This window comes from Amblyomma maculatum, chromosome 3, assembly GCF_055883805.1.
Source record: "Amblyomma maculatum isolate TAMU_Amacu chromosome 3, ASM5588380v1, whole genome shotgun sequence".
Taxonomy (NCBI): Eukaryota; Metazoa; Arthropoda; class Arachnida; order Ixodida; family Ixodidae; genus Amblyomma; species Amblyomma maculatum.
In genome coordinates this window covers 92838996-92899972 of record NC_139346.1, presented here as the reverse complement: position 1 = coordinate 92899972, position 60977 = coordinate 92838996, and the positions used below count along the sequence as shown (strand labels likewise).

At 46.8% G+C, this 60977-nt stretch overlaps 1 protein-coding gene, 1 long non-coding RNA gene and 2 pseudogenes across 2 annotated transcripts in view; 1 reads left to right on the top strand and 3 right to left on the bottom strand.

Moving 5' to 3' along the window:
- Positions 1–17669: 17669 nt before the first annotated feature.
- Positions 17670–49092, bottom strand: LOC146195309 (arylsulfatase B-like; annotated as a pseudogene).
- On the top strand, positions 22770–25502 carry LOC146195311 (uncharacterized; annotated as a pseudogene).
- LOC146195310 (uncharacterized) lies at positions 26230–27568 on the bottom strand (the record flags this gene model as incomplete). Its single annotated transcript, XM_084595958.1, has 1 exon — positions 26230–27568. A coding segment is annotated over one exon (1311 nt), but the record flags the coding sequence as incomplete, so codon positions are not given.
- Positions 49093–60251: 11159 nt separating the features above from the next.
- Positions 60252–60977, bottom strand: part of LOC146195308 (uncharacterized) — a 1268-nt gene continuing 542 nt past the window's right edge. The window contains exon 2 of the long non-coding RNA XR_014705995.1: positions 60252–60458. This is a non-coding gene — a long non-coding RNA (uncharacterized LOC146195308). The remainder of the gene's footprint in view (positions 60459–60977) is intronic.

Sequence of the window (60977 nt, the reverse complement as noted above, 5' to 3'; positions counted from 1 at the left end):
TCAAGTACAGCTACGGCATTACTTCAAATAAAATGTGAAAAATTAAACCTGTCACATACGTAATACGTTCATAGTGGGCACTTGAGTGCGGACGCTTTACTGGCATCAAATGGTTCACAGCAAACAAACAAAAATAAAAGCACTGATAATTGCGCGTCGAATTGGCAGGTATGATGCAGTTCTTGGCGCACACCGAGAGAAAGCGGAAAAATGCGAAAAAGATGACGAGCACATAATAAGCAAGCAATTAATATAATGCCGAAATCGAATGCGGACATAATACGTGTTTATTCTTTGAGTGTGTAGTATGGGAAATATGAGTAATCGACTGCATATACTCAACTACTGCTTACCGGACTATATGTTATCGGGCTACTTGCCGCGGGTGCTCTTTGCAGTACTAACCAGACTATAATTGCTAACAAAGTTGATATTACACGTGAAATATACTTCCAAGGAAATTTAATTATTTTCCCTTTGGGAACTCTTGTCGTGATTCGCTTACTTCGCAAAAAGCGAAGCTGCAAAAACACATTAAATTTCATTGCTTCAAGTGGGAGCTTTTCTGGTGCTCCAAGTGGGTAAACTTTTTGAACCTTCACATTTTACAAGAAGTTTGCAAAATCTGAAGCGCAAAGCAGTCGAAAAGGACCGTGCATCCGAGCCAAATTTTGGGTAAATTGCGACTTAGCTTTGAACCTATAGCGCTATTTTTGTTCGTGGTGAGAAACCGTGCCGGCCTCACAACCTCTCTTTCGCAGAATGATGATCTAGCGGAAGCGAATAAGCGTATACCCTATAGCCTCTGCGTCCTCTATTTTCCGTCGTTATTTCTTTTTCAAAGCTATTCATTTTTTTTTTTATTTTGTATGTACATAAAACAGGACTAGAGTGATCTTCTGGAGAGAATGACTTGCATATTACCGGTGGCTTGCGTACCCTAGAATGGAAACATTTTCTTGAACAATTAGGTCATCTCTACCTCCATGCGGGGTAGCCCACATTTAATTCATTCCAACTGAATGCCGACTTCTCTTGTGGCTTCAGTGACGTACTGTAGCCGGCATAGTTGGCGTGGGAAACAACAGAATATACTATTTTGGACTGTTTTGATAATGGGGTTACTGTGACCAGTTTTAGTCAGCGCTCGAACGCACGTGTTGTATATGTTTCACTTCTTCATACATCCTGCCTCCACACTGCCCTCTTTTCAGAACGACTACATTTCTGGACGTGAATTAGGTGATTTAGGAATGCTAAAGCAAGCTGTACGGCGAGTGAAGCGTGCTGTGCGAGTCGTACGCCGGCCCTTTCCAATCTGTTTTCTTCGGAGCCAACTCCTGTCATGTTACTTCCCCGAGGTCTTGCTGACGGCCAAAATGGAAAATAAATTAGGTGATTGCTAACAGTATCGAGCACCGTTAACCCGCATATTTGTAAAATCTTGTCGCGAACAACTCGAGACGACGCACAAGCAAACAAGAACGTACAGTCCGCGCGGTATCCGCCCCGCCGCACAGCGCGCGTACGCGGGCGCTCGGACGGCTGACACACCAGTTGCTGGTGGCGCCCTCTGCGCTGCGGCGCCTCCGTCATCGCAAAAGCGGCCCCTCGCTATAGTGTTCTAGAATTGAGAAGTGTGCCGTCTGCCGCCGGCGAGCTGGTCGTTTCAGCGATGACAGGAGAGAGGGCGCTGTGTGCAGGAGGAGCGCAGTGAGCGCGGAGCAGACAGCTGGGTGAACCGTCACCGCTAGTTCAATCGGACTCCGAATGCGCGTAGCAATATATTGTGTCGCTTTAGCTCCCACACGCTTGTCTAAATGTATTAAAATGGTTATGTTCATGAACAAAACAACTAGTTCCCTATAAAATAAGCGGCCGTCGTCAGGGAACGGCAATACAAATACAGGCAATGTAAGATACAGATTGCCGACGAACTGACAAGCAACGGCAAGATATATTTCCTGAACGTATTGGGTGCTTTATTTCTCGAACACTAGCGGGAGGTTCAATGACGAATGTCTAACGTATTTCTAGGATCATGTAAATTTTTAATATTGGATGCACCGGTTTATGCGAGCTAGACTGAAGTCTTCTATGCTTCATTGCCTTCTTTAAGCAAGTGCCTCCTGACAAAGCCAAAATGCCATGCTGCCTCAAATGTTCGTACAGTTTCGGACTACGCATACGCACCAATATGCATTCGAGGATCCATTCATCTTCGTACCTCCTCCCTTTTTTCGATTTTCGGCGCGCTGCTTCGAAACAGGCGCGTACGGCAGTTTGCTGCTTTTCTGGAAGGCCGTTAATTTTTTGTGAAAAAATTTCTTCGGAGATGTGTTCATTCATGGCCTTCATGCGGCTCAGGCTCATCTTTGTTTTACTTAACGTCTTTATTCTTCGTAGAGTGCGCCGTGCGTTAGTGGTTTTTGCCGTAACTTTTTTCGAGACCTTCTTCTGGAGAGCTGATTAAGGATGAGTTTCCGCTGGTATTTACAGTGAATGCATGCGGCATCGCTTTCTTTCACTATGAGTGAGCACTTCTTGGAAAAAAAAATGTTCCGTTGTACGACGGGCAATCGGAACGTAAAGGTTCTAGGCCTGCGCCTGTACAAAGCTTGCTTACGTCGCTGTTAAATTTTCCGCATCTTCTCGTGATCCAACTTCCTCCTTGCAATCTCACCTCAGCGGCAGCTGACTTTCCGTCCCCTTGCACTTGAAGTATCGACACCTTTTTATCGCTAGCCTGCTGTCACGATCTGTTGCGTCTTCTTCGCACCCAGCGTACAGGATTATATCTTCACAATTTGGCAACGAAACTTCTGACCAGTTCTTGGGAATTTTAACTAAAAAATGACAGCGTTAAGAAGCGCACTTCAAGAGCCTCAGTACTCGTGCCTTCTTCATCCACGTGCATTTCCGACGCGCCGTTTTTATTATTTCCCTCTTCTCGTCGTCGTTTCGGCACAGGAAGCGGCTGATCAGATATTTCGCTCTTTTTTCTTTTTCGGAAGCGATTTGTAAAAATATTTCGGTGCTCTAGGAAAGATGGTAGGTACGGCATCCTTTGTCAGTTGTGGTCGATCACGAGGGATTTCAATGACCTCTCCATCGACGGTTGTCTTCAATGACCTCTCAATAAATCGTGGCTCAAAGTGACGCTCACACACGACGCAAGTTTCATCAAGGACTCTGTCCCCTCTTTTTGTGTTCCGTGACCACGATTCGCGACGATCAGACTCCACGGGAACGCGAAATAAAGATCGCGGTTCTTTGCATGAGTGGTATCCACTATCGCAATTTGGTACGAAGCACATACCATCTCGCTTGCTCCGTCTTCTTTCCGTCATTTTCTTCGTATACTATTCGAAGTACATCACCGCACAAGCTCAGCAAACTCCGCACAGTCTAAAAAGCGCGGGAAAAAGACAGAACAGTGCCTGCGAACAGCAGCGGGCGAGTGTGATTCTCCCGCCGAGCGGAGACAGTGTATTTTGAGAAGGGAAGGGTTCGAATAGGGAAGGCAGCAGAAAGAGCACGCAATGAGCAAGAAGAAAGAACGAAAGGAAAAGAGCATTCTTCGCTCAACAACGCGCCATAGTACAACAGCCAGAGAAGCAACGCGATGCAACGAAATTCACGCAGGAAACGAGCCGCAGAAGCAGACGCCCCTAGCCTTTCCTCTGCTGCGCGCGCGCTTGTGATGCGCTCCTACGGCTGACAGCGCCACCTACGCTTTTCATCGCTCCGGCGACCACGTCGCTCCCATTGCAGCGCGCCGAAGACGGCACACTTCCCAATTCTAGAACATTATACCCTCGCTCCCATGCATTTCGCGGCGCGGTCGACACACTGCCCAATCTTCTGCTTGCCAGATGGGCAGTAACTTTCGGCTAACAACGGATGCCGGAGAGCTGCCTACGTTCTCTACAAGACATACGCGCATCAGTTGATGACTGAACAAGTTCTGCGCTGTTCCGTCACAAAGTGCGCCTCGATCAATGCCTGCGCCTCCACCACCGCTTAATGGCTAGCAGTATCAGCAGTGTCGGCGCTTTGTGCTTATGATTATCGAGCAGTGACACGTGACCCAGATCCCTCATGCTAACGCGGTTGCTTTGAAGTTTGCCCCAGACCTGGCGGTTTGAGTGGGTGCGCATTCTGTCATATCAACAGTTTTTCCAAAGTTTCGCCATAATTCCTTTCAAGCGCTCCCTCCTAGACAGGAAGACAAGTAAAATTCGCAGGCGATGGATGACTCGATTCGATAGTATGTGTGTGACCCTGGGTGTAGGTAAAAAAAAGGCGCAATTTTTTTCCGCCTTCTAAAACTCACTTGGAAAAAAAAAAAAAGTGAACTTATTGTATTCTGTGGGCTTAGTCCTCCGGATGCCTGATTAGTAGCCTTGAGTAACCGCAGACAAGAGAAAGCGCTGCTGAAACACCCTCGCAGATCTCTCAGTGACGAGGGTCAACCGTTCCGGTGGCCACGGTCTGCACTGCCGGTGGTGATATGGAAATTAAGATGGCCACCCTAAAATCACCATCTCCAGCGTCCACCCTTGAAGCACGTAGTCAGCGCGCAAACAAGACAAATACGAGGCCGCTGTTGGAGTACCAGCTAGATCATATGTCACAATCATGCAGTGTAGGTCAAACCATGAAAGAGCAGACTCCTACTACAATAAGTCGACACTTTAATCAGTGACGTTGTTGAAGCGCAGAATGATCCTGATATGCACTTGCCCTTGGTCGCTCTGTTCCGCTGCCATTATCTTTTTGTTGTTGCTATGATGTCGAGTATAAGAATACATCATTGCAACTCGCGATGTAGAATCCCAGTTTGTCTTTATAGCACAGTGAGGAGCTACAGGACGTGGAACGAGAAAATACGTCGAGAAAAAAAAAAGTTAGGTTCAAGCTAAAATCATAAAAGGAAATGCAAGGCCAAATAAGCAAACAGGTGCGACGTCATTAATGTCCTCTTGCTAATTCGTCGCATGAAAGCCTCGGCGGCAGCTTTTCGATGGAGGCGAAAAGCAAGGTGCCCGTGTGCTGTGCGATGTCAGTGCACGTTAAAGAACTCCAGGTGGTCGAAATTTCCGGAGTCCTCCACTACGGCGTCTCTCATAGCCTGAGTCGCTTTGGGACGTTAAACCCCACAAACCAAACCAAACTTAAAGCTCTCCTGCGGCCGTTTTTCACACTATGTTAGGCCAACTACGGCCGGTCCCGAGGGAGAGCGCGCTTCACCGGCCGTGGGCCAACCACCCTTTTTCGATGTAATTCATCCCCGAGAAGCCGACCCTCTGGCCAGGCAAAAGATTGACGTTACCGTATACATTTGACTTCATCCGCCTGGGGACATTTTTGCCTACTTCGCAAAAAGGAACTTTTTTTCCGGGGCCATTTCCTCCGGAGACGTTTTTACCGGAACCCGTGTGACCCCTTCACTTTTTATTTATTGCTTGATTTCGGTGCTCTCAGCTGAGAAAGAGAGAGAGGGAGATAATAAACTTTATTGTTTTGTTTGGCTGTAGGGTTTAACGCCCCAAATCGACTCAGGCTATGGAGACGCCGTAGCGGAGGACACGACAAATTTCGACCACATGGGGCTCTGACTGGTTCTGACCACTGTAGTTCTGACATCATACAACGTGCACTGACATCGTACAGCACACGGACGCCACCCCGTTTCGCCTCCATCGAAACGCAGCCGGCAGCGGTCGGGATCGAACCCGGGTACTCCGGCACAGTAGTCGAGCATCTCAACCACTACACCATCACGGCGAGGCTAAATTTTATTTCAATAGGTAAGCCTTGCATGGCTCTGTAGGCGGGTTACGCGTGGGCATGACCTTGTCGGCGCTGTAACAGAGGAACTACAGAAGATAAAATAGAGAAGAAAGCAAGAAGAGGGAGAGAAAGACGCGCGCCGCAACAACAGCCGTCGTCGTCAACCACCGAAGCAGTGGCGGGTGCAATGACGGTCTACAACAGAAAATTCGTGGCTGGCTAGCCCCCGCCGCAAGCGGCGTTGACCTACCGTTTTGGCCCGTAGGGCCAGGATCTGCCACCCTTCAGTGAGTTGTTGTTGTTGTGGCTGTAGGAAGAAGGAAAAGAATACGGGGCCTGCTACTGGCTCTGTAGCTGAGAGGTTTTATGTCGGAAAAACAATGGCGCCATCGGGTAGAGTGTCAACGCACAGGTCAAGGAAAGGTGTGCAAGTGACAAAATGATTCATGTGGGTTAATCAGTTAATAATTACAGCCAATTAAATCAGTCAGACATCGAAATAGCCGGGCGAGGTAATGTCGATGCCCGAAGGGGTTCACGTGGCCAATTAAATCAGTCAGACATCGAAATAGCCGGGCGAGGTAATGTCGATGCCCGAAGGGGTTCACGTGGTACTAGACTTTCGGTGACGTTACTTTCGGTAGCGGGAAATTTGAACTGTTTGAACTTGAGCAAGTGGCAAAGAGCGTCATTTACGTGCAAAAATGGGTGCGTGTCACGAAATCGGCGCACATTTTTATTAAGCGGCGCGGCGCGAGGCCCGTGTGGCGCCGCATCGAAAATTCCACAAGGTTCGAGAACAGCCTCCTTCCCCGCGCGAGAGAGCGCGTAGCTTTGTACGCGTCGCCGTCACCCTCTTTCTCATCACCCGGCGATGACGGCGATTTATCAGTCCGGAAGATGCCAGACGTCTCCAGAAAATTCTACGGGACCTAGCCAATGACGACGCGCGGCTCGACGGGAGGAAAAAAGGAGCGCTCTAACCAGCGAAGCTAAGTGTGCGTGCGCGCTAGCTTTGGCGCGGTTTAACAGACAGACGCGGCGCTACCTATTTATGGAGGCCGCGTCGCTTGTGTGGTCAGTCAGTCAGTGATTGCGGCGTGTTCGCTAGTGCTTTGGCTGGACTCCCTGGGATCACCCGCTGCTGGCAAGCCTACGGACCCGCGATGAAGCGGCGCTCGTCTTGCATGGCGGCCACATCGTGACTCTCGAGGCGTCGGACTGCAACAGTGCCCGGTGAACAATTTGGTGTTTGTTTATTTGACTCTCTCGTGTTTGATCTGTTGTAAATCCTCTGTGTTATTGAATACCTCTGCAGTTGCGTGCTTAGCGTTAGTTTTCTGTGAACCTCTCGTCTGTGCATTTTAAGTGTTCAAGTGTATTCCTCTGTATCATCTCTTGCTGTGTATAAAGTGTGTTTTGTTTGTTACTTCTGACTCCGACTCTTACTCTGGCTTGAACCGGCGAAAGCTGGGCACCAAACAGCCACCCCCTTTTGTCTCTACAAGGTAGTTGAATTCCGGCTGAGCTTGCCACGCAAGTCGAGGGCATCTCCTTTGCGACCGGAACAGCTACCCCCCCTCACATTAAGGGCAGTGTGCGCACAGTTAAAGGCGCATCGTTAATAATCCTTCTAATTATTAACGGGTGACAGTGGGAATAGTCAGAAAGTGTGTAAAGAGATTAACTGCAACCTGAAAAGTTCTGAGAGCACTGCAGGATCTGCAGTGCAGAAATGCGAAAGCCTGAGTGTTGCAGCTGCACACGGTACATCGCGCGCCCCTTGTCGAACACAACCAGCGTTCCCTGCAGTGATCTCGGAAAATTTGATTAATTACGTGGGTGGTTCAGCCAATGTCCGGGAAACCCCAGGAAGTTTCCACAGAGTTGGAACTCTCGTTTGTCGTGACATCCATCAACTGAGAAGCCAAACGAAGACGTGGATATACAGAGCCTCGTTGATTTCGGTGGTATCAAAGAAAGTGGGGCGGTGGCGGTGGGGAGGGGGGAAGGGGAGAATAAACTTTATTAATTACGTGGGTGGTTCAGCAGAGTTCGGGAAACTTCAAGCAGTTTCCGCAGAGCAAGCACTCTCGTTTGTTGTGACATGCTCTCTGAAGTCCAATTAAGTGTCCATTGACTGAGAAGTGAAACGAAGACGCGGATACAGCCTCGTTAACTGTGCGCCCATAATGCACCTACCACCGTGCTTACCACATCTGCCGCATGCACATTGCCCTGAGATTGCCTTGAACTTACGATGTAGCCGTTCGGCCCCTACCGGTTCAGTTCAGTTCAGTTCAGTTCAATCGTTCAGTCGTGTCTGACTCTTCGTGACCCTATGGACCATGTCACGCCACGCTTTCCGGTCTCTAACTATCTTCCTAACATCACATAACTTCATCTGCAGTGCCTCGAGGATGCCATCTAACCATCGCGTTCGCTGCCTACCCCTTCTCCGGCGACCCTCAACCTTTCCCAACATCAAATCTTTCTCCAGCGACTCCTCTCTTCTCATTAGATTACCGAAGTAGCTGAGATTTAACTTTAGAATTTGACCCTCCAATGAGCAGTCAGGGTTTATGGTCCACAATATCGACTGATTTGATCTTCTGGCAGTCCAAGGAACTCTCAAGAGTCTTCGCCAACACCACAATTCAAACGCGTCAATTCTTCGGCGGTCAGCCTTTTTCACAGTCCAACTCTCGCATCCATACATTACAACTGGAAAGACCATAGCACGAGTTATACGGATCTTGGTAGGCAGACTAATGTCTCTGCTCTTTACTAGGCGGTCAAGGCTAACCATTGCTCTCTTTCCCAGAAGCAGGCGTCTGACCGGTAGCTGACAAGAAATATGTGCTAAGTGACACGTATGCAGATTCGAAAGGAACCGGCCTGTCCCTCACTTCAGCGACAATTTGGGGATTTTGGGGACACAATGTCCGACCACAAAGCGTAACTTAGCGCGCACACATATTTCTGGTCCTTTTTAAGGGAGGTAGTCAAGGTACCTTGGTTTGGTTTGGTTTAGGGAGCTTAACGTCCCAATGCGGCTCAGTTAGGCTCTGAGAGACGCCGTATTGGAGGAATCCAGAAATTTCGACCTCCCGAGGTTCTTTAACGTGCACTGACATTGCACAATGCAGGCAAGATACCTTGTGTATGTGTTGTAAAAGCGTTATGACAGCAGTCCGCCAATCAGGAAGGCAACAAAACGCTTGCAAACGAAACATCTAACATGTATACACAAATAAGTGCATGAACAACTGGACGATGTCGGCAACAAAATATGCGCGCTTGTCAATTGTCCAAGAATAGATGCCCGCTTCTCTTGGCCACGCCTATTTTAAAAGTGACGAAGACATTTAGATATCACGGAATTACGTGGTCTACGACCATCTCGAAGAAAATGTGTGGCTACGAACGTCCCAGATAAATCTGGTAGCATTGCCCTGCGCAATATCAAAGTGATAAGTTGCGTGATGGTGGCTTTTAGCTCGAACAAGTAAACAAAACATGATAAAGCTTTCGCGGCATCACCCAATGACAAGTCGCATAACAAGAAAACACTCCAGGAAGCCTGGAAACTACATAGGTGCTTAGGTGTCACGTCCACTCATGTCTTTGAGCGACCGTTTTATTGCCCCACATAAGACAAGTGAGTGACATATGAGGGCTTCCATATATGGTCTACAGCCGTCGGCTAACAAAAATGTATGCTGTGGCAATTCGGCTGCCGCTCACGCGTCCTTGAGACTTTTATCTTCGATAGCATAACTTTGGTGAAAAGATTTCAGGCCGCACGATTGCTTTTGTAGCGAAAGCTGCACCACGCTACTTTTGAGCATTTCGCCGGTGCCTGAAGAGCGCCAACTCGGGCCTCTTATTTCGTGTGGGAGGGTGACATTAGAATCAGCCTGCCATGCATGACACGTTACCCATTCACGTTATCCCTACGCCACGCAGGCACGTTTATAACGGCTTATTTAAAGCGGGGATTTATATGCATTGATTGATTGATAACTTTATTGGGGAAAATTGGGGGTTAGGGGTAGTGGGTTAGGAAGAGCAGTGGTCGGCAGTCCTCTGTCCGGGAACCCATTAGCCTCAGCAGCGGCTCTGGCTCGCTGCACTAGCATGAGCTGATTCTGCGCTAGCTGGTGATGATGCTAGTCCTCCCACTGCTCAGGACTAGGGCTATCTATTTTAGGCATTATGGGGCTTGCCATACATCCCCATGTTGTGTGGTATAGTGTAGCTGTGTCTCCGAACCTGACACATTCGTTTTTGTATTGTGTTGGCCATATCCTGTGGTACAGGGCTCTGAATTTGTGTTTGTAAGCGCCTAATTGTATATGGCTTGTTGTCGGCTTAGTGTGTCATGTGGAAGTGCGTACTTTCTACGCCTCTCCCTACACGCTCGTATTGTTTCTCCGTATGTTTCTGGTGTTGTGAAAGGCTCTACCGATGGCTCCGCCGCCCGGCTAGCGAAACCTCGGACGACAGCATCTACCATAATGTTAGCCTCCACCCCAGTGTCGGGAACCCAAACAATCGTGTGTTGTCTACTTGGGTCTGTTCCTTCTGGCCGGCCCGTTAGGAACTTGTTTGCCATACGATTAGTCCTGTTGTTTTGGAATGCTCGAAAGGCGGCTTGAAAGTCCGAGACTATCCAGTAACTGTGTTGTCTTCAGTTTGCTTTTGAGAATGCTAGGGCTATTGCCCCCTCTCCTGCTGTGTGGATACATTTGGTTCGTAAAGTTGTTCCGTATATGAGCTTGCCTCATGAGTTTGTATACCGCGGCTGCGGTCACCTCTCTGCCTTTGCATCTCGCTGCGTCGACATACATCACAAAATGCTTTGTGTCACAGGTGTTTGTCAAGGAGTTTGGCTCAGGCATTCCTTTTGCCGTTATGATTGACAGGGTTCATATTTCTGGGCAGTGGTTTGACCGTGAAATTGCCTCTGATGCCTGGTGCGATATTTGTGGTTTCAGCGCTATGTCGTCTTTAAGGGTATATCCGAGTTTCGTAAGGAGAGCACTGCTCGTCTTGGTCTGTTTAGGTCTTCTGATCTGGGAGTCGAGCATAGCTTCGCTATGTTCTTCGAAGGTACAGTGCATGCCCAAATCGTCAAACTTGCTGTTCGAGGCGTATGGAGGCAATCCCAGGGCCAGTTTGTATGCCTTTCTGATTAGCACGTTTATCTTGTTCCTTTCCGTCTTGGTTGTTTTAAGATATGGGAGACTGTAGGTGAGGCACGGGATGATGAGGGCTGTCACTATCTGTATTCCGTCTTCTTCCTCGATCCCCCTTCTTTTGTTTGTTATCCTGCTTATCATTTTAGAGATTTGGTTGGTAACAGTGGTAAGAGATTTGTTCGTGTGATCACGCTTGCCTCCTTCTTGTAATCACAGGCCTAGTACTCTCATTTTGGCCGTCTGACGAATCAGACGGCCGTTCATGATTATGTCGATGTCCGCTGGTTTGTACCTGGTTGAGTGTAATCATGTATGATGATTTCTTCGATGAGCAGTGTATTACGCTAGAGCGAGCGAAATCCTCAAGTTATTGCGCAGCGAGTTGCAACCGTTTTTCTTTTCCCCGGTCCATACTGTTACGTCGTCTACGTAGATTGCATGTTCTATGTGTTGTATGTTCCTGAGTTTTCTCGCTATCCCTATCATGGTAATGTTAAACGGTGTTGGAGATATAACTGATTCCTGTGGTGTGCCCTTGTTGGGTTTTTTTCTCGTTTCTGACCGTATGTTATTAATCCCAATGATGGCTGTTCTGTCCCTTAGGAACGCCTTGACATACTCGAAGGTCTTTCTTCCGCAATTTGTTGCTGAGAGTTCCATTAGTATCGCTTCGTGGCTAATGTTGTCAAATACGCCCTTCAAACTTATGGCCACCCCGCCGGGGTGGCGCAGTGGCTACGGAGCTCGACTATTGTTCCCAAGGATGCGGGATCGAATCCCGGCCCCGGCGGCCGCTTTTCGATGGAGGCGAAAAGCAAGGCGCCCGTGTGCTGTGCTATGTCAGTGTACGTTAAAGAACCCCAGGTGGTCGAAATTTCCGGAGTCCTCCACTACGGCGTCTCTCATAGCCTGAGTCGCTTTGGGACGTTTAGTTCACTATAGGGACGTTAAACCCCACAAGCCAAACCAAACCAAACCAAACAAAACTTATGGCCAGTATGGGGACCCAAGTATCGCAGGGTGGCGCTATGGTGGCTAGCCACCATAGTGGCGCTGCAGGCGCCAGTGAATAGCGCCCTCTCCGGCCAACGCCATGTGATGGGTCGGGCAGCGTGAATAGCTCGCCTGTAGATTTTCGTGTTTTTGCGGCTTCTGCACGCGGAAGTAACTCGCTTTGCGCGCACTCGCGTTGTTGAAAGCTGCTTGCGCCCGCCCTGACCGCAGTCTACTCGCATTGTGCGCGCTTGGATTTCTGTGCTGAAAGAAAGCTGTCTTGCGCGAGCGCTCCTGCTTCTACTTTTCGAACTCGCGCTTGGACGAAGTGGTGTTTGAAGCCAGTGTGCAACAATGTACACGCTTCGATGCGGTTTTAAGAAAATAGCCGACAGCGGTGGCTATTGTCGCAGCTCAAATGTCAAAAAGGGAGAGCTGTTAGTCAGCCATGCGCATTCTGTTGAGCAGATTGTAGAAGAGAACGCTGTTATCGTTAATGCTAAGTGTGTGTCGCAGGTCAGAGACCACATCGTGTATGACGTGGGATTTGAGGCAAGTATTTCATTTTTATTATACACATTTCATTAAGGTCCAGGTTTGTAAGGCGCATGCAATCATTCGATGCGCTGCTTGATTTAATTTCTGAAGAACTTGCAGATGTAATCTAGTTGGTGCCTATGAATTTAATAAAAGATACGTGGGTTCGTTCGCATCTTAGGCGCGCTTTTCAGTATATGCCGATATGTTAATTTTGATGCTGACTGTCGTGCAATTGCATACTCAGAACATTTTATACGTAGCTTTCACCTGAATAGAACGTGCATTCACATGTATACAAAGAAACATCAACCCTTCTGCTGCACACGAGATATTTTCGCGTTTTAATTTTCGTCAATCATATTCAGCTCTTAATAACTGGTCCCGCAATTGATCGAGTGATTTCAATTCCACAGACTAAATGAGACAGTTCTGGACAACATCTAGAAAAACAAATTTTCGCTGCGTGGTTATTACTTCGTTGCTCTTATAGCTTTTATATTGGTATATAACTGTTTTATTCAACACTCGCCGCGCCGTGGTGGCTCACTCGTTAGGGACTGCTGTTCATGGCGACGCGGGTTTGATCCCGGCCGCCGCTCGCTGGAGGCGAACTGCAAGGAGGTCTTTAGAATTATATATGTGCCCATTAAATAACCGCGGAAGAGAGAGAGGGGGGGGGTGAAATTGCTTACAGGTCATTTTATATATCCTGCCTTGGAGCTTCAGTGTCTGTTTTCTAAAGAAGAAACAATCTGCGTCTGAGAAAGAATTGCGAGGCAGTGTCCTTGTTCTCTTTTGTCAGTTTTGCTCCTTACGGAGGGGTTTGTTGCGGGACCTTGTCCCCGATATTACTCCTCCGATCCTTTCCGGCCTCTCTCGTCCTGCCCAATTGTTCTAACTCACAAGGCGCGAGCCGGTGCAGCGTGCACACCGGACATCCTAAGGCAATGGCGCCGAACCAAGATCAGCTGCCCCAAATGCCCTGCTGACTTCGTTGACCTGCAGCACTTGATCTGGACCTGTCCTGGCACGGCTGGCCTCCGCGCACGCTACACATCTGCTCACCACATTCAGAGTTACGAAGACTGGACAGCCCCCAATACCAACGCCAAGCGCAAGCTTAGTGCCCTGGTATACTTCATGTTGGAGTCTGGTGCCCTCAACGTCTCCTAACTCACCCCTTCCCCTTTAGGCCTCAGGTCATCCTCATGAATAAAGGTTTATGAATGAATGAATGAATGAATGAAATTTCGTCCTTGCCAAAAGCGGAGTCAGAGCTCCTGTCTATCTTACTCCGTGCCTCAGCCCGAGGGTATGCTAATCGGGTTCCACTCTTACAAGGATTTCGAAGAACCCGGATGTACCCAAAAAGTCATCCTCCTGCATTGCAGACTTGAGAGAAGTAAATATTCCCCACCTCGCCCAAAACTATTCTGAGAAGAAGCAGAAGAAGAAGCATCCTCTGAAAAATTCAAACCAACAGTTACGTGCACGGCACCTTACTACACAGGGTATCGCCCACCAACTACAAATATGAATGCTGCATTCTGTAACGTGCCAACATACGATGTGGGGATGTAAGAGACCACATGGCAGCATAAATCTTTCGCGGTGGTCTTGCTCGTGGTGGGCACCCGAGGCCAGCCGCCAGCCGTTGAGCATGCGCTATACGGGAAGGTGCCGTACGGGTGCGTTTTGAAGCGAAAGTTTTACCGTGCCAAGTATCACCTAGGATCAACCTCCGCTTGACTTTCAACAAGTCAGAGTTCACAGTGTGGCTGTATAGCTAACCATATGTTGTACCACCGCTTGACCTTTGATCTTGAGCTTTGACGGCCGATACATCATCACGTATCGGTAAGGTCTCGAATTAGTCTAAATCTGGAAAGGGAACGAAACAGATTACTAAGAAAGAAGTTCATCAACGAATTCGCGGTGAGGGGGAGGGCAGAAGAGTTCAGGATATCGCTACAGAATAGGTATTTAGCTCTAACCGAAGGTGATGACATTAGCCTAGAAGCAATGATAATTAATTTCAGAGATATCATAACTGAGTGCGCTGTAGAAGTAGGCGGTAGGATAGTTGGAGAGGATACTGTTAAGCTGTTTAAGGAGACGAAGGATTTGATTAAGAAACACCAAAGTATGAAAGCTTCCAATCCAACAGACCAGATAGAATTGGCAGAGATATCGAAGCTGATCAATAAGCGCAGAGTGGCCGATGTAAGGAACTACATGGAGAAAATTGAGCATGCTGTAAACAGCGGGGGAAGACTTAAAGCGATGAAGAAGAAATTGGGCATAGGCGAAAATCAGATGTATGCGCTAAGGGACAAAGCGGGAAATATCGTCAAGAATATGGATAAGATAGTCAGATAAGATAAGAGTTCTATACTGATCTCTACAGCAGCCAATGAAGTCACGACAATAATGAGATTGGCGGTAAGGAAATGCACTCTGACGTTCTGTTAGTGACGAAGGACGAAGTTAAGAAAGCATTAGAAAGTATGAAAAGGGGGAAAACAACTGGAGGTGATCAGGTAACTACAGATTTGTTGAAAGACGAGGGGGATATTGTGCTAGAAAAACTGGCCACCCTGTAGACGCAATGTCTGGTGTCATCGATGATACCGGAACCATGAAAGAACGTAAACATTATCCTAATTCATAAGACCGGGGACGCTAAGGACTTAAAAATTACAGACCATTTAGCTTACTATCTGTTACGTATAAGATATTTACCAAAGTAATTGCTAATAGAATGAGGCCAAATTTAGACTGCAAACAAGCAAAATATCACAGGTATTTGGAAAGGATACTCACTATCGATCATATCCATACCATCAACCAGGTGATAGAAAAATGCTCGGGATATAACCAGCCCTTATACGTAGCATTAATTGATTACGAAAAAGCATTTGACTCAGTAGAAACCCCAGCAGTCATACAGGCATTGCGAAATCAGGGTGTAGACGAGCCGTACGTGAAAACGGTGGAAGATATAGATAGAGGGTGCACAGCAACCATACTTCTGCATAAAGAAAGTAACAAAATTTCTATAAAGAAAGTTGTCAGGAAAGGAGACACGATCTCCCCAGTACTATTCACAGCTTGCTTAGAAGAAGTATTCAGAGACTTGGAATGGGAGCAGTTGGGAATAAGAGTAGACGGAGAATACCTCATTCATCTGCGGTTTGCTGATGACATTGCCTTGCTAAGTAACATAGGGAATGAATTGCAAAGAATAATTGATCACTTAGACAGGAAAAGTAAAAAAAGTAGGCTTGAAAATCAATATGCAGAAAACTAAGGTAATGTTCAATAGCCTAGGGAAGGAACAGCAGTTTACGTTAGGTAGCGAAGCCCTGGAAATAGTAGGCGAATATATCTATTTAGGACGGGTAGTAACCGCAGATCCGGACCATGAAAGGGAAATAAGAAGGAGATAAGGCTGGGATGGAGCGCATTTGGCAAGCACTCCCAGGTTATGACTAGCAGCCTACCGGTATCGCTCAAGAGGAAAGTATACAACAGTTGCATCTTACCTGTACTTACCTATGGGGCTGAAAAGTAGAAGTTGACAAAGAGGGTTCTACTTAAGCTGATGACAACGCAGAAGTCTATGGAAAGAAAAATGGTAGGGATAACGTTGAGAGATAGGAAACGTGCAGAGTGGGCCAGAGAAATAACTCAAGTCGCTGACATTCTAATGGAAATCAAGAAGAAATAGGCATGGGCAGGACATGTAGCGCGAAGAAAGGATAACCGATGGTCGCTTAGGGCAGCAAACTGAATTCCAAGGGAAGGAAAGCGCAGCAGGGGGCGGCAGAAAATTAGGTGGGCGGATGAGGTTAACAAGTTCGCAGGGGTCAAGTTGATGCGGCTCGCACAGGACCGGGTTATTTGGAGGAATATGGGAGAGGCCTTCGCCCTGCAGTGGGTATAGTCAGGCTGAGGATTCATGGCATCATCACGTGTTCCCTCTTATAGTTGAGGCGCCTTCGACTCCATAGCCTCCCTAATTTAATCGCTACAAAATCATGTCTGAACGTGTCTAAACCTAAGCTTAAGCAAAACAAGAGGACGCTTTCGCTTCGCCTAACTAGGTTTAGCATGGTTAAACCTCAGCATTGTTTTCTTTGTTAGGTTTTCGAAATTGAGTTTGGATTGGATTTTTGACTGGATGGGGCTGGCAGTGTTTCCTAGTAGGGAACGTGATGGTGCTGTACTGTAGAGGGAGAGAAGAGGGCAGCACTTCCTCGTAATTTTACTGTTATCAACCCACAATGCCAAGACATTACAGTGAACAACCTCATATCGCTTTGCTTTCTTTGAGTGCCTGCATTATACTTACCGCTCTAAATATTCAATGGCGTTTTACATCAATAATTATATTATGCTTAGTTTTTTTATATCCACCCTTGAGTGCATCTAATCTATTCATGTCATTTTTTGCACTGTATACTGGGTTGTTACATATCTTGGGAGGCTCACACTCTTCACGCATCAGCGCTTTTTTGTCAGCCTCCTGGACAGAACTGTACTTGTGTGCCTAGTCTGAGTGAAATAAACTTTCATTCATTCATTTATGTTTACGGCCTTTCAGAATATCCGGTGATGTATAGTCACTTGCCTTGAAACACGCTGTCCTGTCCGAATATGCATTTTACTTAGAGAGCGAACTGCATGGTGCGACTCATGTTGTGACCGAGCGTCTCTACGCACAAAACTGCCCAGGGCGACGATTTAGAAATTGTAGTTATCCAGTACGATCGGGAAAAAGTTGCTGGTCACTATATTCCGCTCACCTCCAACAAAGCACAGAGAATTCCACACTACAACTTAGAAATCTAGGCACAGCATCAAGTGAAAGTGCTGTCGCAAAGGTATATCAGACGGCCATCTTTGTTTATATTGGACAGTGTTGTCAGACACGTAACATTTCCGGAGCTGGGAATAGGTTTCGCCCCGAAATACTCCTACCTGTCTGGACTGTCGGAAACCGTTTCCGTTGAAGCTTCTACCGTGCTAGCGCAAAGGGCGCACAAACACAGCGGCTATGACACGACAGTCAAGTGGATATGGCTACACTGGTCTTTGGTTATTTTAGTAATCAACTGATTATTTTATTGGTTCTGTATTTATGACCTCAGGTTCACCCATCAGACCAAGCTCGACAAGGGGAAAGAGTTAGCAGGTGGGAGCGTCTTGTCGAGAGGTGTCCTATATCATCAGGGTTGGGGAGAAACATTAAGAGAGCAAGACCCGGAGGAGTTCCACGCCGTTGTGGTTTATGCCAAACGTGCATTAGGAATGGCAACACAATGGCCACTCGTCGCCGAGAGGAGAATGCTGCGCGTCTGGCTGAGAAGTCATCATGGCTCCTACGGCGCCAAAATGCCGTCGTGGTACTCTGGGTATCCCCTGGGATCTACATTGACGCCCACGGACGGCACAAGGGTTTCGTTGAAGGCGGCAAGTCTCTCCAGCAGCATGGACAGAAGCTGCACAGCGAGTAGAATGTAAACATCAAATAGTGTTACAAGAGTACTTACGTCATCGTGGAGGGAATTGCAAGGACCTTCGTATCACTCAAGTTCGTATAAAGAATTGGGAGACACTTAAGCTATGCCACTCCTCTTATTAGGATATGACATAACAGTTATAACTGGCGGCTCCTCTTGCAGGTCCACCTTCACGTACCCCTTTGCTGCTCACTGAACCATTAATCCGTTTAATTTGCCTCTATTAATAATCTCGCACATAATATTTACCATGCAACTATAATATATGAAAGGCCGCTTTAACCAAGTCGAGCAAAAGTCCCCGCTTGCTTGTAGCATGTCTGATAGTTCTGGAGGGTTTGATTCTTCTCACTCTCCCCCTGGAATTCTCAACCCCGAGTTGGTAGCTCCTTCTAAATTGGCCATGGCATGAGGTGACATACCGTTGCACAGCCCTACCATGAATGAGTGCCGGGCCATGCCGGCTACTACAGCTGCCCCCCCTCTGTCAGAGCCGACGCTTGCGATTATGATTACTCGCTCACAACTCCGCATTTCATTAATAAGAAAATTTTGTCGTTGCTTCACAAAATTTGGCTACAAAACATGAATATCGGTGAAAAGTTCGAGTGAGTCGAGAACGAGGATACAGAGTAAGAAGGGGTAAGTCTTGCTTTGTGGCCTATCGCATATAGGAGCTGAAAGCTGGCGCGAAAGGTCCCGTGGCGGTTTTCTGCCAACATCGAGTGAACTCGAAGCACTATGACCATGGGACGAGTACGCGCCCATACATATACGACCTCGCATTCCATTGGATGAGGCACGCAAATGATGGGCGGATTGATAAAACTTATATTTGTATTTAGACTGCTCTTCAAATCTCAAGGTTTTCACGCTTATCGCTACCACGAAGCAGCGAGCATGTGTGCTACCGACTTGAAATCTGTGGTACAATCCATCCCTTCAATGAGACCTACAATTTTACAGCTCTGAATTTTTATGCGAAGTTTGGCTATTCAGGCCTTAAGGTACAATGCTTCATAAATGGAAATGACGTAGAAAAATAGGAAAGTAGAAGGGAGACAAAACACGCTCGTCTTCCGTCTGCCAACCTTTTTTTGTGTGCAATTTCTTGTTCTGGAAGTTGCACTATGTTGTACTCTTGCAGTGGGAGAACCGATTAACCAGCCCCTGAGGACATGCTTATGTCGGCAGACAGGGCGGGGTGAGTGCCCGGGCCCGCAGCCTCCTAGGCTAAAGGACGCCGCACTTACAGGGCGAAGGCTGTCACCTATATTGGTTAAGTCATCAATGCTTGTTACTACGACCCCTACCACTAGGACTACGACTACAAATATTACAACTGCTACTGGTACTACTACTACTACTACTGGTACTACCACCCAGTCGGAAAAAACTGCAGAAAATGTTGTGATTTACGACAAAATTTCTGTTTTCTGTAGATACAACAGAAAAGTGAAACAGAACTACAGACAACAGAAATATACTACAGAAAAACTACAAAACTACAGAAAAGTACTAAAGGACTACAGAAAAATCTGATATTTACGACAGAACTACAGGATATATTTTGTCGTATTTTTGACAAAGTTCTGTAGTTTTTTCCGACTGGGTACTACTACTACTACTACTACTACTACTACTACTACTGGTATTCTTGTAGTTCTCCAATACAATGGGGTGACTGGAATTAGCGACCGTTTTGACAGTCTCAGTCGCCTTATTAGAGGCGTGAATGTCCTATATATGCTATAGAATGGAGACAGCTGAAAGTATTTATGTTGTTATGAATGTAAAATGACCACCGCGCAAAAGCAGCTGCAATGCAAAGCCTAGAGATTAGGTACACAAAATTAAGCCTAGCATAATACCATAGTAATTAACGCTCGATAGCTATCCAGTTTTTATACCGAGTAAAACCTGCACGCCATATGCGATCTTACTTTTGGCCTCTCCTCTGCGATGTTGTGCAGCTCGCACGGGTCTTGGGCGATGTCGAACATGTATTGAGTGCTGTATGAAGTTGAGTTGTCTTCAGCGACCTCCCCGCAGGTGAGCGTCGCTTCATGCCTCCAGCGGCCGGCGTCTTGGAACATGTCCTTCCTTCCGTACAGGCGCCCGAGAACGGCTGCAGCGCGGGACTGCTGAAGAAGGTCGTCCAGGTCGTCGTACGGTCGATCTCCTCCGGGTGCCTCGTAGCGATCGTCCAGCGACGCCCCCAGCACAACCTTGAAGTTGTGGTAGCGCAGCGCGGATTCTCCTGAGTCTGGGTCAATGTTGATCAAAATCTCGGAACGGGGCGATGACTCGCCGGCCGTGAGCACGTCCCACATGTCGAAGCCATCCAGTGAACCCAGCTGCTGTACGTCGCCCCCTGTACGGTCAAGCGTGATAACGGTTGAATGCAAGCGCTTAGGAGGCCAACGTGTTATACGATTGCCTGCTACGCAAGCACTCTAGGCCACTTCTTTTTGTTTATGCAACAGCAGCCGCCTAGCGACTGTTGTTGCACATGCTACATTAGCCCCCTCTCAAAAAAAAAATAAATAAATAAAAAAAAATAAACGTATCTCTCTCTCATCCGTGCACAGTTTCCATGCCTAAAGACGAAGTTCATCCTTGCTTCACAAAAACAAATAATTATATTCAGCACCGTTTCTGTGGAATGAGTTATACCACAGCACAATGCTTTCAACATGCTCCCCACTTTTCTACCAATGTTTCAAACCGACAAGGGTTGCTAGCACAGCACTTGCATTCTGATGCAAGAAGCCTTCATTGCACCTTGCGCGATCCTTCTCTTTTTACCTTCGTTACAACGGCGTCCAAGAGGCCGCTGACAAGGCGCAGGCGTTAATCCCAGTTAGTCATGGCTTACTGATTTTCGAACAGCTTATTAGATTTACTGTCACTGAGTGTTTAGTCGCATCCTCCTATATTGGTATCCATGACTGGTCATATGAACCGAGATCAAAGAATGCCGACCGTTGCTTTCAAGGCCACGGCGGAAGAAAGAATAGTGCTGCATCGCCCGCACTTCGGCGAGATAGCGGCCATTAGGACGCAGTGCTAGGGGCAGAACGTCGTCTAGGCAACTATAAAAACTCGGGGACAATTTTCTGTGGCAATGTGGTGGAAGCTACGGAGCCGAAACGCACCAGCTCACTCCGCACAAGCATATAGTGCCTCCAGAAATTTCGCAGTGGATGCTCTGGAATTTTAAACCATTACGAAACTATTAAGCTTATTATTGTATCAGGCTTAAACTACAGTACTAGCCAGTACAGTCGGAGTTTAATAGACAGCGTTCATGTCGATGGCTGCGCCGCCTGTCGACAATCTCGTAAAGCGCAAGAGCGTAGGCGGGGCAGGGTGGGATGCGTCGGCCGCTTTTCTCCGCCCATTTCTGCGCGCGTTCGTATCGCTCGTCTGCTTTTCACAGCGTACGTCGTGCACGTTGCCGAAACCGCAGCCGAAGCCAGGTTCTTGGAACTACATGGCGTAGTAATACAGTTAGGAAAGCCCCGCCTTCGTAGCTTTGGCTCTACTGCCACAGAAAGTTGTCCCCGAGTATATATACCTATACTTTCCGACTATTCTTTTGGCTTTCCGTCAGAGGAATTGCACGCGCACTCACGTTTTCCAACCTGTGTCAGCAATAAAACACTGCAACATTAAAAAACAAGTGTTTAACCTGAGCGCTTGATGTAAAGCAAGTATGAGGGTTCACACCGCTCCTTACTGACCAAATTCCTGAATTTCCTATACACAGAGACACGCGTCGTCTGCTCCGGAACCCACAGGAGACTCCACGGGTAGGTTGCCTCGCCTGACAAAGAACCTTCGCCAAAACAACCCTTTGTTGTATAATCGGCAACTCAGCTGACAGGGGTATACAGTAGTGTGCAGAACCAACTCGCGCCTTTTCAACTGCAACTGCAGATTAGCCTGATCAGCAGTAGTAAATATTTTGTGCTTTCGGTTATGGCACGGGCATAATTATGCGCTCATTGGGAAAAAGTGCAACGTACCATTTTTTCTAAACGTAACCAGGCTGCATGTTCCGCTTCTCGCTTGTATTCTACAGCCAACATGGATTCTCAGAGGCTTTCAACTTGTCAAGTGAGGAAGGAGCTCGCCTTTACTTTGCACAGATTTAGAGCTTCAGTAGTGGTACTAATTCTCTACTACCCGTTTGAGAAGCGGAACACGCACTCTGGTTACTTTTTGCAAACAGGATACATCAAATAGGGTGCGACGGCAGCAATATGTGTTATATATGAATGTTTATGGGTATATGCGAAGGTTTTATATACGGGAAGGTATCGTTCTCCAGCGCTCCTGTAGCCTGAATTCGAAGCGCGGGATTATAGAAACGGACGTGCATCCAGCCTAAATAAAGTAGCTGAAAGCGCTCGAACAAGGTGTATTCATCAAAGTTAAGCACTTGTGCAAACTGCCAGTGCAGAAAAAAATGTCCCTCCGGTGCTAGTGCTGCTCCTTGCGGCAACATTGTGAATAGAAAGCTTGCGGTGCTTTCAGACTGCTTCTTCCACCGAGCATTTCGTAGCGCGAGTGGGTGAGTGGCCTTGTGTGGCCTGAAACCCCTTAGCTTTATAGGGTGCCTCGATGCGCGCCCGCTGAACGGAGAGCGGGCGCGCATCGAGGCACCGCTGAACGGAGAGCGGGCGCGCATCGAGGCACCCTATAGACAGTTTCAATGTTTGTAAACAAACCGCGCTTGGCGCTGATTGGCTTCCCCGAGTAAACTTCCGGCACAAGTACTTCCGGCATGCCTTCGCAGCGCGACTAGCTGCTTGATGCAACGTGCGGCTCTGTTATTTTCTTCCGTGCGCGACGCTGCAGCAGTTTGGTGTACCGTGATGTCGAGTGAGTATTTTAAGAAGCTTGACACGCAGACACAGAACCGATATCGAGAGAAACTGACGTTCAAGGGCGAAGAGCTTCCCGACCCACTCGACGATGCCGCGCGGTTCGCGTTCACGTCAGGTTCGCGCAACCTTCCACCTGTCACAGTGACAGACATTTTCGTATACCTGGTTGAAGGAGTCTGTTTCTACACAAAGGAACAGTTTAAAAGCCACAAAATGAGTGCAGCTTACAACGCATTCCTAAGTGGAAAGGTGAAGCGGCTGAAGTCGTTCAGAGCAGGCGAGCGTGGCGGCGGTGTGGTTCTCGTTGCGGCCACTGTGGACGCAAGCCAAACGCTTACGAAGTCTTACGAAGCGTGGTGTGTTGTCAAAGATGACGGGAATGTTGAGACTGCTCACTGCACCTGCATGGCGGGGTAAGTACTACACGCTCCGTATTTGGCTGCTTCGGCCGCTTCCTACTGACAGTGCTGGTGTCGGGTTGTCTGTTTCTTTGTGTCGCGGAAACAAAGTTGTGGCGCGATAACGCGCTAGTGAAAATACTTAGATAACGTGACGAGAATATCGCATTGACCGCGGCTAATTTATAATACTAGAGTGCTTCCATAGTCACGTCACAAATTTTTCTGCAGTGGTCTTTGCAAGAAACTCAGTCCCGAAATGCACTGTTTTCATTAGCACTTTAGGCTATTCTTGGCTCATGCTGCCCGTAGTGTGGGATCATTCTTGCGTACAGGAGGAAAGGTTTAAGGGACAAGGGGGAAAAATTCACTATCCTGTAATGTCCCATAGCATGCAGCGCGTTATGCCAGCGTGTTTTTTCATGTCCCGTGGGTTGCACTGTTTTCCCTTCTACATAATGTTTCCATCTTAGGAAACGTATCCAGTCAACCTAGGACACAGCTTTGCTGGTGATTTCATGGCTGTTAGCATGTTGCTATCGTTGCCATTCGCCATGCTTCTTCTTTAACACATTTCAAGTTATTGGCTTCTTTCTCTAAGATGGAAAACAGCACAGAACCACACAGAGGACAAAAACAGGAAAACTAAACGCAGGCGCTAACAACCCGAGGCTAACAACAACTCTTGATAAGTTTTTTCCTTGTGCTTTGTGAGTTGCTGATAAGCATGTGTCCACTACTTTAACTTGCAGCCTCGGAGAATGTTGCACGCATGTTGCTTCACTGCTCTTCAGCATTCAAGCGAATGTGCACTACAGTGATGCATCACCAACTGATGTCCAGTGCAAGTGGATTGAGGTGACACGAAGGAGCAGAGTAGGTATTTTTTCTTTCCTCTGCATCAACAAATAGTGCAGAAACAAGGATTAAACACTAAATTTCTTGCAGCCAGCACCAGTTAGCAACATCAAGTTCTTCAAGCCCAAAGTGGGTCATCCGGCTCCTGAGATTGTCCCAAGACCCCAAAAAACAATACCAAATTGGAGCAATGATGAGGTTCGCAGCTTCATGCAGCAAGTCAAGGTGAATCCTTATATTCAATATCCTTTATTTTGTCTTCTTTGGTTTACATTGATTCCTTTATCTGCTCTTACAGAGGTTTGCACTAAACACACTGCTGCTGAATTCACTGACAGACAGTGAAGAGACTGATTCTGCCCCCGAGTCAACTGAAGCTGCTGCTGCCCAAGAATCCAAAGAATCAGCCGTGTCCGAACAATCAGCCTTGCATTTTCCACTGCAAGCTGTGTATGGTGACAGTAACTTGCTAACAGCGAAACAAGTGCAGATGTCGCATGCATTGAGATTGAACAGACAACTCGTGGCCAGTCAAAGAACACGACATGGAAGGAAGAGCGCCGAGGCAGGATTACTGCCTCTGTGTTACACCGTGTAACAAGATGTAAAACAGGGGCAGAAGGTCTTGTTGCTGAAATTATGGGTTATGTTAAGGCACCACATGTGCCAAACCTGCGCTGGGGCTGTGAAGCAGAGCCTCAAGCAAAACAAGCTTTCATTACTCATCAGTCACCGCATCACAGCCAACTTGAAATAAGAGACTGTGGCCTGTTTGTGCTGGAAAGGCTGCCATTCCTGGCAGCAACTCCAGACGCTATTGTTTCCTGTGCATGCTGTGAGAGCGCTGTGCTGGAGGTGAAGTGTCCTGCATCGGCAAAAGGTGCTTCTATTACTGCTAAGCTGGCTTATCTTAATGCTGATTTAAAGCTGAGGCATGACCATGCATACTATACGCAAATACAAGCCCAAATGGCTATTACCAGAATCCGTCGAGCCTACTTCGTAGTGTACACAGGACATTCAGTGCTGGTTGAGGCTATGACGTTTGATGAACACTTCTGGGCAGACACAGAAGCCAGAGCGGAAAGTTTTTTCTTTCAGTACATCTTCCCAGAGCTGCACTCAAAGCAAATTTTAAACAAGATAGAAAGTGCGAAATCCACGTGCCACTGCCACGGTGCCAAATCTGGACGCATTGTAGAGTGCACTCAATGCCTACACGGTTTTCACCTCAAGTGTGTAAACCTCAAACGCACACCAAAATTGTGGACATGCATAAAGTGTCAAAAGTAAGCAGACTAATGAAACAGTTTAAGTGTTGTTCGATCTGTTGTCCTATTCTGCTGTGACGGCACATTCAGAATTGTGGGATTTGCTTCTTTTTTCTTGCAATTTTATATATATGTCGCTTTTTCTCTGATATCACGGAGCCAGTGAAGGCTCAGACACCATGTTTAGGATTAGTGAAATATTAAACACATGCCGTGACATTATGAGCAGCCATTATGATTACTAGATTTCATATTGTCTGTTTACTGGATTGCAGGTATGCTGTAATCTTATTTGGCACCTGCATTCTTTTACTGTAAATGCTCAAGTACAGCTTCATGTTTCCCATCTACAATGATGATTGTTCAGTGCAATAAACATGTGCAATAATAAAGAGAACGAAAGGACAATACAAAAATTTTAAAGTGAAACTGCAAAGCGCTCAAATGCAATAACTCCAGTCTTGGTTTTTACTTGGCATGAAATAAGATAATACGGGTGCAATGTTGCCAAACTGAGCCTCTCATAAAAATGTTACTTCCAAAAAAGTCCAGTCTTGCACTCATTGAAACGATCACATCACGCCACAATGTCACCATCCACGAGAACAATGGAGGAAGTGCTCATTATGCAGCAGCTTCTCCTAGTGTTAACGAGGCTCAGACGGACTGCTAACTAAAGACCTTGCATGCAGATTCGGCATTGCAGTAGGTTCTGTGAGTGGAATTTTCCACTCGTGGCTTGATGTGCTAGCCAAGAATTTGCACTGAAATATTTATTCAGCGTCCAACTTCAATGGAAGCTAGGTTGTTGATGATTGGTGTTTGTAGGTTGACAAGCCCACAGCAGACAACCAGAATCTTGTCGATTGTTGCACAATCTGCATCGTTCGACCTTTTCACGAAGCTCACTGGCAGCACACTTTGGAGACTTCTGAAGAGCTTCAAACGTTGAATGGCTCTTTCAACATGAATTCGGACCCGTGAGAGCTTTCTTGATGTTGTGACTTCTTCTCCTGGCAGCTGGGGGCGTTTTTTTGTTAATGAGGGCATTAGTATTTTAGCACCTCGAGCAGCAAACATGTCCTCGCACCGGAAGCCTCTGTCCACAAGAAAACAATCTCCCTCCTCAACCTTATCAAGCAGGCCACTACACAGTGTGAGCTCTTTGTCAGAAACCCGTCCACCCCATGCCTTCGATACAAATGTAACTGAACCTGAAGGTGAAATTGCAACAAGTGCCTTGACGGTGTTGTGATGCTTGTAGTTTGAATATGTCTGACTCCTAGCTTCCATTGAAGTTGGACGCTGAATAAATATTTGAGTGCAATCGATGATACCCCTCAGGTTATCAAATAATGTGTCTTGAAAAGCTGGCAGGCGGTGAGACTGCAGCGCTTTTCTCGATGGCCAAATGATGAATTGCTCAAAATTCTTGGCTAGCACATCAAGCCACGAGTGGAAAATTGCACTCACAGAACCTACTGCAATGCTGAATCTACATGCGAGGTCTTTGGTTAGCAGTCCTAGTCTGAGCCTCATTAACACTAGGAGAAGCTGCTGTTCAGCATCCAGGCATGTCTGGGCTGGTGTCCAAATAGACAACACAAACTGCAGCAGTGCCCTGAACATTGTTACGGATACAAGCCCTGTGTGGAACTTTAAAGTTTTATCTGACTGCATCACCACAGTCTGTGTGATCTCTGGAAGGTTAATGGGCTTATTCTCCTTTGCAGCAGGTCTATCTTCAGCAGTTTGAAAGTTTTGCTTCATTTCAGTGAGATGTTTTTTTGTCAACTCATTTTCTTCCAGCAGAGCTTCAATGTCCTTTGTAGTGAGGGTTGTTTGTGCTCCAGCATCACACGTCTTCCTTGGACTGTCGCCATGGTCGGTGGGGTCACCTGGGGAGGTCAAAATACAGGACTCGGCAATGCCATCTCTTTGTTCGGAAGGCAGTTTTCTTTGAGCACGTTCGAATCTGGCAATCTTCTGTTTTGAGTTTCCTTGTGTTCGGTAAGGAAACACTGAAGGAACATAGTCTGGGTGGTTTGCATCAGAAGATGGCTGGCCTGCAATACAGAAGGATAAAAATTATGACACGCATTGGGACTATCTGCAACTAAACATTTTTTTAATGGCACTTTCATTGCTGCTAGACAAAGGATGAAATTAGTGAAAAGAGTTGCTTGTGTGTACACACTAATAAAAGGGCGAGATGATGTGCGCACATACGCACACTCTGTGATATCAGCATGGCTTGTTCTTAATATGCATGAACACACAAATGAATTTCTCAAACGTCCTTGTAATATTAAACAGCAAGGTCAATTGAAAGGGAATCAACTTTTGCCACGCCTGCAAGGTACTAAAAACTGTAGTTCACGAGAATAACACATAACCTGCCTCTGCGAAGCCGTAAATACGCCCGGATAGTGGCCGAAACTCCCTGCATGTATGTATGGATACCACTAGTTATTTTTGGGATTATAATCTGCGTAAAGTATTATCGTCGACACGGCTGTCTACATGCCGGTAGGCAGCGATACACCTGTCTAAATAAGTGAAGTTGCAGAAGAGCAGTAGTGCTCCAGATAAAAACTAAAAAAAAAAAAAACAAAAAAAAAACACGGCGACTGTATGGCTACACGCCGACGTAAATATCGTTACCCTGTGGCGTTGCGCTTAGCAGATGCAAACTTTACATTGCACGCTTCTGTACTCATGAACTTAAGGAGCTGGTTAGATTTCAAACTGCTCGCGCGTGGATCACACAAGATATGACACGAACCTTAATAAAGTATAGGCGGCAGTAGTACTTTTATATAACTAGACCACATGACAGCGCCGGCGCTACTGTAAGTAGCAACATACCTTGGATAAAGTGAGCAGAGCAAATCTGAGAGCTCTTTGTAGGCTGCCAGTTGTCTCGGCGCACCGCTGCTATCCAAGCGTTTTTCCTACCGGCCTCGCTGGGGAACCTGAACGTTCGCACTGCCGAAAGAAGGTTTGTTCCTGAGCGAAGGCTGCACCCAGGTACAACACAACACGAACCCATCCTTGAGCGCTTCACAGGTGACTTGTACGACGCTGAACACATTTCCAGCGAGCAACCGCATACAATCAAGCGATACCGCCGCCAGAGGATCGAAAAGAGAGAAAGGCGTTGTTCCGGCGAGCCACTGGACACTGAACAACGCACGGAATGCCACAATCCGCACAAATATAGATATACTACGGAAAAATCGAACAAAATGCGCACAGCGCGAGCGCGAGAGCACACAAAACGCCAGCAAAACAAACCACAACCGGAAGTTTTCTAAGGGCGCCGGATACGGGGGCACAGTGTTGCCAGTGTACGGTCGGCGCTGGATGAAACCGTCTATAGCTTTAGGGTTGTTAGCGCCACTTTTCGTCAAGTGCCGAAACTATATGCTCGCCGCTATGAATGAATGAGGCCCTTCTCCGCAATGAAGCGCGCACATCACATGCCAAGGATGGTAGGCGCAGATCGCCGTTTAAGAAGAAGCGCAATGCCCGAAGCGGGCGTCTTGCGATGCGTGCGCCTAGTTGCGGAAAATCGCTTCATTGCGACAAACTAGTTTTTATTGCGAAATCAATACTACTCGCACTTTCAAGCCTTCGCGTGACCCGGCCTCAGTTACGTCTTACCCACGTGACGCTGTGACTTCACACCTCACGTGACACACGGGCTGGCAGGAGCTGCCAACTTGGGTCTTTCGTTTCACATGGGACGGTTGTCAGAATCAGCTTGCTAGGACCCTGGCATTCACGTTACCCCTATAGGCCACTAAGGCACGTTCATATGGGTTGGTTAAAGCGGGGCTTTATCTGTGGCTGAGGAAGAATAAAAAGAGAAGAAGAAGAACGCTCGGTCACCTGCAGGCAATGCTTTCGCTCAATAATTGGTTCAGCAGCGTTGAACCCTTGTTATTTTTAGCGCACCTTGCGGAACGGCGCCTCCTACCAGGATTTTAAATATATTAAACGGCCGCATTTCGCGCGAATGACCGAGCGTGGAAAATATATAGGAGGCTATGGTTGAGTGCGCCAAGCAGTCGTTGCTCAGGTTTCGAAAAGAGGTTTCGAGATATTCAGAAGCAAAATTGCTCTACGACCACTGATGTATCCCCTGCTATAACTGAGTGTTACTGCTGGCTTAAAAACTAAAGCGCTAAGGTCATCTCTTGGGATGACCTTAGCGCCATCCAAGGCAGCTGCTGCATAAAAAAGAACCAGATCAAAGTGCTAAATTAACAACTGCACTAACTAGCTGAGTTCTACTTTGTCTTTCTCCCTGACGCATAAAGTTTTGGAACGAATAGGGCGCAACGATAAATATCAATCAAGTTCATGCAAATTAGGGACTTGTCATGCTGTCAAGTCCGCTGCTCTGGAGGAACGCGCTGGACACGTACCAACAGCGGAGTAAAGCGTAGGCAGCCAGTCGGAAATGTGCACCAGCTGATGGGACACTCTCCTCTGCGGGAGTAGTTGAGGCCGCGCGGATGGCGCCGTCCCAGAGGGTGGTCTTGGAGCCCCGTAGCGGCCAGTTGGTGCCCGCATTGGAAGCGGCCCCCGTTGGAGCCGCGCCGTTGTCACTGCTAAACACGATGATGGTGTCTTCCAGCATGGAGGCCTCTTCAAGCGCCTCCAATAAAGCACCCATGGATTGGTCAAGGGCGTCCGTCATCCCTGTCCAGGTCAACGAGACGCGTAAATACATATTGGCATGAGCTCTGGAAGGTGTCGAAACAAAATTCAACAGAGACGTATGGTGTTTTAATGTGAAAGTGTCGTAATGCTGCGAATGAAATATATTTGAGAGAGGCTTTCCACGTGTATTAGAGTTCTTTCGAGTAGTATTGTACTCGATGTGTGTGCTTTTGCTTATTACGAGTATGCTACCATGCATCACGTAGCATATGGAAGCAGTGATCGCAGAAGTCTTGGTTCGAAAGCGTACGATTGCAGTTACGCATGTCGTTCGTTCAAATCCCTGCCTAAGTTTCCCTCCAACTTTAATAGCACATGTATGCTATATGTCAAGAGAAATCGCGTGACCGGGAAGCTGTACAACGACAAAGCGCGTGACACGGAAAGCTGTACGACGAACGGCTTTGTCAGAATTTTGATGCTATGCTGAGAAAACTGTTGCCGCTTGCTGTGTGCACCATATATGTCTGGCTGTGAACAGGAAGAAGTGCACGGATAACGTTCCAGTCAGTGGCATCGTGATCGCTGCGCTTGTTGGACCTGACTGTGTTCACTGTTGCTGATCTGCCCACTTTGAGGACCTCAATAAACCCCCCATCTTACATTTGGCGGAGCTGCCGGTTAACCGGCAGCTATCCTCTCGCCCTGGAACTCAGCAGCCACACGTTACCACCTCCTGCGATGCCTGAAGACAGCAAACATCTGTCCCGGCTCCCTCCGCCAGCGAGACCCCGCCATCTTCAGCGGCACTGACGACCATGACGTCGCGGACTGGCTCACATATCCCATGAGCGGGTGAGCGCTTACAACAAATGGGACGCGGAAACGAAGCTAAGCAACGTGATTTTCTATCTCACCGGCGTAGCAAATTTATGGTTTCGGAACCATGAAGCGGACATTCCATCATGGTCCGTGTTCAAAGCCAGCTTCTCTTAAGTTTTCGGCCGTCCGGCTGTGAGGAAACTCCGCGCTGAACAGCGATTGCGTGCGTGGTCTCAGAAGGTTGGCGAGAAATTTACGAGTTACATCGAGGACGTCGTCGAACTGTCCAAGCGCGTGAACGCACAGATGTCAGAGGGCGACAAGATCAAGCACATTCTGCAAGGCATCGGTGACGACGCCTTTCAGATGCTTACAGCGCGAGATATCCGCACCGTCGCGGAAGGTGTCACACTGTGTCAAAGTTTTTATGAACAGCGCAGACTAAGGGCCATGACTCGCGCGAACACCATGAACTCTGAGTCGCTTGCTGGCCTGACAGATGCAGGTGAACATTCTGCGCTCCTGCCACAAATCAAGAGCTTCATTCGGGAAGAAGTTGCCCGGCAGCTCTCCCTTATGTCTTGTCATGAAGAGCCTTCATCACACCTGGCTCCCAGTTTGCGCCAGATTATTCAGGAACAGGTAGCTGAATATCATTCTCCAGCCCCTCAACCCACGCTTGTCGCAGCTCCGTTAACATATGCGGCTGTTGCTGCCCGACCACCACCTACACATGCTCCTCCGCCACAACCTGCCTACGTTCAGCCACCTCCTGGTCCTGCTCGAGGACCTGTGCAGTTTATTCGACCAGCTCCAAGACCACGCAATCCTTAGCGCACGACAGATAACCGGCTAATTTGTTACACTTGCGGGTTGACTGGACATATCTCCCGTTATTGCCAAAACCGCATCCTAGTGTCAGCACCACCTACTCATGGTTCTGGGTACTGATCTTCGACGCCTCAGTATTCCACGCCTACTTAGCCTCCAGCCAGCCGTCATTTCTCCCCAGACCGCTCAGCCATGTCCGACCGCCGTTCACCGTTGCCGCGACGCCGCTCTATCTCTCCGATGCGACTTCGACAGAACGCTTCACTTGAGGAAAACTAGAGGCCGCAGTTCCTGAGGCGAGAACTGCGACCCCGTCGAACTTCCCAAGTCCTCATCTGTCGCGGGCCAACCTTATTGAAGTTTTCGTCCAGGGTGTTGCTGTCAAGGCTCTAATTGACACTGGTGCTGCGATTTCGGTAATGGACGCAAAACTATGTAGGTCTTTAAAGAAAGTGAAGACGCCAATTGCGGGACTTCCGTTGCGAACGGAAAGCGCTCAGCATATCAAGCCTTTAGCAGCGTGCTCTGCTCGAGTAGTAATTCAGAATTGCCTTTATGCAATTGAGTTGGTCGTGCTGGCAAGTTGCTTACACGCTGTAATTTTAGGCTGGGATTTCCTGTCACGTCACGCTGCTATTATCGATTGTGCTCGCGCTGAAGTGGGGTTCTCGACTTTGCCCGATGCCTTACCAGACGCTGATCTATCGAATTCCTGTGCTTAACCCCTCGTCGCCGAAGATATCGACCTTCCTCCCTGCTCTTCTGTGCTTGCTCGTGTCGCTTGAACCTCTGTTAGCGATGACACCGTTTTCGTCATACCAGCCCATACTTCCCTGCGCCGCAAGTGCCTTCCATTACCCTACGCTGTGCTCGCTATTTCCGCTGGCCTTTCCATGTTATGGGTCTCTAACAATTTAACTCCCCTACTGCTTTGCGCCATGGTGAATGCCTCGGTAGTATCCAGCCGATCGCATCTCTCCTGATCACTGAGGAACCTGTCGACGCGCCTCACTCTGCCTTCACTGCGCTCTGCCCCCTTCACCTGCGCCCGCTACCTCCTCTACAGAGTTGTTCCTCCGTTCCATCGACGCCAATCTTCCTCCAGCGCAGCGCACTGAGCTTTTGAACTTACTACATCACTTTCGCTCCTCCTTCGACTCTCATCAAAGTTCTTTGAGTCAAACTTCTACAGTCAGTCATCGCATCGACACCGGCACCCATGCACCACCACACATAGCACCCCTATCGTGTGGCTGCAACCGAACGCCAGTCTATTGAATAGAAAGTCGACCTAATGATCCAGAACGGCGTGATTCAGCCATCAAGCAGCCATTGGCCGTCACCTGCTGTCCTGGTAAAAAAGAAAGATGGTTCTATCCGCTTCGGTGTCGATTATCGCCGCCTTAATAAGATTACGCGCAAGGACGCCTACCCTCTTTCGCGGTTCGACGACGCTCCCGAATGGTTGCAAGGCGCCGAGCTCTTTTCTTCCCCAGATATATGCGTCCCGGCTACTGGCAAGTTCCCCTGGAAGCGGCTGATCGCCCCAAAACTGTCTTTGTACCTCCCGACGGCTTGTACGAATTTTCAGTTATGCCATTTGGCCTTTGTAATGCTCCGGCAACATTTGAGATGATGATGGACACCATTTTGCGGGGCCTAAAGTGGAAGACATGTCTGTGCTACCTCGACGACATTGTCGTCTTTTCTCCTGACTTTGACACACACCTCTACCGTCTGAAGCATGTTTTGACCTGCCCATCGGATGCCGCACTGCAGCTGAATTTGACAAAAATGTCGTTTTACCGCTCGCCTCCTCACCATTCTTGGCAACGTTGTCTCAAAAGAAGGTGTATCTCCAGACCCTGCCAAACTTCGTGCCTTAGAAGCCTTCCCCAAGCTGACTTCCATCAAAAATATACTTAGCTTCCTTGGGCTGTGCTATTACTTTCGCCGCTTTATTAGGAATTTTGCTTCCATTGCTGCTCCCTTGACAGAACTTCTGTCCGGCAGTTCCGACCTTTCGTCGTGGTCATCAACGTGCGAAGATGCCTTCAATGCTTTGCGCCGTACCCTCGCGGCACCGCCTGTCCTGCGTCACTTCGACCCCACAGAGCCTACTGAGGTCTACACAGACGCCAGTGGTGTTGGTCTCGGCGCTGTACTCGCTCAGCGCAAATCAGGCTATACTGAATACGTGATCGCCTATGCTAGCTGCACACTCACGAAGGCTGAATCCATTTACTCGGTTACTGAAAAAGAGTGCTTAGCGATTATTTGGGCTCTTACTAAATTCCGCCCTTACCTCAATGGCCGCTCTTTTGAGGTAGTAACGGACCACCATGCGCTTTGCTGGCTTTCCTCACTGAAAAAACCGCCCGGCAGACTGGCAAGATGAGCTGTTCGCCTTCAGGAATATGATGTCCGTGTTGTTTACCGCCCCGGCCGATGCACTTTCCGATGCACGTACGATGCCGATGCACTTTCCCGCTGTACCCTTACAGCCGAGGTCGCGAGCCTTTCCTCTTCCGACGATTCCCCGCCATCGCTTCACATCAATGACATGCCGTCAGCGCAGCGGCAAGATCCTTGGATAAACTCTATCCTCGATTTTATCTGCAATCCTACAGCTGCTTCTCCATCGCGTGCTCTCCGCCGCCATGCTTCCCACTTCGCCATTCGTGATAACCTTCTCTACCGCCGCAACTACTACGCAGATAGCCGCAAGTGGTTGCTAGTTATTCTCCGGCAGCTACGTTCGCAAATCTGGGACTATTTCCACGCTGACCCACAATCTGGTCACGCGGGCGTCTTCAAGACATACACTCGTCTCCGGCTGCGTTACTACTGGCGGGGAATGTACACCTTCGTACTCAAGTACGTTCGCTCATGCCTCACCTGTCAACGTCGCAAGCCATCTCCTCAACGTTCTGCTGGAGAGTTGCTGCCGTTATCCTGCCCACCACGCCCTTTCGACCGCGTCGCATTGATTTGTACGGGCCGCTTCCCTAAGCTGCAGCCGGCGACCGCTGGGCTATTGTAGCCGTTGATCATTTATCGAGGTATGCAGAAACCACCGCATTTCCATCTGCCACAGTTTCCTTCATTTTGCAGCGATTTATTCTTTGCCACGGCGCACCTCGAGAGCTTCTCAGCGACAGAGGACGCGTTTCCTTGAGTGATGTTGTGAAAGCCTTACTCACCAAGTGCAACATTATTCACAGAACCACCTCCGCCTATAATCCCCAAACTAATGGCTCACTGAGCGTTTAAATCGTGCCCTTGGCGACATGCTCTCTATGTACGTCGCCTCCAAACACTCATATTGGGACCTCGTCCTTTTGTATGTCACTTGCGCTTACAATACCGTAACCCAGTCTACTACTGGCTTCTCTCCTTTTTTTCTCCTCTACGGCCGTCACCCGTCTGCTACAATTGATACCCTACTCCCGTATCAGCCAGACATATCCGAGTATACTCCTGCGTCTCAAGCCGCCCAGCATGCGGAAGACTGTCGACCAATTGCCCGCGCATTCACGGCTAACACCCAGTACCGCCATAAATCCAACCATGGCAACCAACACTCGACACCGGGCTTCTCGTCTGGCGCCCTTGTGTGGGTGTGGATACCTTCCATTGCTTGAAATTTCTTGCTAAATACCATGGTCCATAGCATGCTCTGGAGCGCACCTCTCCGGTTAATCATGTGATGGAACCTCTTACGCCGTCTCATGATCTACGCCGGCGCGGACACGAGATTGTTCACGTCCAGCGCCTCAAACCCTATTACGACCCCGCCATCTTGCTCACGCCGAAAGTCGCCAAGATGGCTCCTCTTCGTCCCGCGGGTGATTGTGAAGAGGAAGAGGTGCACGGGGAACGTTCCAGTCAGTGGCATCGTGATCGCTGCACGTGTTGGACCTGACTGTGTTCGCTGTCGCTGATCTTCCCAGTCTGAGTACCTAAGTAAACCCCCATCTTAAACTGTCATTCATTTTTCTTGCCTCGAAATTTCGCTGAAACGCGGTTGTGCGACGGAAGCTTTCGTTGCTCGGTGCAAGAGCGTCCTGATGAGCTGTATTACCTGGTTACAAATGGACAGCGTTGTGCGCTGTATCTGAGTGCAGGACGGTAAAAAAAGGAAAATTTGGCACGCATACAGCTAGGGAAATGCGAATGATGCGCCCATAGCACTTCATTTTCTGCTTCAGTCTCGGTGTGACTCTCGGTTTCCAAGGTCATGCATTTGGATGTTCACAAAAACGCCATGCAACACGCAATACGAGAGAGTTAAACCTGCGATATCTACGGCTTCAGTGATGGCCTAAAGCTGCGGCCAGTGAAGCTGATTTTTTCGTGCCGCCGCGGTTTCGAAACGTACTCGTAGCCGTGTACTGTTTTATTTCTTTTTTATTTTAGCTCCAACTGCTGACTGTCAACTATCGTCTAAGAAAGGCTAAGGATTAAGCAAATATTGCTGAAATTGACGAATGCGTATTCTAATTGCGTACCACCTGTCAACTATGGGCTCCATGAACTTGATTTACAAGCAAAATTAGGAAATGTGGGCTCTATAGAGATTAGTGCACTTAAATGCTACGTCACGTTTCGCTTAACGTAGCACAGTACATTAAGAATGGGCACATTTTCGCGAAGCTGCAATGCTGGATCAACCTTATTTCCAGAGAAGAAAAATAGCGCCTTGGTTTGCGAAATCGCTAGTGGTTGTGCACGAGCCGTATATGCGATCCAATTACTTAAAGTGAAAACAGTTTAGGGATCACCCCGCGCTATTTTTTTAAAGACATTCTTGCGCCGCAAGAATATACTTGCGCATATCAGTCATCGGTAATAGGAATGTTTATTGATAGTTTACCTGCATAAACCTGCCTGGCTTCGTCCTCGATGTAGGGAAACTTGGCAACGTTCTCTTCAGGGGCTTCGAGCGGGTCCGGCGGGACGCCGCCGTGTGCCGCTTGGTGCGCCATGTACAGGAACAGAGGCTGCGGGCGAGTGCTAGCACTGTAACCCCAGCTCTTCCAGCTCAACACTGTGCTATACTTAACCAAGCCGCATAAGAAACAATAAGAAAAAAGAAATCGCACGGTGTGCAGTACCTCCTTTATTACGATCAAGTATATTGAGAATAAAGGGCAGTGGGTAAAAGCCTATTCCAACGCTCTGGGGAGCTCAGTGGGAGCCATATATATAGTTTTCACGTGGCCTTTCCACTATTCGGGAAGCAAGCAGAAATAAAAAACCAAACAGCAAACAAGGTTTCAGAGAAGCCGTAGAAGGCGGTCCTTACAAAACAGTTGTTCAAAGGCACTCTTAGCAAAGTTACCGACAGAAGAGCCCTATCGCCTGAAATCAGGACCTGTTCCGGGCTACCTTCTTCTGGCACTAGAACACGGCGAATGAAAGTGAAATGAAGGAAGTGTTTTAGTCAAAAATATATACGGAGTCCAGAAAATTTGCTTCTGGCTAAAGGTGGGCAAATAATCTACGAATGTGGGCCAAATAGTTATTCGGGTCATATTCGCCTGACAGATGCCTATTAGAAAACTATTGACTGCTCGCAAGGGAGTAGCGCCGACTTTTATAGAAACACAGGAAAGTTTTGATTTTTTCTGCGTCGCTTATCGCATTGATCGGTCACATTCAGACTATAATAGTATTGGACGTCGGGCTAAATTCTCAAAGCAAGTGCGTTTCTCACATACCGCACATAATTCACGGGGGCGAGCACCTATAGCTCAAAAGACGCACACACACACACAACCCCCCCCCCCCCCCCCACACACACACACACACGTGCGCGCACATCCTCACATCCTGTATTTCCATACAATGCAACAATCACCACTCACACACAGCATATTTAAGAGAGACAAAGGAACAACAGTCATAATAATAACAGATATTGAGCAAACTAACCGTGAAAGCAGTCTTGCAATGCCTTGCTAAAATCACACTGTTGCGAAAATTATTCCGGAAGCAAATTCCAATCGAAGATGTTCGGGAAAAAAGCTATAGTTGAATCAATTAGTCAAGATAGGCTGCAGCGCACGTACCTTAGTGTGTCACTCTCGTCTGACGGTAGAATGTTGAACGCAGTCAGGTAAATGAATATTTGTGTCCAGTCCGAGAGTGTTGCGAAGGAACAAAATTATGTTTATTTTTTGGTGGTCTGAAAGACGCGGGATTTTATTTTCATTCATTAGCTTGGTTGGAGTACGTAGCATGCAGCTTCTGCGTACCGTTGTGCTACCTAATCAAACAAGTATACGTTTGTTTTCGTCACGCATATTTTGTTAAGTTAGTGAGCCAGCCTATTTTTGCTTAATTTTGATTGTAAAAACTGTACATTGCCTTAAAAAAATAAGGAAGAACACTAATTTCTCAGTCATCTTTTTTCTGATTGCCTTAAAAAATAAGGAAGAACACTAATTTCTCAGTCATCTTTTTCCTGATTGTTTTTTTTTTCTCATAGGGAACCGATATTACATCTAGATCGCATTTGAATTAAAATATTTCCGCGGAAATATCAGTATACAAATGAGACGAAAACAAATGTTATTTTTTGTTTAGTTTCTTTGTGCCTTCACTGTCTATTCTATCGGTCTTTAGTACGTGGCTATCTTATTGGAAATAATAACAAAAGGAAGTAAAAAAGGTTTTTTGGCGCCCCGGCATCTGCTATTGCAAGCAACAAAACCCCCTGAACTGGGGCCTCCGCCAATCTGTCTTCACCTTATTTGAGCCGGCAATATTTCTACACCTTGGCTTGCCTTGGATTGGTCTCTGTTGGCTATGATGTCTTTGGCTCGCTCCGTGAACAGCGTCGTCGAGTACGTGCCGTTCTCGGTCGTCAGAGGATCGGTGTTGTTCCAGAAGTCGAGTCCGACGTGGTCATCCTGCGAAGTGAGACTCTCGTCTAGGACTCCTGCGTGGACTCCCGACTAGAAACTTCATGCCTGTCTCAAGAAATACTCGTTTGGGTCTGTGTTTGTCCATAAATTTGGAAGAAATTTACTACATATTTCTATTCGGCTCACTTTGAAAATGCAAACAGAGACCCCAAGATGCCCGAGTGTGTTCGCGATTACTAGTTTGCTTTATGGTAAGGTTAGACGAGCTTCATGGTATACCGGGAAAGGTCATTGGTCAGCGCACCGTCCTGTATGAAAATTTTGCACGAGATGTTATTTGCACAAATTTATTTTTCTAAAGCATAGCGCGGGTGTAATTTTGTCCTCTTTTCTTTGGGTGATTATGTTCAGTGAATGCTGAAAAACTAAAATATAATTATGGCATTCGCACATCGAATACTTTTTCTCTTCAGGGCTTAAACTATAAGGGTTCTCGCGATTATAAAAAGGGGGATGAGGTGTTTACAGATACAAACAATATATTTATATATAGGGCAAAGAGCCATGGCGGCCAGATACTGCAGGATTTGTCGCAAGAGTGTTCCAAGAATAATCAATAGCATACTTTTGAGTAAAATGCAGAAAAAAAAATGTTCTCAAAGGCAAGAAATCTGTTTTCATTAATACGCCGAAGGCTGGGATATTGCTTACTGCATTGATAAATATCACTGTGTTTGCCAGCGGACATGAAAGAAACAAAATAGAACAGCCCATTTCCGATTCAAATGTAGCTAAGTTTGCCAGAAAGAGAAATAATTGCTACATAGCACTCTATGAGAAATATATATTCGCTATATCAGAATTGTGCAGCCCTTGAAAGAGTTGGGTCTTACTGGTGCATTTTTCAACCAAGTGTAGCCTTTTAGCATGCTTAAATAAATGCGCTCATGAAGACCTGGGACTCATTAATAGATTATGCAGTATTTGATGTGAACTATACCGGTTGTTCAAGCTAACTTTAGAGAAAAGGGTAAAAAATGAAGAATTTGAGTTAGGCCAGAGAAACCACCTTAACGCAACTGCTAGCGATCTGGCGCACCATAGAAAAATTTTTGTTTTGCAATTAACTAATTAGTAATGAGATAATTATTGTATTTACCTTCAGAGAAATAATGTGAGTTGCAAAATTGGAGAACACCTTCTGAAATTTTCGATTAAGAAACCCTCACGTGTATCGTTTTCCCGAGATTTCTTAACCCCCCCCCTCTCTCTCTCTCTCTCTCTCTCTCTACATATATATATATATATATATATATATATATATATATATATATATATATATATATATATATATATATATATATATATATATATATATATATTGTAGGGGTGTGTTTATTCAGATAGATATAGCCGGTCAGGAGGAACTCGCAGCGGAGCGTCAGGCGTGGCGAACCAACAAGGCAGCGACCAACTTCTTCGTCCTCGAGCGCGCCAGCACGCGGCGCATGGCAGTGGCTATGAAGATGAAAGTTACCACACTACAATATATATATTATATATATATATATATATATATATATATATATATATATATATATATATATTCGAATATCACTGTCTAGTGAAAGGGCAGTGTACAGTCTGTGGTGAATGGTCACACAACAAAGCACATCTGACTGCGCAGTGCAACGTACTTAACGTCATCACGCGCTAATTTTACAATTAGTGATGAGGCAGTAAAACCTCGCTGCCACAGTTGAAGTCACGCCAACAAGTGTTCGGCAATAATATGAGGGTGATCGCATTGCCATCCATGAGGCTTCTAACCTGAAACAGTTTTACAAAAGAGCAGCTTTGACGCAGTTCAGACGGTTGACACAAAGAAAAGTTGCAATGAATTCTCCCGTAGACAGAAGAAGTATATGCACAAAATGCAGAAAAAATTAGAGTGGAATATGAACTAATACCGAGCTCTTGCGTTGCGAGTTAACTGAGATCGTCATAGTGATTCTCAAGGACGCCTTGTTGGCTTCCTTCTTGATTTGTTTGGCTGAAGACCGGTCAAGAAAATGAAGGGACTTTTCACGGGTCATGAAAGTTTAAGCTTATCGGGGAGTTGTGCACATCGGGCAGACTTGTACAAAATAATATTCTAGCGTGCATTACGCAACCGCTGCCAATCATTTTATTTTGTTTAAGGCTGTCTCGCGGACGTATACCTTGTCGAAATAACGTATTCTGGATCCTCAAGCCTGAATATGTGCAGAGGTGGAACTATGCAGAGCATGTGAGTATATGGCGAGTTTCCTATGCTCTCAGAAGTATGCGCTAAATACACTTGAGTAAAACACGTTTTTGGGCAATTTGGCGACTTTCTTCATTCATAACGGCAACGGAGAAAGACGAACTCAAGAGAAGAAAACACGCAACACACAGCGTTCGTCCGTGTGTTGCGTGTTTCCTTCTCCTGTGTTCGCGTTCCTTCACTGCCGTTACGAATCAAGTGTGTGCTAAATGTCGCCCCAGGGCAGTGGACTATGCAGCTGCCGGCGTTGAGCGCATCGGGAAATCGCGAGTGTTTGTGGTACATTGCCAATGTCGTGCATGCACTCGCACACAGCAGCTGGGCACTTTTTCGTTATTTACTTTGTAGCCACAAACGTAGTACATGAGAATGGCAGTAAAAGCAGGGCCTCATTTGAAGGTTCCAGGAACATGCGTTCATGTGTATGTTCTTGGGATGATGTTCATGTCCAGCTGTCGTAGCGAGGAGATAGTTTTACGATTCCCTGTATTTCCGAGCGGAGGTTTGCAGCTCCCATGGAGGCTATTATGCTCTAAACACGAGGTTAACGTTCCGGAGCGCATCCTGTCGGTATAGCTTGTGTTGCGTATGGAGAAGTTTCACGAAGGCTAGAACTGGGGCCCAATACAAAAAAAGAAAATACAGAGAGCAGATTAGAATGGTTTTTCATCGTAAAACAATTAGGCGCAGGCTTGTTTCCTTGTATAAAATTTCTGCTGTTCCTTCCTGGGCCATGCGTGTTATTTATTAATTATCAGTGAAAGACATTAACTGTACTAGACGATCACAATCTGCGTCGCAGATAAGATGAGGTACTCACCCACTTGGTCACATGCGTGTAATAATCGATCGGTCCTACGTGAAACCCTACGAAGTTACTTTAATTGCAGGAGTGCGACCCACCACACTGCAGAAAACAGGATCACTGATCGACACCTTGTCCTGTTGGAAGATATTTCTTGCTTGGGCAATGATAGTTGTGTGTTCAGATTTCCCTGATTTTCGACAGCGAACATTCTCCGTAAACAGCAGCACCACTATAGACCTTTCAGCAAGGGTCACTGGACGCCACCGTATTGCTCGTTGGACTATTGTGCGCACCAAGCGTTAGCACGGGGGAAGTGGCAGGGGAACTAGTCCGGAACAGTCCATCGAATTTCGAAATCGCGCAGCACACCGCCAAAATAGGATGGATCGTGATAAAATATATAGGCCTTCGCAGAGAAGAATAATGGTGCCCGGCGCAGTAGCGCATTTAGCGGAGAAAGGAATGCACTACAGTCATCCCACCTAGCGAGCTACATTGCAAGTGAAGAAAGCCCTAGCGTTAGAGCCACGACGCAGGCAACCTCATCTAACCCAGCCCCTTCTCCTCTAGGCCTCAGGTCATTCTTATGAATAAAGGTTTTTCAATTGAATTGAATTAGAGCCACGACCTCTACACATTGTGACGACGAAGCATGCGAGCGCTCGTGAGCTTGAGTGCGCAGATTGCGCTTCATGCGACATAAGGAGCGCATTTCGTTTTCTGGTTATCTCCTCGTCGAAATATTAATATCGCCCCGGCACCAAGTACCCAGGTGCGCATTTGATATATGGGACAAAATATGCTGAGTGGACTGCCCAATCCGGATGAGGCCCCGTAAGGCGCGAACCCTTAGGATGACGGGTACCTATAAGGGATTTCCTAAGGATTGCACATATCACGACGCCTGTGCATCAAGTTCTTGGGATTGAAACGCGGATATCGACGAAATACGAGATTGTGGATATTTACCTATGTGTATGCAGTAGCGGCCGGTCATGAGGGATCCTCTCGAAGGCGAGCACGTTGGCTGTACGCAGTAGTTGTTCAGCACCACCCCCGTCATGGCCAGGGCATCGATGTTGGGCGTTGGGATCTGAGGAGAGCCGTGGAAGCTGACGTCACTCCATCCCTGCAGGCGGTGGAAGTTGACATCAGGAACGACCACGTGCATCCGCGCTCTTTGTCGAGTAAATTACTCTCAGTGGGAGCGGTCCCAACGCATATCTCTTGACTGTCATTCTAAATGAGGACCCCCGTTCAGTAATGTTCACCACTTGAAATCGGTGTTCATTAATTGTGGAATCTTTACCTGTGCTGCTGTAGATTGACCCTCGGTAGCTCATTTGAATATTTATTAAAAGTAAATACCTTAACCGGAAGCGTAGTTTGGTGGAAGGCCAGGAGTTTCTGAATCTATCCCCGAAACTGAAATCGCGTATGGTGCCTCACCGCTGAGCAAGAAAACTAAAGCGAGACCGACAAAAACACACTGCATAATCTGGGGTGCGAATGAGCCACACTGCCTGATCTACCAAGTACGTCACATAATTTCGAAAGACCCGGCGTTTGGATGCTTCGAGCAAACTTGATTCAATTAATGAAGATGAAGTTAGCGCGAAACCTTTGGCTAAGTCACGAGGTGACATGACGAATTAGGACAGGCGCTTTAATAATAATTGAATTATTGAAGTGAATAATTAATTGAACAATACATGTAGGCACATCAAAAGTTTGGCTGCAACTATAACCGGTCTCCTCGCTTGTTTACTAGCGTCGGCTGCGAGTGGGCATCACAACCTGAAAATAAAAGTGTGCCGTTAGTTTTAAAAGAGGGCCTTTCTACAGCATGGTCTGCGGGGGCACGAGCATTTTACCCGAGTGAAAACCGTGCAAATGTAGCTACGACAGAGAAAAAAGAAAAAAAAAGTCCAGTATTTGAAAGTAATAATAAATTCTGTAATTCATTGTAATGAACACTTCGACACGTCGCAATGCGTTCGCTAGGTGCCCACACGCCTGGCTGCAGACACCCTTTCGTGGTCTAGCGGTTCGTTGCCAGACTCGCATGGAGAGGCAAATTTATACTGTTGGCTTGCTTTTATTTTCTGCAATACCCACATAAGAGGAATATTCTCTCCAAGTTTGGGTTAATTTGGAACACCCAAAATCCGTCACCTTTATCTGAAAGGAGTGTGTTTTAAATTCCCGCACGGGGGTCATGTGGTTGAGATGACATATGACCCTTCAAGCTATCAAGAATTTTTCCCACACGCTTGATAACTGTTAGCGCAATGCCAGGTTACGGCGGCGGCTTTTAGGAACAAGGAGTCCGAAATCTTGGTGGGGGCTAGTCCGTCGTTCATGCTAATTAAATGTAGAAGCAGCACAAAAAACAGGGACATAAGAGGAAGACACAAACGACAGGACTGGTGCGCTAGTCCAATAGGCTATCGCGTATTACAACGAGTACATGACATTATCCCCCAGATCACATATTGCTGACCTCATAGCTGGAAATCATCAGCCAAAGATGGCGTCGGCTATGGCAGCAGAAACAAACATGGCGGTCTCCAAGAGCCGAAAGCTATCACCTAACGCAAGACGCCCGTATACAGTCGTGCACACAACTGCTTGCAGCACACTAACAGCGCGTTGTGCTGGACATTTATGACAACCTCCGCTGCATGACGACCCCGATGTAGCTTTTAAAGTCATGAGGGAGTTCAAACACGTTCAATGAGGATGTGCACGCACAATAGAGGCTCTACAAAAATTAGCGCCATCTAGTGAAAGAGACAGAAACTGTGCGCGGCGGCCATGTTTTGTTCAGTCCGCCCACGCCCCCCATCGAGTACGCTGTCAACGTGCGCCTCCGTGGAACCCGTGCTTGCACCATTGTGTATTGTGTATTTCATTTTAGTCAAGGGCATGATTACCGAAACTACTTTTCACAGTCGTACGAAATTTTAGTGCTTGGCGCAGAGAGCAATACGGCTGTCTAGCGCGCCCGAGGCACGCTGCAAAAGCGGCTGCCAAACTCGCGGCGTCTAGTAAAGCAGGAGAAGATGACATCCCACTAGTGTGTTGTAATATGCTCCCGTCCAGCCCGTTTCGAAAGATGTTATCACGTGATAATACATGCGAAGTCCGGTCCGCGTCCAGAGCGCGCAGCTCAGGTTTGCATTCTGTGCCTTCATACCTGCTAGTGCGGCCGATAAAATAACGAAGTTTGCTTTGCACTTTTGCGCGTTTTATCGAGTCGCCCGATGGTTCGCTAATTGACAGCCACCTGAAATTCAGTTGATTTTGTAAATATGCCGATTTCTTGTTTATTCCCTCTGTAAGATAGCAGAAATTTGAAGCCTTGACGTCATATGAAAGTGCTGTCATGCGAAGCTTCGAGGAACTCGGCTGAAACGAAAAGAAATTTGAAAAGTCAACTCACATTACTGCGAAGTGTCAGCGCTTGTTGCAGCTAGCTGTGTTCATGAAGTCAGATATATATTATATAATACTGTTATAAAACATTAGGGGGACACCTAAGCTCCGCCGTTAAGGGTATGACGCGATAGCGTCTCTCTCTCTCACACACAGACACGTTTTCTTTCTACCCTTTTTGAATTTTTAGCTTTTATTTATTTTATATTTCGATTATTTGTTTCTTTATTTTATTTAGTGTTTTATATTTTATACACCTATACTCCGGGTTTGCAACAATCACCTTCCCATTCTGAGCAATTTGACACCTTTTAACACATTCAATAATTTCAATTAATCAATTGCACTTTCTAAATTTTCTTCATTAGCATCACCAAGTACTGGTTTTTCCTTCTTAGCATTTTGTCACCTTTAGACCCTCAATTTCCGTTTCTTTTTTTTGTTCGTTTATTTCATCAATTGGTTAATTAACTACAAATGTTTTATTATCTTATCATCGCCTATTACACACCAATCAGTCTTCACTCACTGGAAGCAGAAATTACCATGACACATTTTTCTTTTTTTTTTTTACGCAGCCCATGATTATTTCCGAGACCCGTGCCAATAACTGCGTCGTCGGCATAGGCAGGAAAGTGCTAAGCGCCATTCCGACTTACGTCAAATTACGCACGATTCTTTTATCTCAAAACTAATTGCATCCTCGCTCATTTCACCAACAAGTATCCCACTGGTAGCAGTGGGATGAGCGACGGTGATGCGCAAACCAAGCAAACTCGCGATCGTCTCTCGTAGTCGTTAAAGTATATAGCAAAGGCACACAGACAAAACAAAAATCTGCACATTACAAAACTCTAGATACTGTACCTGAATACGAATCGATGAGGGGCCCATGCACGACTCGAGGAGCAGTTTGTAACCGCTACGCCTCGGCTGTCAAAATACGCTTCTTGGCTTCGCTAACAGACACCACCAGGGACAGAAGAGAGGTCCAAGCACAGCACACTAGGTTACAACATGAAAAGCGCGGACAGAACGGCGGGCGCTGACGGACAGACACGAAGCGAACCAAAGCGAACAGATAGAGCGAACAAAATATGGCTGCCAGCGCCGGATCAGCGTGCCGCTCATGGTTGCCAGACTTACTTTTGTAAACCCTCTATTAGGATCTTGCTTCGAGCTCTAGGTGACTCGTAAGCGGTTAAAGTGTAGTCCACGTTGCGCCTTTTCTTGCGCTATAGACAGGTGTGTGGACTATCTGCTGCAGTATAAAAGGGGTATAACCTGCGGGGGTGCTTAATTGTCATCATGCGACGACAATGAGCTAGTCTAAGGTCTTTCATTTGCACTTTGCTGTGCACTTTAATGAGTCATTCTTAGTCATTTTGAGCTCTGCTGAGTCATTCTGTCTTGTTTTTTTCTTTTTTGCTAAATCATTATAAATTTTAGATTTGTTTATTAGAGTGTTCTTCTCGGGGCAGCCACACTCTGTCCCTCCCTCCTTTTCCCTACATGGCAGCTGCGTTTCGATGGAGGCGGAATGGAGTGACGCCCGTGCGCTGTGCGATGTCAGTGCACGTTAAAGAACCCCAGGTGGTCGAAATTTCCGGAGTCCTTCACTACTGCGTCTCTCATAGCCTGAGTCGCTTTGGAACGTTAAACCCTACAAATCAGCAAATCAGCAATCCTCTTCCCTAGAAGTGGAGAGGGGGATGTTTCTCTCCCCACTTTACCACCTGCTAGCCGTGGCAGGTGACAGCTGGTACTTTCATGTATGTAGAAAGTCATAGCGTGGAACACATGGCTTTTTCTTCCTGAGCGACTGATAATGCTAAGGCCTTAGAAGAGAGAGAGAGATAGAGAGAACTTTTATTCGTCCAACAGAGTGACTATCCCGCTCTTCAGGGGTTAGACCCGGAAGGTGGGACAGTAGTCTTAGTTGCAGGCCTGTAGTTCTTGGACTCCGGCGGCATCTTCGGTCAGTCGAACAATTTTTCTTTGGGCTCTTGGGTCTGAGCTTCGCAGAAGGGTCTCCCTGGTGTCTTTAGTTATATTTTTAGCCCTACCTGGTGAATTTGCACATTCCCATATTATGTGATCTAGTGATCCCCTTTCCTTACATAATGAACATAGGTCTGATCGTATTTCTGTGTCTAGGTCTAGGGATCTAGGTCTAGGGATCGGCTAACACACTGTCTGTAAGCCTTAGAAACAGGCAATGTGTTAGCCGATCCCTCGAATGCTCACTGTCTTTTCGAATGCTCACTGTCTTTTCATCTCCTGCTTATTTCCATTCCCGCACCCACGTCTCCTGCATAAACTTCCAGTTCTTCTAAGCTCCACCGGAGAAAAAAAAAAGAATGTTTGCCCCTTTTGTTGCAAAATGATTATTCCCTTTCACTTTACACACCGGGCCCAGGTAACCGCTGTTCCTTAAAGAGTTGTAAACAAACTATATATAGCATGTCCTATAGTCGAGCTTCGCACCAGGTATTCAAAAACTTCATAACGGATAATCGCATTATTTGATTCTTTCTCCAAATCAAGAATTATGTTCTATTCGCTACATAAAAATTTTGAATATTAGCGGACATCCATAACTTAATTAACAGAGTTGATCGCGTGCTGGAACGGCGTCAACACTAATGATATGCCGGTCGATGAAATATCGCAATGAGGGTACTATAGAGCTGGATATACGTATTGAAGCCGGACACCATGCTAACCAGAAGCGCGCACCCCATCTCTCCACCGTACGAGTGGCGCAAACACTTCGATGAGTGCCATGAAACAGCGAAATGGAATGGAGACATATGGAGTTTACAATCCTCCAGACTCATCAGGTCATTGTCTCAGAAGGCGTCCCACTGCAGTTTAAGAGGCGGCTGATGCCAACTGCCAACGATGTCATATAGTAGCATTATCATTGTGTTGGAAAGCCCGATTAGCAGGAGATACGACGCGGGTGGGTCTTCACTGGCCGTCGCCGCGCGGAATTTTGGGAAGCCGTAATGACGTCGGCCACCTTGTCGAACTCTTGCACCAGGCAGAGGTAAATAGTGTTCATAAAGGAGTTTTTGTCTTGCTCGGCTGTCGCTTTTCTATGACAAGGCAACGCCACAATCACATTTGTGACGGTATTTTTGAGACTACTGCGGTAACCCTGACGTCACAACAATTGTCATCCGCCGGGCCATCATGACGTGAGAATCGAAAGGCTTGCGAGCCGCGAGCGGCTCTTGCATATTCTAATAACAAAAACAGTAATCTTCGTTCGTCAGGCTCAATAGTAGTCACACCTTCCGTCGCCACTGGAAAATGAAAGTACTGTGTCCTAAGCCTTATTTGTTGCCCATGGTTTCTTTTAGAGTTATTGCATTGATGAGTCGTCTACCATCTACTATTACTGTGTTAAGACATATATCATTGCTGATATTATGCTTTCAATAATTTGCAACATTACCGGCGTGTACGGTGTTTATCTGCATTGCGAAGGGGGTATATGTTTGTTTCTTTTTTTGCTTCACGTCGCTATAGTTCCACAGAAGTTTTCTCTCACAAGCGAGAAGGAATAGCCGGAGAAGACATCATGTTCCAAGATCTCTTTTCATGCTCGTGTAAACAAAAATAAGAAAAACCGCAGTGCTGTCTATACTAGTGAAGTGATGAATGATTCTACAGTTCAGTTTGTGACACGTTTCGGGCTCAGTAAATTATGAGACAGGAAATACACAGCCCGTCAGATCATGCAGTGAACGTACTAGGTCATCGGCCAGGAAGAAGACGATGTGGGCCGGTACTTGCTCTCCTCCGCCCCGACGCACCATACTGCGCAAGCCAGCAGGAGCAGCGAATGAAGCATCTTCGAACCAGCACTGTGTGGCGCGGTAACGTGCAAAAAAAAAAAAAAAAAAAAAAAAAGGCAGAGCGATATTTGAGTTGAGCTTGTAATAGAAGAAGGGGCTGGTGATGATGCCTACTCTGGGCCAGCAGATCCGTCTTGCCACAGAAGTAGAGAAAATCGAAAACATATGTACCGGGTAAATTTCAGTAAGAAACATTGGTAGCGTGTTTATACTCGGAGTCCAAAGACCCCGAAATTCGGTTTCCATCTCAAAGGAGCTACCCGAGTCAGCGGGTCAACTCGGTCATGTCATGCCTCATCTGGACGTTATACAGTGCGCCAACCAATCAGTGCCGGTCGTGTCGGCTGCCAGTTTCCGTCTCCCAGAGTGTCGCGATTTTTCGGCAACGACTCCAACACCGACGCAGAATTTTCTGCAGAACGAGACCTCTAACGATGTCGCGTTAATTTAGTGTAGCGGAGATGTATACCCCATTACCGGGCGCCCGTTGCGTACGTGCAGCCGTCCCATCTGGTCACACTTGCACATGCAGCAGGCTCCTGGCAATGCAGTATAAGTCTCCGCCATATACACCTGCGCTATGCTAAAGCTCTCTAACATGTTGCTCTGGTCTATGCATATATTGATCGCACAAGGCACACATTATTTACATGATGAGGGAGAGGTGTGTCTAGATAAATAACAGCGCCTCCAGGAGGCGCTCCCCGCTTTAAAAGGACTACATGTAATGTGCCGGCTAACGAACCAGGAGCCTTAAATAGCTAGTCAGATCGCAATTAACTTCTTCTTTATTACATCTGTTTGCCTCATAAAGGCTGTAACCACGTGGTTTTCACCTTGAATCATGCGCTGTTCAGCTCACAAGCTACGCTTTCCGATGAGCAAAAGGGCCGTCAACCTTTATCTCCTCAATGAACATTCCATCCACCATGTCCGCCCAGTCATCCCGGTTCCACGCGATTCTAACTAATTCACTGCTCACTTAATGCTATGCTCTTGTACTTCCTTTCTTCATGATTTTACCGAATCTATCGTTGTATAGTCCACTGCTTGCTTTGACATTTCTGTTGCTACTGTCATTATATTGACACGTATTGTCATATGACCCGTGAGTAAAACGGCCTTAATTCCTGAATGCCCTCTTTGTTTTTGTTGATTTGAGCTACAGCGTCCTCTGTACAAATAACCCTGCTGAAAAATTCGTTTTCTCGCACCTAAGTAAAGTGCTCACCATGGTTATTATTTGTTGGTGCGTATGATGTAGGCTCTACTAGGAAATGATTTAGTCATAAATTTCTGGCCGACCATAGACACACACGAACTGGCCGAACGCAAATGCTCTTTACGATAATTTATTCTATTTTTTTCCAGACTTGCGAAGCTCTTAAAACAAGGAACCGAAAATTTGAAGGATGTGGTCAGGCGCCACTGACAGGAATTTCCACCTGTTTCGCTTTATAAGAATTTGCCCAGAATAGATGTGTACCTTTAGAACAGCTCTCAGGACTTCGATGCATGAAGCTCATAGAGACGAGGCAACTGAATGCGCTGATCGGCAAGATTTCGCACCAGGCACAACAGGCAGGTATAAAAACGTGAACCATCCGTGGTGGTGCAGTGGACATGACGTGCTCTTGCAGTGCGCTAAATGGCGTGTATAAGACCCTAGTATATATACGGAGTAAAAAAAAAAAAATAAAAAAAAAAATGACTCGATGCCTTGCGATAAGATTTGGATAATGAGTCCAAGGAGGCAATAGTCCATCTGTAGCCCTCCACCGCATTTCCTGGTTGCAATTAGTGACCTTTTCCTAATGTAAATCTTGACACCCAAAAGAAAAAAAAAATACATTGAATGGAGAAGCGGGGATGAAAAAAAGCAGGCATACATCTGTGTTCGCTCCGTCACGTGGCCTGTGAATGTACAACCAGCCTCCCAAAAACGCCAGCCTGATATGTATAAAAAGAGACTATGTTGAAACTAGCACGCAAATCAGCAAAAGAAGGCGCATGACTTACCACTTACTTGTGCCCCGTATAACACGGCACAGCGCACGCGGCAAAAAGTACGCAGTCGACGAAGGACTGTGCTGACTACAATTCACTTAGGCACCGTCTGTCAAGACAGCGTTTCTCACTCAAGCTTATGTCTGCCCTGCAAGCATGTACAGAATATCCTGTCCTATGCCAGCTGCAGCGCATTCAATTAATAATTTTTGAAACAGATAGTTTTATTTGGAAACCAGAGAGCCATCCTGTGCAGGGAGCGGTCATACACACGGGAAATAAATTTCAGGGACTTTTGTAGCTTTTGACATGGCTCCGCGCTGCAGAATGAAATAAACTAAACGTCCTTCATTTCATCTGCCCCAGTATTTAGAAGCCTTGCACACAAAAACGGAAATGAAACGAAAGCGTTAAGTTTCATCGAAACCGGGACTTTTTAATTTCAAACAGGTAGGAGACCTGTGAGAGACGAGGGAAAGGAGTTGTTGACAGGAGTGGTGCTTATGAGCAAGGTGATAAACGAGCGCATTGTTCGCATTAATAATAATAAACAAAACAATAAATAAAAGTTAAGTCGGCAACTACCGCCGCAAAAAATGTCTAGCACGAAAAAGTAGTCCATTGTCAAAGCTTTTCACCAAACAAAACAGCCATCAGAGGAAACTGTAAGTAAAAATAAAAGTGGAAGTATTGTACCTGTACTCCCCTATGGTGCTGAAACGTGGAGGCTAACCAAGAGAGGTCTACTTAAGTTAAGGACAACCCACAGGGCTATGGAACGAAAAATGGTAGGAGTAACATTAAGAGATAGGAAGCGTGCAGAGTGGGTCAGAGAAATAACTCAAGTTACCGATATTATAGTGGAAATTAAGAAGAAATGGGCATGGGCAGGACATCTAGTGCGAAGAGAGGATAAACGATGGTCGCTTAGGGTAACAAACTGGATTCCAAGAGAAGGAAAGCGTAGCAGGGGGCGGCAGAAAGCTAGGTGGGCGGATGAGGTTAAGAAGTTCGCGGGGGTCAAGTGGATGCAGCTAGCACAGAACCGGGTTAAGTGGATAAATATGGGAGAGGCCTTCGCACTGCAGTGAGTATAGTCAGGCTGATGACGATGATTGTACTATGGCTGAATCGGCAACGAAACCCAGCGTTGTAAAAAAAGAAGAGAGGAAAAGCGGCCTTCTTAAATTTGGTGAAGTCACAGGCACATGACCCCACGGGCGAGTTTCAATCATCCCACAACCTTCATGTTACACGTGACGGCACGCACGGAGTGAAAGTGGTTAAAATATGCCGCGCAATGCGAACAGCCGCCGTATGTCTAAGCAAACTTGACTTTATGCAGCAATTGATTTCGTTCTTAAAGAAAAAACTTACAGGACAGCGCTAAGTCTGCTTAAGAGCGAAATGGCAAAATCCAATTTTTTCAGAACTGTTTTCACTAACTGCATTGTTATGCCTGCTATCATTATCTCTATCGCTGCTGTCATCATTATCAACTAAATGCACCATCACTGTCATTATAATTGCTACTACCATCACTAGCATTATCACTAACTGCATCATCATTGTCATAGCTAATATAATCCTCGTGTTAGATAAGGATAACTAGGATTGGTATTTCATGAGCCTGGGGGTAGCGGAGCAGTGTTTCACGAGCTCGGCTGTAGGTCCAAGTGGCTCGATATCAGGCGGACATGCAGACCACGAGGATACGGTAATGATTTCGTATATACAAGAGTGTAAGCAGTCTTAAGCGCCCTCTGTAAATTTTTTATGCCACTTAAACGTCAAATACTTCGCCACAGTAGCTCTGTGGTCAGGGCGCTCGACCACTGAGTCGGAAAACCCTGCTTCGACTACTTCGTGGCAGCCGCGTTTCGGTGGAGGCGAAGTGCAAGGCGTCCGTGTAATTCGCTAACTCACAGGACGTTAAGAAACCGTGAGGGGTTGAAATTTTCTGTTAAACCCCATTAAAGCATAATGCTTAATTCATATTACAAGGTGATGTATTACTGTTCCTAGATAGAAAATATATTTCTTGTGCAGACATCTAGATTAGAGAAGCAAAGTATGCTGTGCAGAAACTAAATACGTTTAGCGGTCTACGCAGCAAAGGATTTTCAGGGATTATTACAGTCTAGGACAAGTCTACTGAGCTCGTTAATGGTGACTCGAGGGCCGTTTAGCAAAGCGCATTAAACCAATGTTGTCCCTTACTGCACGCCGCCACAGCGCTTGCACAGATCACCCTAAACGCAAGTGGCTCCAGGTGCTGGCCAGTTGCTGTAGGGCACATAGAGCGTTGTGCGCATTTAGGCGTCAAGGCACTCTAACCAGCTGCGGATGTGCCAGACGCGTTACTTCTGTGAATGCGCAGTGGTGGTGCTGGCTATGCGAAATTTGCATAACTTAGCCACTATAAGAGAAACCATACTTGTTAAGGAGGAAGTTCGGCCTATGGGGCGTAGTATAAATATACTGTGGTATAATGAGGAGGTCTTTTGCAGACACGTGACCTCCTCGTCTAGATCGTTCTTTTTGTGTCATGCAGCCATCTGTCCGCGATAGTCCAATGTTTCGCCAGCCGCGACTCGATGATTGTTGTGTTTTTTCACGGGGATACTATTTCGACTTGTAATGCCATTTAATAGCAGAACAGCTGCGACCAATGCTATTGAATTAAGCAATACGCTGTGTAGCCTTGAATGAAGCACAGGGCTCGGTACTGAAAATTTACGGGGCGCGCGTGTTCGACACTTTTATTGCACAGCCGTATAGTTTACTTCCAACCGTGTCGCCTGATGTCGAAACAGCGGAAAGGGGCGTGCAAGAGCCTCCAAAGTGGCCGCGGCTTGTGAACTGCACCGAATGAAATGTTTTTCCGCCAGCCTGCATACGGTGTAATATTGACACGTGCATTAGAGGTGAAGAAGGAGGAGCACAATCGGTAGAAGTAGAGGACGTTGAAGTGTTGGCCGAAGTATACGGCGCAGTAACTTTTCGGATAGCCCGCGGCGACGAACGGGCGTCCAGATCCACACATAGTCGCCCGGGTTGTTGGTAACGTAGCGGCGTCCAAGGTTGCAGCGGTCAGCATCGATCTGCTGCTGAGAAAAAAAGGTGTGATCTTACCCCTTTAGGGGGGTAAGTCCACTGACGCATTGGGAAGCCCCTTTGGGTGCAAAGTTACACCCTCGACGGGGGCTTAAGTGTGAGTGGTGTAAAGTTTACGCTGACACGAGGCTAACGTTATGCCATATGGTGAAGTGCAAGTATATGCCTCTGGGGAGTAATGTTGCCCTTTCTCAGAAGGACTGAAGGTTTGGCCATGAAAGTGCAAAAATATGCTCTAAAATCTGATGCATGTTTGTTGCCAGCTGGAATAAGCTTATGCTTAATCCTAAGGTGTAAACTTACCCTCACAGGGTCTGCATTTATGCCAGCGTAATGAGCTTACTACAGCACTCCGTAAAGGCTGGTTCACACTGGCGACTCGCGGAGGTCGCGCGACACGATTCGTCACAGAGGGGGAGACCCGAACGAGTCGCCAGCGACCCGTTTCAGGTAGTTTGAGAAAGTCGCTCACTGACCGATTTCTTGCGACGCGACTTGAAGTCGCAGAACTCCTCAGCCTACCCGCGGCGCTTCTGCCTTCTTCCTTGGGCGGGAAAATTCAAGTGTGCATGCGCGCATGTGCACTAATTACTGCGCTCGCTTTTGTTGGGCACACATCTCAAGGATCACTGCGAGAGTGAAACGTACTAATTCGGGTTTGTACTCGTACTCTTTATCATGTGCTCGACGCTCTGGCATGAGGTGATTTCGTGATCTGCTATTGCGCGAGACCGCAAACAACAGCGCGCACACCACCGACGCTTCAGTTTCCGTTGAACTAGAGCGCTTTTGACTGTCGAAACAGCCCTAAACATGGGCATAACCATAAGATCTACTTCCTCGCTGATAATTGCACATATTCATACCCGAAATGACTCCGAATTGGTCTACCACTAGCGTAGTAGCAGAGTCCGTAAAGGCGCGAAAGTTGGCTCTTCGTTCAAATCGCGTTCAGTGAAGGGGTTGTCGTGAAGCGAGTCGCATGCCGATGTGAACACTCTTCGTCGATCGGCGCTTGTTGCGGGTCGCCCCCTCCGTGACGAATCCAGCCGCGCGACATCCGCGAGTCGCCAGTGTGAACCAGCCTTAAGTGAATCTTTGCACCCTATGAATGGGCGTAACTTTGCACTTTTACGTTCATATTTATGCTTCGTTTGAAAGGGTAATATTACCATCCAGAGGAATAAAATAAATTCATATTATAGTGTGTTTTTTTTTTGCGCACATTTAAGATAATGTTCTGTTCCTTCGAAGGGTATGCTTGCGCACTCCTAATATACTCTAGGCGCACACTGGTACGCTAGTAATTTAAAAACTACCGCACTTAGACTGATTGTGCAGTCAGTCACAAGACGTCGCCGCTATCGAAGCGATGCGAGGCATACATTTTCTTTATTTGCAACGCAAGCGACTCTGTTTGGTATATGTCCAGTAATGTTGCCTCCTCTGCAACATTAGACAGCCTTAACATACGCCCTATACAGAAGAAAAATGGTTTAAATGAACTTGTAGACGGGCTAGATGGTTTTCAGCTTCAGAATGCATTATTAGCGCAAAAAAAAAAAAAATATACACACGCACACGAGAGACAGGCGCATTCTTAGCGCCGGTCCCGTGTCCTTCCTTTTCTCTCGTGTGCGTGTGTATATTTTTTTGCGCTATGAATGTCATCTGAATGCAGAAGAAAAACGTTTGGTCTTCGTCAGCCGGTCACAGACGCCCCCGCTTCCGCAATGTTGGTTTCTTCGTGCTAGAGCGACATATTTGTGACGGGCCATGTGGCCATTCAGGGTGCAGTTTGCACACCGATATTAGTACATGAGAACGGAAGGCAGGGTCCACTTTTTATTGGGTTTGAAAATGGCAGGATAACCAAGCAGTCTTTTGTCATCGTCGTGGTTGAATCCATATTCCGAGGGAACCTGTGTGAGAGAAAAATGAGATGTGGAGGGAATAGACACATTCACAATGTATACACATGCAAGCGATGGAAACACCTCGGCGACTAAACTGTGGCGGTGCGGCAAAAAAAAAAAAAAAAAAATGAAAGCGTGTTGGAACCACGTCACGGCTGCAGATACAGCAAGCGCTTTCTCTTGCATGGAAAACATTTTTCCAGCACCACACCCTTCTTGTGGCCGCCAAGCGAGGAACGTCTGACGGAGCGGATTACCAAGAATCGCTCCTATTTTTTCTGCACGAATTCTTTCGCAGTAGCGGTGCCGGCCTATTTTCCAAGCAGTAAAGTGCGGGGCTCTTTCAACTAGAATGAGTAGTGATGCTTGAGGCATATACCTCCCTCCTGCACTTTACCTGCTTCATCCATGACAGCCCTGCATTCAAGTACTGCTCGAAAAATAAGCCCACTCAACTATTGTGAAAAAGGTTTTGCTGGAAATATGCGAGGGAACCTCGGTAAGCCATCCCGTCAAGGGTACTTCACATGGCGGTCACAAGAGGGGTGCGCCACTGAGAAAAGGTCCATTATTGTGCAGCAGGCCCGGGCGTCGATAACTAAGTTCGTGGAAAATCACGCTAAAAAAACTCCTCCATTTTCGCAAGCATGGTCATCAAAATTGGTAGATGATGGGGCTTTGTGCAATCGCAGGAAGCTACTGCAGAAATGTCCATTATGATACTTGAAATTAAGCTGCGCGAACTGGCCTAAAATGCAAAGCTGTGCGCATGATTCTGCTAAGCGGTTTTACTGTAGGAGAAAGGATGTGACACAGTAATCAACAACGCAAGCTCTCAACGGCAGATAACTCTTGAAGGACATGTCCCAAAACTAGACCAAACTTAGGTATGCCTAAATAACAGCGCAAGGAACAACAAGGAAACACACAAGAATGAACGGACACAGGCGCTCAATAACAACTGAAATTTTACTTCGGAGCACAACATATATAAACATGCATAAAGGTGTGAAGCCAAGATGATGCTGCGAGATCACCGAAAACAGTCTAGCAATCGCCCTGGCTCCACCTCTTTATGCATGTTCATATAGGTTTTGCTCGGTAATGAAATTTCAGTTGTTGTTCTCCGCCTCACAATTTATCTGTAGCACTGAAAAAGGCAGAGGAGTCCTTGCAATTGTGCCCCGAAGTGCCTCTCGCCCCTGCACACTATAATAGAGAATTGGGCTCCTATACTGTTACCCCCGCCAATTTGGTGGCGAGAGCCGCGTAGGAGCACAATTGCCTATGGTATTGCGCGTGATCCTGATTACACCGGAGTGCCTCTGCCTTTCGCAGTGCTGCAAGCATCTTGTGAGACGAAGTACAGTCAACGCCAGCGTCCGTCCATTTTGTGTGTTTCCGCGTTGTTCCTTGCGCCGTTCTTTAAGAATACAGTACCGAATAGCCCGGCATCTCGCACTTGCAAACTTAGGTAACCACGAATATTGATTACGTAAGTGCAATAAGAATTAAATTGTTACGAGTTTAGTTAACCACCATATTGGCTTGATTAACCTGTATCCTGATGTAAACAATTGCAATTTGAAACCATCTCAATATCACAAAAAGCAGTTTTAAAACTTCTGGTTCACCTTCGCTGAAACACATGGGGGGGAATTCTGTAACGCTCTCAATTTCGCTCTCAAGTTGTAGAGCGTGACGTCAAATTGACGCGGCTTTCACGTGACCTTAAGACGTCAATCGTGACGGATTACGGAATCGACCAATTGCCAGCGACTCGTAGCATGACTCCGCCCCTGAGGTCCCCGTTCCGCGGTCGTGCCTACTGCTACACATTTGTCGCAACGCTAGCCGAGGCCGACGAGGGACCGTCTCCTAAGTTTTTATGAAACGGCGCAGTTAATACGCAGTAAATAAAATTAATAAATATTTATTCTGCTGAGGAACTGTATTTACAACTAACTAACATGAAGCATAAGGAGATACGTTTTATGCTTCGCAATTAAATTTGCTCTTTAGTAACTTTTTGTCTCCGCGAGGGCACGCTGACGGTGTCAAAGAGGGCACATGGCGGCTTGCCAGAAAACAGCTGATTCCTCGGCTAGTTGCTATTTTCCGTGCGTCGCCTGAAATCGAGGTCCTGTGCGGATGTCGTGAGCAGCTGGAAAAATCCGATTGAAAACAATGAAGGCTACGAACCTGCAGTGATCAGCGTGGTGAAAGCGTTGGGCATGAAAATCGACGAAGTCATCAGCTTACTGAAGAGTGTCAGCGTTGTCAAACAGTGTTTACTATCGATGGCAAGAGCGACGAGTGGGAGGTATGTGGTCTGCTGTTCTGTTTGTTTAAAAGAAAATACAAGAAGATCATGAAGGCTACATTACTGTGTTTGCCGACAGAGGAGCGTTTGCACTTGCAGTAAGGCAGGTGGCAGCTAGATCCGACACACGACCCTCCACCACGGAATCCTCATGCAAGCCACGGTGACAGTCACTCATGTGCTTCGCAGCCAGTTGACTTCAGCCACATCGGGCTCCGTTCCCGATATTCCGTTGATGTTTTGATGTTGATTGTTTAGTCTCTATAAGGTACACAAACTGTGATGTTAATGCTTCCTTTGGTGTGTTCAGAGAAATAAAATACTTTATTCAGAAATTTGATATAGTGACCGAGGAGAGGACGAGCTTGTTCAGCCAGGTCTGGACAGGGATGTGCAGTATGTTGTATTTCGCGCAGCAGGCTGTGTTTGTTAGTGGCACATTGTTGAAACGTTGTCAGTGTCTGTTCATGTTGAACGGTATCCCCCCCCCCCCCCCCTTTTCGACGGGAAAGACAAACACATCACGCAAGCTTGGTGCGCGATGCCGGAGGCGAGCTGGTGAATCTGCTAAATTTCCCTAGTCTTATAAACAAGGGGCCCACCAGTGAGGTGTGCAGATTACCTCGAAGGCGAAGAATGTGTGCTAGTTTTGAAGTGTCATCATGGAGTCTGTGCAGTGTTTTAAAAAGATGTTCATTTTACACACATTCCTCATTCTATTACCTTTCCATGTTGTGTGCATTATGTACAAACCATTTCAATTGAAAAGCCAGTTTGCACAAAAGATGCTTTTTCTGATTATTTGGTGAAAACAACTTGGAAAATAAATTCCGAGGTCAAAAGTAGGTGACAATTAAGTAAAGAGGTGCTTATCACATGGTTATGGTGTATGAAAGAGCGCTGAACACGGGTTGAGGGGAGCCTCAGTTTGAAAGCCGAGCCCACATTTCGATTTTGGTTGGTTGGTTGGTTGGTTTGTGGGGTTTAACGTCCCAAAGCAACTCAGGCTATGAGAGACGCCGTAGTGAGGACTCCGGAAATTTCGACCACCTGGGGTTCTTTAACGTGCACTGACATCGCACAGCACACGGGCGTCTTGCTTTTCGCCTCCATCGAAAAGCTGCCGCCGAGGCATTTTGGCTAGCAAACCAAGGTTCCTCCTCAACCCTTGTTTAGTGCTGTTTTGTATTGAGTAGCCATCTTATTTCCCTCGTTGTACCATGTTTATGGTGTAAAATATTTTTGAACGCTCATGTCTTAGCTGCCTCTACTGTCTTAAAGCTGCTCAGCAGTCCCCTTGCAGTTTTACACGTTTTATTAGTGTACATAACATCTGCTCACACATTGCCTTAACAATGTATGTGTGATGCTTATTTTATTTTCACTAGAATTTTGTAATCATTCAGCAATCATTGTGGGCACTGCAGCCTAGTATTTGTACACCATTCTCCTAACAGCTGTTACAGCATTTAGCACTGCGAGCAAGATCTCTAGTAGTATACCATCCAGCTGGCATTTTTACCTCTGATATGTAAGCGTTTTGCACACTGCGCCATGCATACAGTACCTATTTGTATAGGTAGCTTCAATATGTTGAAAGGGAGCGGCTTCTTTGAGCCCGATAATTATTCTGCAATATACATGTCAATGTTGTATGGTCATTGTACATCAAGGTAAGTGTGCTGGTATGTATGATGTCTCTTTCTCAATAAAAACACTCGAGTGAAATACAGCGGCCAAGAAATAAGTGCTTCTACTGAGTATATGTGGCAGTAAAAAATCTTTGGTGCCATTTTCTGATTCCAATAAGCGTCATGGATATTTATTACCTTGCTGTAACGCTACGCTTTTCGGTTTAAGCATGTTTACCACACAGCTAGTGACCACAGCCAACTGTGCCAGGCTGCAAGGTGATAGCAGAGAAGGGACAGCAAGTTGGGTCTGGGATGACTTGGCATTGGTGTAAGCAGCCATGACTCCAGTGGGTAGTCACTGTCTCCTGCATAACCAAACAATGACATCCACTTAAGTCCGCCTTTTGCATGTTCTAGTATACAATCAAAGATCCATACCAACTAGCCCGCAGTGAGGTGGTAAACATTCACAGGAATGTTGGCAACGTGTCACAAGGCTGTCCAAGCAAGCATCATTGTAAGGATAGCCTTGTAGTTTCACAGTGATATAAACAAAAATGTGTTAAGATTACCTGCACAACACAAGCGCTACGGTTTCTTAGGCAGTAAAGAGATTTCAAACATTGAATATTTGGTTCCTGGTGCCATAACACTAAATTTGTACATTAACAAGCATTCATATGCATAACTATAGTCCGTCTTATGCATGCAGCTTCAGCGAATTCAGACAATCGATCACTCGCCGAAATACAAGTCAGCTTCTCTGTAAGGCTCGTAATCCAACCAAAGGGTCTCGTTGTCACACAACAGACTTCTAGTTCTTGCTGAAATGAAAAGAAGCAGGCGTTTTTTGCAGCGTATTCACACTTTCGAGTAGCGAACGT